Source organism: Nelumbo lutea, chromosome 2 (assembly GCF_056320005.1).
Source record: "Nelumbo lutea isolate HS-2025 chromosome 2, American lotus-T2T, whole genome shotgun sequence".
In the NCBI taxonomy this organism is placed as follows: domain Eukaryota; kingdom Viridiplantae; phylum Streptophyta; class Magnoliopsida; order Proteales; family Nelumbonaceae; genus Nelumbo; species Nelumbo lutea.
The window spans coordinates 102,853,704-102,925,792 of NC_142685.1; the positions used below are offsets into that span (position 1 = coordinate 102,853,704).

Sequence of the window (72,089 nt, forward strand, 5' to 3'; positions counted from 1 at the left end):
AGCTTCTGCGGCCTCAATGGAATTGCTTACCTCAGCAAGGGTTATCTTCTCGTAGTCCAGAGCAACACCGGAAAGATGTTCAAGGTGAACGCCGACGACGGGACGGCAAGGCTGGTGTTGCTGAGAAAGGACTTGACGGCAGCGGACGGGATCGCCGTTAGAAGTGACGGCGTTGCGGTGGTGGTTTCGCAGCATAAGGCGTGGTTGCTCAAGAGCGACGACAGTTGGGGAGAAGCCGTGGTGTATGACGAAATTGCCCTTGATGCGGAGAGGTTCCCGACTTCTGTTACGATTAGGGAGGACAATAGGGCGTATGTGATATATGGGCATGTGGACAAGGGCATTTTGGGGGAGGAAAGGGACGAGTTCAGCATAGAAGAACTGGAGTGGGCCAAGGAAAGTGAAGAGGAAGCGGTTTGGGTGTTTGTTTTGATTGGGCTGGGCTTGGCTTATTTCATGTACTGGAGATTTCAGATGGGCCAACTTATTAAGAACATGAACAAGAAGACGGATTAAGGTTAATGGTGAGCCCAGCCCACAGAGCTGCAGATTTGAATTTGGATTTTGATGCCCGTCCTCTTTCAATGCACCCATCATCATGATCCTAAGGACCGGCTTAACTTTGCTCATGACAAGGGAGGATCAAAGCGGATCGGTCCCCAGACCATCCGATGTGAGATCCCACATAAATTAAGCTATGCGATGTTCATCTATGATTGCTGCTATTAAGATCAAAATGTTGTCGCTATAGATTGAATAGTGGTGATTTTTAAGGAGTTTTCGCCGATAATTATGATTTTTTCAAACCAAAAAAAAAAAAAATAATTGTCATATGAGCGAAGTTTCCTTTGCATTTCTTTCTTTTTTTTCTTTTTTCTGTTTTTGTTTTGTGAAGGATCGAAAATAAAAGTCATCAAGAACACCAGAAAGAAATAAGGTTGCTGGTGCCCGTTTGTAAGGGTTTTTACGGAGTGGCTTTGGCGTTATATGAGTCGGGAAATCAATGTAGAAGCCCTATAAAAGAGGATAAGGTATTAGGTTTCTGAAATTTTTTTTACTGGTATATCCTTCGGTTCATCCTTATTGAGAAGGTAGAAGATGTAATTAAAATAATACTAACTATATTTAATTACCTGGTAATTTTGTTTCTCATCATTAAATTTCACTAATAAATCTATACACAATAATATTAATAGAATAAAAAATTATATTTTTAAAATAAACTTAGAAATGAAATCATATTTTCCACCTAGGTGGTGGGTAAGTAACTCAACCATTTGAATCAAATGGATAATTCTATGATGTCACAAATAAATAATAAAAACTTAGTTATTTATAAAAATATAAAAAATAAAGAAATTTTGTAGACTTGGAATATACAATTTAAAATTGATGGGAAATGAAACCTCTTTCTTATTTAGGAGGAAGGTTAATGATTCAACCTTTTAGGTCAAATGGGTCAATCAATGTTATATAATTAAAAAATTAAAAAAATAATAAAATAGAATGATAAAAAAATTACAAAACAATTGTGGACATATTTATAATATTATATATTGATTATATAAAATAAAAATAAGTGTGATAAAAAAGAATTATTTTATTAATGATATAAATGAAACACAAAATTCAAGACCAATCTAAAAATGAAATCATTTTTATATCTAGATGGCATGTCAATGATCTAACCTTTCAAGTCAAATGGATCAATCCATGATGTCATAACTAAGTAATAAGTATTAAAAAAACATAGAAACTCAATTTAAAATCAACTAAAAAAGCAAAACGGCTTCTCTATCCAAGTGGTGGGTTTGTGGTTCAATTATCAATGTCAAATGAATCAACACATGATATTATAATTAAATAATAAAATGCATAAAATTCTAAAAAATGTGGAAATTTATAGAAAATTTGGGCACACCATAACATTATATATTCATCATATAAAAAATGTGTGATAAATATGAATTATTTTCATTAATGATGGAAATTAGATAGAAATTAGGAAAAAAAATAGCATTAATGTCTAATACATTATCCCATCAACCATGCCAAATAGTTCAATGATTTAATCAGATAGGTCACCACAAGGATGTGGTTTAGTGGTAATTTGACCTAGAAGCCTGAATCGGGCAATGGAATGGTCAATCTAATCAGTTGATTTGACCACAATGTTGAAAACATCATTAAAACAATATAGTGGAATTACATTTCCTCATGGTAAATAAATAATTTTTATTATGTCATAAATTAAATAATAAAAATAAAAATATAGAAATTTTTATAAATTTTATAGAAAATTTTGAGCATGCCATTAATATTATATATTCTTCATATTAAACAAAATACATTTGAAAAAAAAAATCAGAATTCTTGTTAGTAAAGATGGAAATTGCTAAAAATACAAAACAAAAATGAATTAATATCTTAACCACGATCCATTGACCTAGTCAAATAGGTTAATGGTTTAACTAGTAAAGTCATTTGGTTGTTAACCAAGTCAGTAATTATTTTGCAAGAAAATGATTTGGATTAAAATATATTCAAAAAATTTGACCAAGTGGCAAACTAATAAATCCAACTGTCTAGTTCAATTGAAAATTGAAAACATAGATAGAAACTATAAGAACACTTGAAGTTAGGTCTTTGGATTGAAAGAAATCAAATCCATCAATACACCATGCTTTGATCATTTTTTTTTGTTATGAGTTTTAATAAAAATACTAAAATATTATTATCATCATCATCTTCTGAAAGTACCATGTGTGCGTGCACATTTACTAGTACTATACAAAGTGAATAGTTTCCTTGTTTTGTTGTAAATCATAAAAATTAAATTTGACTATAATATTAACGTATACCTTTAGTTTTATTTACCTGTGCCACCAATCCAGACATTATGAAACCTATTCTTGTAAGAAGGGCAATTGTCATGAAGGAGACTCTTGAAACCTGGACTAACTTGGTTAGGGGCATTTTTTGTCATTTTGATCAATCCCAAGTGGGTCTAGGCTATAGCATCTTGTTCCTCTATTTTAGTAGTGCTTATCTTTCAATTTTTAGCTTATTTTCATTAGTATGTAGAAATTATTATGCTTCTTGATGCACAAGACAAGGAATGGTATTTTTGTAATTACAATGAATAGTATTCTCAATCACAAAAGCCACTCTATAAATAGATGTAGTGATAATTCCTACCTCTATTGAAGCTAATGAATACTTATTTGAATATTGAAGTTCTCTTGCATGGAGTGATGATTCCTACAAACCCTAGAATGACATATGACCCTTGGGGAGATTCCCTGGGATTTCCTTCTCTTCTCTTTCTCTACCCTTTCTCCTCTCTTTCCCTCTCTCTATACTTCTCTCCTTCCACCTTATGTCAATTTATTTCAGCCCTATTGCATCAACATGCCATTAAAGGAAATTGTTGCAGAAGCATTATGACAATACTAATCGGGCCGAGTGGTTACAAGTCTAACCAATCCAAACTATTTTTGTGTTACATGTTGTTAGATAATTTTGTGCTAATTTTTATTCTTATCTTAATATTTACTAGTTTTATTACATTTTATTTGTTTTGTTACTCCTAAATGTAATGCATAGGTTTTGGTAAGCGACATTGAGACAGGAGTCCTAGGGTAGTTGAGCCAGGTTGAAAATACCTATCCATCTTAGCACCATTCTGAAGTTATGTATTGTGTGATAAATTTAATGAAAAAAAAATCTATAAGTAATTAGGGAGAGGGGGATTTATTTTTTTATTAAGCTAAATTAAATTTTATTTTTTTATTGAATTTAATTAAATTATGTTATCATTAATTTGTAACATTTTTGCTAATTCTATAAATATATTATGTTAACTTTTATTTATAATTTGAAATTTATTTTTTATAAAATTAATTTTACTAATTTTAGAGTAAGTTAATAAAACTAATTTTTCTAAGTTATTTGTGTAAAGTAAGTTATTGATTTTTAATTTTGTTGTTACTTTATATTTTTATTATTTTCTTGATAAATATTAATTTTAATTCATTAAAAATATTTTTTATTTATAGTGAAAATTTCTCTTATCTTATCAATTAATTAAAAAATAAGTTTCTATTTTTTTTGTTATTTACTATTTTTTTTCAGAAAATTTCCCTTATTCTATCAATTTTTTTATTTAGTAATAAAAATGTTAATAATTCTTTCTATTATATTCCCTTATTTTTTATGATTTTTTGTTATGTTATAATTAACAAAATTATTTTCAGTCAAAATTCCCCTTATTTTCTCTTTTTGTTTTCAAAATTGCATAATCATGTTTGTGAGCTCTAGAGAGTTCATGGCCAACTCAAAGAAATAGACTCGCCACCCATTTTTTAGAGGAAATGTGCCCTCATTTTTAGATTCAGAAATCAAATTACTTGCTTTGATAGTGATACCGTTCTTCGCCAGGAAAGGTACCTAAGAGAGAGATTTTGGATCCCAAAGATTGGGAGAGAGAAGGCGTTAAGTACCCCTCAGGAACATCACCTCTCTTCCTCTTTTTCTCAATTTGGATGAAACTGAGAATGCAAGTTTCCCATGGTTTCTAGACCTCAAGCAACTTAAAACTAAGCTTGAAACAGAGATTTACAAGTTCAAACTTAGAAAAAAACAATAGAATGAGAGACTTACCTCTCATGTACAACCTTAATGGGTGTTTTCTAGTTATGGAAATAAGTTCAAAGAAGCTTAAATGAGATACCAGGATGGATGGTGCGTTTTTTTTTTTTTTTTTTTTCAAATCTTGCAACTGAAAATAGAGGGGTAGATTTGAAGTTTGATCTTTAAAGACTTTGGAATTTTAGGTAAAATGAAGACATTACAGAAGTTGGGAAATGCTTGTTTTTTCTTCTTCTTTTCCTTTAGATCCCTCTCTTTCTAGTTTTCTCCCCTCCCCTCCCCTAAGCTTGAGTTTGATCAGTATTTATCGAGAAAGGAAGGGGGAGAGTTCTAAAATTCATCAAATAATAAGGCTTGGGCTTCAAGAAAACTTTTATAAGAGAATGAGCAAGGATTTTTCAAAGAAAATGGTGATCAATCAACTTTTCCTCTTTGGTGAAAGATTGTTCTCGATTTGTGGGTGATTTTCACAGATTTTATGCATCCAGTGGGAGCTTTGGGCATGCCTGTCATGGTAATCTCGTATTTGGGGCTATCAATGGTAGAAAATGTAAATTTGATGAATTTTTAAAAGTGGTTTTGTCTTTTCTCGATTTTCAGTAAGGGTATTATTGTGTTTTTTGGGCTTTGTGGGTCTATTAGACTCAATTTCATTGGTCCATGTGTTTGAACAAGTCAAGAATGGGTTTAACATCATCATTATCCCTTTTAAGATTTTAGGTTGGAACGGATGAGGTGGCAATTTAATCTAACATGTAGAAATGGTATTTTCCTAGTTTAATAGTCAAATGGGCGAATCTAGCCGTGAAATTTGATGTGATGGGTTTTTTAACTCTTTGAACATAGTGGTGAAGTCTGATTAACCAAATAGTGTCAGAATGATGGATCTCTAGGTCTGACAAATTTGGATCAATGTGATTTATTGTAATAGAATCATTATTTGATGAAGGGTCAAATGGGGGAACTTTGTGATGAAATTTGGTGGGTAGGAACTTTTGAACATCTTGAATCTGATGGAGGTGATGGATCTTTTATCATAAGTGTAGATTGACATATTTGGATTGTGTTCAAGTTTAACGAAACAATCCATAATGGAATCTCAGCTTTTTAACAGTCAAATGGATGAGTTTGGTCGTGAAATTTGACGTGCTAGGTTTTTTTGTGTTTTTAAATACAGTGATGAGGTATGATCAGTCAAAAGAAGTTGGGATGGTGGATGATAAACTCTAATCAATGAGATTTGCTTAAATAGGATCTAAGCTTGATGATGAGTCAAACAGAGAGTTTTAGAATGAAATTTAGCGGATAGGCACGGATTTAGGTGAGGAGTCAAGTGGATGGTTCTGATCTAAAAGAGAAATGGTTAATCTAGGTTTTCTAAATCAAGGTTGTAAGAATAGAATTTTGGTGCTTTCAAGGTTGATTGTTGTAGACTTGTGGTGGGATTCTCTAGTTGATTGTATCCTAGTGATCTTGGGGCAATGAATGTATTGGTTGAAGGCTATGAGAAAGGAAATTGGTGTGATGACTGGTGAGTGTGTGAATAATTTATAGTTTCTAAGTCTGTAGGCCATATTCAATTGGACATCGATGTTGATCTTGAGGTTTTCATTTGCCCTATAGATTGTGTAAGAAGAGGGATTTTTGGATTTGTAAAGTCTCAATTTGATCTACTTATGTTTCCTATTTTTTGGGTCTAAGGGTAGAGTACAAGAGAGATTGAGTAAAAATTGGGTGCTGACAATGTTGAATCAATCTAAACAAATCAGTTCAATTTAGTATGAACTGGTAATTTAAGCTAGCGGGTGGACGACTTTTGGCTATTCAAATAACCAAATCCAATTCTTTTTGTTTTTAAAATTGCATAACTAGATCAAACCAATCAAACTAAATTGGTTCGGTTAGCAAGTTGGATGGTTTTTAGGTATTCAAATAACCTCACCCATGAACTCCATCGTCTTGATGCATTTGATATACTATTTAATGCTTTAAAAAATTAAGTTTGTCATAATGGAGCTATATATTTTTAGAATATTAGCAATGAAACTTTTACATAACTTATAGAAAACATTTTAGTGAATTTTTAATAGAAAATTTCTAAAACTATAACACAAACAAATATTTTATTGAAATTTTAATTAATAGTGAAATTACTATTTTAACAAAAACATGTTAACAATAATAGTATTTTTAATATTTATTTTCAAGATATACTTTCTAGAAAATTATATAACAGATTTTAACACACTAAAATAGATTAATCAAGATCTATTCAAATTGTTAGCTAAAACAATTAGGGAAATCACTTTTTGAATTATGTAATTATCCAATCCATTAGAATCATGTTCTTGACACATCTTCTTGCTACAATGTTCACTCGGTGAACACAATAACATTTCAATGTCAAAATATTAATAGTGAAAACATCCCATGGAGAGAGAGATTTTAAAATCACAATTACAAAATATTATTTATAATTATAAAAATATTTTTAATTGATTAGTAAATTTTATTAACTTTATTATTTGTCTTATTGTATTATTTATTTTTCTCTTATTTTAGATATTTTGCTCATCTTATTATAATATTTAAGCTTTAATTTAAATATTAGTATTTTAATACATTGATGAAAATTAAATGATATATATATATACATTGTTCGGGTGGTGCAATTATTTAAAAGCATCTCCCTTTAAGGTAAAGGATCTTCAATCCTCTGGAACTTTCTAAACACTCTATTTCTCTTGCTTACTTACTGTTCTCCTAGGCTTGCACTGGAACCACCCCGGGAACCTCATTCCTAGGCCTCTGACTTTTTTTATTTGTTTGTAGATCTCTTGAATGCATGACCCCATGCATCCTTTCACCTTGGCTTCGTCCAATTTGGCAGGATTATCTATTGTATGTTCTATTGATGGGCCTTGAGTTTAGGGATGTCAATTGGTCGGGTTTGACAGATTTGCCTTAGCCCTATCCCAATCTTCCCATGTTTCCACCCAAACCCAATCCAACCCTAATAGCATATAATTTCCAAACCTACTAACATTATAGGGGTTAAACTCGAGACTTGCAATGCTTTAGTTATATTTTTATGAATACATTTTGAAAACCCAAGAGTCAAATTGGAATTTGGTTTATGAGTTCCAATATCACTTTCTCCATAATGAAAGAAAAGAAAATTACAAAATAAACATGTAAAGCAATCTTAAACTTTAAGGTAAGAGGTTAGAAGTTAGACCAATTTACAAGAATACCATTTATATGTATAGGGTATCATGAACTGACATTGCATGATCAGCCATACCTGAACCCAACTTAGGTTGAATAATCAAAACCCTAACTCAATCCTACACCCTAATAAACCTGACTCTAGCCCAACCTTATTGTGTTAGGTTTACCATTTACCTAACCCATTGGCACCCCTACTTGAGGTGAGCCCTTTAATAGTATTTTCAAAATTAATTTGAATGGTCTTTCTAAATCTCCTTAGGATTTTTAGTTCTAACAGCCCTTGAACTTTGTAAAAAAAACCACTTTAGACCCTAAATAATTTGAAGGGCCATTTTTGCCTTTGATGAAAAGGCGACTTTAAGGCAAAAATTGATGATGTTAGAGATGTCTTTGACAATTCCGTTTGACAATGAATAAAATAATAAATTTTGCTTATGTGGCACTACTCAAGTTTGAAAAGGCCCCTTTAGACCCTAAAATTAAGTAAATTAAATAAATTACACTAACTAAGATAATTAAGTAAATTAAGCAATTGAATAAGTGAATTAAATTAATTAAGGAAACTAAGTTAATTAAGTAAATTAAATAAACAAAACTAATATATCTGAATAAGTATTAAGCCAATTAAGCAAGATTTTAAAAACTGACCTAAAAACATAATTATTTTCGCCACCAGTTTTTGGGTTAGTGATTTGATTGGCTAGTTCAAATAGGTCAACACATGATGTTTCAAAAACTAAAAAATATTTAAAACAAAAGTGACCCAAAAACCATTTACCGGGTTGAACAGTTTAGTGATTCAACCATCTAGGTCAATGGCTCGTTGACCAAATCAGTGTTTTCTAGAATATTCTTGGCCAAGTATAAAATGGAATCAGATAGTTGACTAGTTCCGAGGTCGAACAATTTGATTGTTTGGGCCAATGAAGATTTTATAGCCATGCAATTAAGTGAATTAATTGATTAATTAAATTAAGCTAAGTAAATAGAAAAATTAAAGAAATTAAGCTAATTAAACTAAATAAGTAAAATTAAGTTATAGTTAATTAAGTAAATTAAAGGATTTTTTGGCTCTATGACCCTTAAATTTTGCAAAAAGGCCACTTTTGACCCTAAAATTTTGAAAAAGCCATTTTTTCCCTTAAAATATGATTAAAAGGTCATTTTAAGGAAAAAAAAGCAGATGAATTCCTTTAGACAAATAATAAAATAATAAGACCTGCTGATATGGCATTGTTCAAATAAAAAAAAATCTTTGAAAAAATACATGTGGGTCCCCAAGTAATTCCAAGGGGAAAAGACAAGAAGGTTACACTTAAAATTTCCACATACACATTTGAACAAGAATAAAAAATAATTATTATTTTATTAATAATTATATATTATTAATTAAATCAAAATATTTATATGAGTGGAACAATCTTGTTTTTCCCATGAAATTACTTAAGTTGAAAGAGCCAAATTGTTTTTTCTTTTTGTTTTGTTAATAATTAATAATTAAATAAAAACAGTATTTGGTTTTTAATCTTGGTCATATGTGAACAAGTGGTAATTTTATATGGGACTTACGTGTAATTTTTAAATATTTTTTGAACTTGAATAGTGCCACATCAATGGGCCTTAATATTTTGTTATTTGTTTAATGGAACCGTCGATGGCATCTCTAACATCATTTGTTTGGGCCTTAAAATGTCCTTTTTGAATCTTTTTGGGTCAAATGTAGCCATTTCACAAAGTTGAAGGATTGTTAGAGCCATGTAGGAAAAAAATGTGCTCCAAGAAACAATCTTCTGTTTGGAACCGTTTTTCCATAGAAAAATGTACTCCAAGCCACGCCTTAGAAATCAAGAAGGCATGGCTTGAAGCAACGTCAAATTTGGTGTTTCCTAGAACTACAGCTCATTACTACCATCAGGGCAGTGATGTGGCAGTGGATAATGAGTAGAAGTGCAGAAAACGTTTCCTAGAGCATTGGTACTAAACAGAAAAAGTTGTTATTGCTCTAAGAAACGTCTTACCTAGCAGCAACGGTTTCAAACAAAAAAAAAAGCATCATTTTCTAAGAAAACAGTACTCCAAACCACACATCAAATAGTGCTACAACTGTAACATCGATGCCAAACATATACCAAGTTAATTAAGTAAAGTGAATACTAATAGCTAAACTAATTACGTTGGTGTTTAAGTAATAAGTTACTCTTAATTATAATTAATTAATGACTCAAATTTGATATAACCTTGAAGTAATCTACTTGAAGGTTAATAAAATTTATTTTTTAACTAATAGATTTTTCAACATCTCCAGTGGCTTGTAATTTCCTAAATTTTTTAACTTAAACAGTGTCACATATTCATTATCTAGCGGATCTATTAACATCATCCATTTTAGACTTAAAATAAACTTTCCTTCACAGTGATGAAAAAAAATGGCCCTTAAGTGGTTTATTTGTAAAATTCACAGTTTGTTAGAATCAAACACCCAATCTCCTTCTCACTCTTTGGCACCAATTTTTACAATTACTTTAGATGGGTTTTGGGTCTTATCAACATTGACAATATAACTTATCTAGCAATATGAGAATCACATGCCAACTCTAATCTCAATGTTACTGTGACAAACCAAGTCCCTGATTCCTGCACAAATCACGGCACAATTAACAACTGCCCTCATTTCCTTTTTCATTAAACAAGTACAAAGAAAAGTCAATTGTTTGAAGCGATACAGAAAAAAGGCTTATCACATCAGACATCTTTCAGGGCTCCCTTTGTCCACCCCTTGTTTTTATCATTGAATGAATGTCTCAGTAGTCAGTGGCTTAAAAATTTACATCATTCACGAGCAAAAGAAGTAAGCCATCCATGATGCAGTCCACGTTCTTATATTTCAGAAAGAAAGAAGGAGAATGTGAACACCGTCTCCCCAATCTCTGCTTCTATCACATTCTACTGCTGAGCCTACTGCCTTCCGACATGCCCTGTCCCTGTTTGTCTCACTGATGTGGGTCCCTATTCCCATATGCAGTAATTCGTTTATACACCTTCTATTATTGTTTTTTTTTATTATTTTGGGAGGACCCATGTAAAAAATAAAAAAAAAATAAAAAAAAACTCATTTAAAAACTGATTTTGTGTGAATTCTTCATTTGATTTCTAGTGATAATTAATCAGAAGTTCTTGTATCGGGCTTTGTGGAGAGGAGAAAACCTAGATAATTTAAAAACCACTGACATTGACTTGGTTGGACCGGCCCCCAATACCAGTTATTAAATAAAAGATAGAAGGTTTTGTTTTGCTGCTCTAGTGCCCAAGGATCAAAACAGTAACCCATTTATAATATGGATTTATACTGTTTTTAGTCTAAGACCCGAGACACAAGGGCCCATTTGGTTAAAACTCATTTTGGTTCTTTCCTTTTCTCTTTTGATCTTGTATCTTTGTTTTGTGGGCTGGGATGTGTCCCATGCAACCAAGTGTGCTCTTCCAAAAGAGTCAGACCACACGTGTCGCAACTTAGCCAACCAAGTCATCGTTATTAGCCATTGTGTAAGTGGGGCCCACTCATTTGAATGTGGGGAAAATCAGCTAACAATGGAATGTGGAAAAACGAAGGGATTGCAGTGCAACCAAACACAGCCTTAGCGTTTCATTCAAATATTTGTACCACCCTCGGGTTTACAAAAAGGCATATATATATATATATTTTCAAAGTATACCCTTTGATAATAAAAATGACAGATTTTTGGAAATGGGGTTTCAAGAAATAAACTTATTTTTGCATTCTCCTTACAACTGAAAATCAACCCATTTCAAACATGAACACTTTGAGTTTAGTTAAAACCAGAATGACATATCTCATTTCATCAATGTAGCAGTGAAGAAAATGTTTTAGAGAGGAGCTGCATGCATGCAATCCCCCACTACTTTTCCTCACTGTAAATGCAAATGATCTTTCGACATGAGAATTAGATTACATTCACAAAATAATACGTAAATGTGGTGCTAATAACCCTAAGATCAATACTCCACTTGGTTTCACTTTAGTTGAGATGTGAACTTCATTTACTTAGTGCAAAGAATCATAACAGGAAATGAATAATTTTAAAGTGAAAAAACAGGATAAAGTGTTCTTTTCAAGAACATAAAAAGAAAAAGATAACAACAAAGCAAATGTATTGTTATTCTCATGGTTTATTGTTATTTATTTCATGGGAGGATGATCACTTTCTCTCCATTGGAGAGATTGTCTTTTGGATGTCCTTAGTGCCCATTAAAATGTGGTATTTCTTGAGTAAACTAAGGCAGCCTTCTGGCACAAAAACGGCCCACAAGAATAGGTTGGACCCCAAAGATGACCCACATAAAAGGATGTACTTTTTGATTGTTGGCCTCTTTTGATTGGATGCCTATTTGATGGTTAAGATCATTAGATCAGATAGATTTTGTATACTTTGATTGCATTGATTACAAGTCTCCTGGATCTGTGCCACGATTGAGGCATGAAGATCCAGGAGAAGCCCACTTCTCCTTTCTTGTGCCCTGCATGTTGGGCACATGCAAGTCATGACCTAATACAGTGGCTCTCATAATTCCTCCAACTATTAACAAATTTTCTTTTGTTAAGCCAATTGGTCTATATATTATTTTGGCAGTGGAGAAGTGTAGCAGTTGTCATGTAAACGAGTTATTTCAAATGCTCCTGTCATTCTGCTCTATAGTGGTGACTTGGTTGGTATATAAATTGGTAGTCTCGGATGAGATGAGATGTGATTTCGAATTCCGTTATTGATTTTTATCATTTTTGAGAAAAGTTATTAATGTTGCTAGAAAATGTATAAATGTGAATAATTAATAACAAAAATAAATAAATAAATAATAACAAGACAGACATATTTGCCTATGAGTTTCCTCATAGGGGAACAATGAGTACAACTCCTTGTGCATATTTGCCTATGAGTTTCCTCATGAAAAAAAGCTTAGGTAAAACCCTTTGAAATGCAGCTTTTCAGACCCAGAAAAGCTATATGCAGAATACATTATAGCTGCCAATAAATGTTTCTGCAACCTGCCATTCTTACTTTTCTTTTAAGCTAAGGATTTATTTTGAATACATGGCAGGTCTCTTTTGAATGAAATCTTTTAATTTTCTAATAGCGTTGCATTAATAAGATCGAATTTGTACAAAATAATATAAAATATAAGATTTTGTTCTTTCCAAATTGAGCCTAAAGCCCAAAACAAATTCATTCATCAATCGACGAGATGTTCGAGGTTAAAGAGCAATTTCGTTATGTTACAGGTTAAAGCAAATTTGGCTAGTAAATGAGCAGTTTCGTTGAACTCCCTTCTAACACGACATATTCTGTGAGATGGAAGATGAAACTTCTGCAGTCAGAGATTAGCGTATGGTGATGCTTATTTGAACTCCCTTCTAACACGACATATCAGTTGTTAATTGTGATGCTTATTTGAGCTTGGGCTCTCTTCATGTTGGTGTGGGATGTTGTTCCCGTTGATTTCAGGTTCAGCCATATACAAATTTGCAAAAGCTTGGGTCTAGGGACATAGGGCTACATATTTCATATATTAGGATGATCAAAATCAACTATTAATAAGTCCCAACTTGGAGATTAATCAGGCCAGAAATCAGACTAAATCTTATTAAAAATGTAAGATTTCTATTTCAACGTTTCGAAAGATCTAAAAATGAGGTCTAATTAGGGGTGAGTATTCACTTTATTCGTTTAAAAATGAATCGAATAAACCAAAATTTTAAAAATTAAACTGAATTTTAGAAAAACCAAAATAATAGAAACCGAAAATTTTGGTTATTTCGTTAAAGCCGAATTTTAATAATATACACTATATTATAGATATTATAACATAAAATATATATTATGAAATCAAATTTTATTATATTAATATTAATATATAAATATATAACATATTCTATATTATATATCAAATTCAGTTTATTCGATTAACCAAACTTTTCATTCTAAAAACTGAAATCCAAATATTCAAAAACCGAATTTCGGATTTAACCAAATAATGTTCACCCCTAGGTCTAATTAATTTAAATGGCCTAAGGGAATTTAATCATGTTGTTGTGTGATGGCCTCGTCCTTAGTCCTTAGAAAGGATCCATGCCATTATTTCTCTTAATCCTTTGAACATCTTTCATGTGATAAGTTCTATACCACAATCAGTTGTGTATTGTCTAGGGTTGGTTGGTAATCTATAGCCCGGCATAAAAATTTCTGGGTTTGGATTTAGGTTTTCTGTATGGAATATGTATACGTTCAATATCAAAGATTTTATTGTAGTACTTGTCTTTTTTTAATCAATACTAGCACCACAAGCCCTCTCAATCAGTGCTTTCAAAATCGTACGGACAGTATGACCATAAAAATTGAGAACCGGTCACCTGACCAGTCCTATTTCACATCAAAACCATTTTTGACAAAAAAACCGTTGATTTGGTCAATGAATCGCTGACATGGGCAATTGAATCATCGAATCATCGACTTGGACAACAGTTTTTGGCCGTTTTTAATTTTTTATCAGAACAGGCCGTCCATTTGGAACCACTCGACCTAGGAACTGGTCCCTAGAGCCCAACTTACAAAATAAGAAGAAGTAAATAGCCCTATATTTGATAGAAACATATCTACATTTTGGTAGGCTGGGTTTTCATTAAGGTTTTTAAAACTGAACAGTTAGGGGTCCGGTTCCCAGGTCAAACAATCTGACCATTCGAATCGAAAAAATGGCCCATTCTAATAAAATATTAAAAAATAAATAAAAATAGCCAAAACCGCCTGGGTCAATGGTTTGCCGATCAAATCAACAAATTTTGACGAAATAAAGGTTCTAAGGTAAAACGGAACCAATCACCTGACCAATTTCTAGTTTTTCTGGTCCTCGTCCAGTCCGGTCCGGTTTTGAAAACCAGCTAAGGATTTAATAGTGTCCTCCTTAAAAACTTTAATAATGCCCTTAAGAACTTAGCTTGGCGTTTTATTACTGAAGAAAACAAACTTTGGGTTCAAGTTTAAGTTTGGAAAGAAAAGTATTTAAAGGGTGAAGATTTCTTTCCTTCACTAATTACTTCTACTAGTTCTTCCATTTGGAAATCCATCGCTCCTATTTTTCAATCTCTTTCGTCGAGTTGGGCTATTTGGTTAAATAGGGGGATCAAGGTTCGGTTTGGAAAGTTCCTTGCCCAAAATAATGGGACATTTTCCTTGGGGTCCAGTTCAATCTTCTCATCAAATGATAAAACTGAAAGATTTAATGATAAATAATGCTTAATAGGATGATCATAAGTTAAATCTGAAATTTATCCTTCCTGTTATTTTTCTAGTATGGCAAATTCCTATTCTTAGACCAGGATTCTAACCTTAAATGGTTGTGGATTAAGAAAAGATCCGGTCTTTTTAAAGTTAAACGTGCTTATTGTCAGGTTCTAAATTCTAGTAATCAATTGTTTGATCCTCAGTCTAGAAAGGTTATTCAATGGACTGGGTGTGGAATTTAAAATTGCCTCCAAGATTTAAATTGTTTCTATGGAGACTGCTTAATGGTTTTATCATGGCCAAATTTAGATTGTGGAATGGGCATAGTATTAGCTAAACCCCACCTGGATATTATTGGAAGTATGTGAAATTGTGTATTAGGTGTTGAATTTAATAATATTTTAAATTTTATGTAAATGATAATTGATAGTTTATGTATTTTCTACATATTTTAATCAAATAATAAGAAATTTTGATGTATGTTCATGCTATTTTACTTGTTTATTGGCTATATATAACAAAAACTAATAGAAAATTAGATGTGGATTCTACATCCAACCTCCTAATCCAATCCACTCCACCCTCAAATAAGGATAGAGTAGGAGAGAATTTTGCATTTTCATGTATAGGAAGGATTTCGAAAATCCAAACCCACTATAGGTTTTAGAGAGGGTACGGGTTAGGAGGTATTGGGAAACGGATAGGATCTAGAATTTACATACAAAACCCTCCCAAAAACAACCCCATTGCCATCCCTAGTGTTGATAAACAGAAAATTTGCGTGACTACTCATTAGCCTTGATAAGCATAAGAAGACTACTTTTAGGAAAGTCAAGCAAGGTTCAATATGCCATCTCACTTAGGTTGGAAGGGCTTCATGTGGGGTTGTTTTGAGCTATACCTGTACCAAACCCTACCTGTTAGCATCCCTAAGCAGAAGTTTCCCTACATAGGCAACCTATTTCTGCCACATGGGGGGGTTCTGTGGTTGATCAATACCATTCATCATATGGAGGACTTTTTACATTGGTCACAAGTGAAAATGATAAATAATCAAATGGTTAATTATGGACAGTTCATTTGGGTCTGATGCAGTTATATTATATCATTGGCAACGGTTAAAGTATTGACAGTTCGACCGATTCAGAATCGAAACTGTTCTGGCTACTGGTTTTAGGGTTGATAGTATAATTGTCTAGTTCAAATAGATGGCCTAACTAAAAAATAAAAAACATAAAAAAAATAATTAAAATAAAAATGGAAAAAAACTGTTGAATGGGTCAATGGTTTGATCACCCGGGTCAATAGGTCATTGATCAATTCAATGGATTTTCGCTAGAGACCATGTTTGGGGTAAAATGGAACCAGCCGCCTGGACAGCTTTTGAGCGGAAGGATCTGACTATCTGGGTAAATGGTAGTTTAAGCTGATAAATTAGGATTCTTTTAAACTTTTTAAAATTCAAATTTACTTATTCATATTCTCTCTCATCTATACTATGCTCTAAAATGCACTTGTCCATGTCAAACTCTTCATATTGATTCCCAAATCCTAACCCTTTTAGAATTTTGTGGTTTTTATTAATTCTTAAAAATAAAAATTAAATATGAGGATATTCAAATTCATCCACAAACATGGGTATTTTTTAACACCAGCCCATGCACAGGTCTTTTCTACTTAGTTCCTATAATACTTATTTGAGTTATTAATTCAAATTCAAATTTTATTCAGTTAACTTCCTTTATCTCTCCTCATTAACTCATACATTTAATTCTATCTCCTCTCAATAACTCACATGCATTAATTCTCCATTAAATTCCTATAGTAACTCTATACAACATCCAATAAATTTTATAGTTGAATTTATCAAATAAATAAATAAGTCTTATAGTTGCAAAAGGCCATAGGCTAGGAGATTTGAACCTACTTCTAAATTGAGTTAACAAATCTACTATCAAGTCATGCTTCAACCACTTGTTATAATCATATGAATTCTAAATTTTGACTCAATTTTTTTTCTTCTTATTGCTTGCCTATCAACAAGTTTTAAGAGATAACTGATTATTAGAATTTATATATTTATAAATATTGATAACAATTATATTAACCCATAATCAATAGTCAAGTGTCTGCAAAACCCTTTTCCCCCACAAAGTGCTCCTTTTTTTTTTTATTTCAGCACTTTGTCCCCAAAGTTCTCCTTTCAATAGAAAATCACCTTGCTTTTTTAGATAAATTACAAACATCCACTCTATATTTAGGGCTAGTGATTCTTAGCCCCCAAACTTGTTTTGTAATAAATCCCCTAAAATTCTGGATTTCACCCCATCATTTAAGGATGCAAATGGATCATATTGAATTCGAATAAGGGTATATCCGATCCAATCTAAAGATCCAATCGAATCTTGTAAATACTGGTTCAAATTCGAATCCGACCAGGATGTTGGATGTTCGAATCTGATCCAATCTGATTTAATTTAAAAAATAAATTATTAAAAGGAAAAGAAAAACATAATAGTTTAAATAAAGAAAAACAAAAATATAAAGATTTTTAACTGTTTTCATCAATATATATATATATATATATATATATATCTATATATATATATATATATAAATTCACAATCTAAAACAGGGATATCTAAATTCGATAATATAGGATTGGTTAATCTGATCCATTTGCACCCCTACCATCATCATTAGTGTTCTGTAACTTCATGGAATATTTTTTAATCATTTTTAAAATTCGTGATGGTATTTTGTGAGACCATTTTAACCTTGTAACTTAGTTTTTCTAAAATCCTAACTTCATCATCATCCAAACCTTATCCCAACTATATGCAATTGACTACATGAATATTGAGAAAACCTTAAGAATGATAAGTTCATCTGAAAGAACAATTTATGCTTATATTCATCATGAGCTATATGCACTAAGCATATAAATTGAGATTTTCACAAGCTATTCAAGCTTAGCGTGCAAAAAACTTGAGTCAACTTGGTCTAAGTCGAGCTTCAAGCCAAGCTTGAGCTTAATACATAGTCTTGTTTGCTAATCGAGTCAAGGTTGAAGCCAATAAAACTTGCAAGCCTAATTGAGCTTACAATATATATAATATTTTTAATTTATATATGTATATTTGTATGTATAATTCATAATTTTTATTTTACAAGTATAATTTTTAATTTTAATAAAGCTTGTGGCTCATTATCAAGTTTTAGCATAACTGAGCTTGAACATATGAGTTTTTTAATTCAAATTCAAAATTCTGTATTGAATTGAGCTTGAATATGAACTTAAACCTTGTGTTTTTCTATCAAGCCAAGCTCAAATAACTAAATATCTAGTTACACTCAGCTTAGATCTACCTAGGGATGGCCACAAGTCGAGCTTCTCATGAGCTATTCGAGCTCAGCTCGGCTCGATTTAAACCGATCTTCGAGCCAAGCTCGAGCTTGATATATAGGCTCGTTTGCTAATCAAGCTGAGCTCAATCCTAGTGAAGCTTAGCTTGTGAGGCTTGTGAGCCTAGTATAATAAATAAATAATTTTTTATTATATATATACATGCATACATATACATATAAATATATAGAACAAATAATTTTTATTTTATATAATAATAATTTTTATTTTTTTATGTATAATAGTAAATAAATTTTATAATTCTCATTTTTTGTATGTAAAATTAAAAAATATATTTTTATATGTATATTTTTTATTTTTTAGAAAAAAACTTGGCTTGCAGTCGAGCTCGAACTTGTGAGCTTTGAATTGAGCTGAGCTCGAGCTCAAATTTCTAGTCAAATCGAGTTCAAGCTCGAGCCTAACACAGTTTTAGTGAATCGAGCTCTAATAGCCAAATGTTCAGCTCAACTCTACTCGAATCCACCCCTAAATTCTACCATTAATTTTGATATTAATTACTATCATCCCATAAATCTTTAATAGGCGATTTAGTAATTTTATTAGAGGATAAAATGCTAGAATTAAAAATTCTGGGAGTTTATTCGAGTTTGAATGATTAATCAAAAGTAATCTTTTTACCAGAAAATTAATCAAACTTAGCATCAGATTCGAACTTGATTAGCAATTGAGCATCCACCTTAATCGAACTCAACCATTAATTGGTTAAAGCACGTACCATTCGATTGCACCTCTATTTACTCCTACTGTATCATCATTATTTCCTATTTTTACTCATAATCTACGGTAAAGAATTCTTAAACGAATGATCCTTTTGTTTGCACAAAGTGTTTCTCATAAGGCATAAGTATATATTTAATCTATTTTCTGTTACAGGCGATCATTTACCTCTTCCCTTTCCGTCTTTTACGCTCTGTCCAACAAAAAACCACTTTGCTCATCAAAAAAAGGAAAAAAAAAAAACACTTTGAAAATTTGAACTTTGAATAGCTTCTCCAAACGGGCCATTGAATGAAACCTACCTTTTTGTCACTGTGATTATTTTGCGTCAGCGTTCAATTGATTGAACGGTCATGATTTTAAGCTTCCCTGAACATATGAGAACATCCCACGGAGAATCCTTGTTTCATGGGACCAAAAAAGATTCCTTTTTCTGGGAGAAAGATCAAAGACGTCATATCCCTGCCCTGGCTTCTGCAGTAAGACGGTAAGATCGTACCACCTCAACATCTGGTGATGGATTTGTTTTGACATCGTTACGTTAAATCTAACGGCAGATATTCACGAAAAGCATTTAATTTCTGACGCGTGCTACATGAAATCACTACTGTTTTATAATGCATTACCTGTTTGACTGTCTCTGACCATTGCAGCGCCACGACTGTTCATTTCTCGTGGGAGTATTTTCCACCAAAACTCTTTTGAAACGCCTGAAATTCTCTCTCTCTCTCTCTCTCTCGTTTAATAAAGAAAGGTCTGAGACAAAAGCATCCGGTCCGTGAAACCAGTACCAGGACGGCAGGACGTCGTACTCTTCTTCTTTCCCTCTCTCCGTTTGGTTTGGCTATGAGCAATCGTGGAAACTCTGCGAATGATCCTGAGTATTCGGGAACTGTAGGTGAAGCCTCCTTTGCTTAGGTTTCTTTTGAAGTTTTTTCATGTGGGTGTTCGGGCTCTGAAGACCTGGATTTCTCTGGAAGCAAGAGATGGGTGGGTTCTTATATGCTTGAATCCTTGGAAACTTGACAGGAGGTTTGGATTTGAAGTTGGGGGTGGGTGCATTTTCGATTTCAGCGCTTCCATTGAAGTTTTGGGAGGTAGAAAGACTTGTTATGTTTTTCACTGGAAGCTGTTGTTATTGAAGTTAGCATGTCTAAATGATTGAGTTCTTTGAGAAGGAAAATGGGTTTCCATTGTTAACTTCGATCCTTTGATGAAAAGCCAAAAAGAGGAGATTCAGGTTCGAAGTTCAAGTTTTTGTGAGAAAGGAGGCGTGCGTTTTCATCAGAAGCTGTTGCTTTTGGAAGAGAAGAGTGAGGTTGGCGGTGGAGATCAGCCCTTGCTGGGGATTGGTTTTCAAGCATCTACAGTCCTCAATGAACCTTGAGGAATTGAGTTCTGTGCAGGGCTGGTACCTTCTAGATTTCTTTCATTCTCTTTGTTGAGGTGAAGTTACATCTCTTTATATTCATTTTCGTGGAGTGTTTTAGACCCTGTAAAGGAAAAACTGCTCAACAAAGAAGAGAACCTGCCATGGCCTTTTCCTCCTGGTTTTCTCTTTTTCTGTTGGGCTTAATGTACAGAACCCAGCTGGTGGTTGCTCAGCAGGATGATCGATCGACAATGTTGGCACTCAAGGAAGAGCTTTTAGTACCTGGATGGGGTCCTGACGAATCGGATTTCTGCAGTTGGGCAGGCGTACGCTGCAGCTCGAACGGGTCTACGGTGGAAATGCTCGATCTTTCTCACCGCCAGCTCCGAGGTAACATAACGCTAGCCTCTGAGTTAAAATCTCTAAAGTGGCTCGACCTTTCTTACAATAACTTCCATGGACCAATCCCTCCATCTTTTGGAAATCTACCAGAGCTCGAATTTCTTGATTTCTCGTCGAATAAGTTTGGAAGCTCGATTCCCCCGGAGTTGGGAAGTGCCAGAAACCTTCAATCATTAAACCTCTCCAATAACTTTCTTACCGGAAGAATACCCGATGAACTTCAGAGTCTGAAGAGACTACATGATCTCCAAATTTCCGGAAATAAGTTGAATGGTTCTATCCCTTATTGGGTGGGCAATTTATCCAATCTGAGAGTTTTTGCAGCCTATGAGAATGAATTAAGTGGTAAAATTCCGGAAAATTTAGGCTCTTCATCTGAGATTCGGTTGTTAAACCTTCACTCAAACCAGCTTGGTGGAACCATACCAGAGAGTATTTTTGCTCTGGGGAAGCTGGAAGTTTTGGTCTTGACAATGAACAAGCTGACTGGCAATCTTCCTGAATCGATTGGGAACTGCAAGGGACTTTCCAGTGTCCGAATTGGGAACAACAGTCTCATAGGGAACATTCCTAAAGCCATTGGTAATGTCAGTAGCCTTGCGTACTTTGAAGCAGACAATAACAACCTCTCAGGCGAGATTGTTCCAGAGTTCGGTCAATGCTCTAACCTTACTCTTCTGAATTTAGCCTTTAATGGATTTACAGGAATGATTCCCCCAGAGCTTGGAGAACTTATGAACCTGCAGGAATTGATTGTTTCTGGTAACAGTCTTTTTGGAGACATTCCCAAATCCCTCTTTAAGTGCAGAAGCCTTAACAAGCTAGACCTAAGCAATAACAGATTCAATGGCACCATACCAGAAGATATTTGCAACACACCAAGATTACAGTACCTGATCTTGAGTCAGAATTCAATAAGAGGGGAGATACCTCGTGAGATTGGGAATTGTCTAAAACTTTTAGCATTGCAAATGGGTAGTAACTATCTGACCGGCAGTATTCCTCCCGAGATTGGTCAGATAAAGAATTTGCAGATAGCTCTGAACTTGAGCTTCAATCATCTTCATGGACCGTTACCTTCTGAATTGGGAAAACTTGATAAGCTAGTTTCCTTGGATGTCTCTAGCAATCAGCTCTCTGGAAATATTCCATCTGCATTCAAGGGAATGATGAGTTTAATTGCGGTTAACTTCTCTAATAATCAGCTTACTGGCCAAGTACCAGCCTTTGCACCATTCCAGAAGAGCCCAAAGTCAAGCTTTTCAGGTAATAAAGGACTCTGTGGAGAGCCTCTAGGTTCCTCCTGTGGGGGTTCTTTTGGTCCTATCCATGAGGGTTACCATCACAAGACATCATACAAGATCATTTTAGCTGTGATTGGTTCTGGTTTGACAGTATTTCTTACTGTGACAATTGTTGTTGCACTGTTTATGATGAGAGAGAAGCAAGAGAAAGCTGCTAAGCATGATGTAGGAATTGCAGATGTTGGTACCACTAGTCCACCAACGATAGTAGCAGGAAATGTCTTTGTTGAGAATCTCCGGCAGGCAATAGATTTTGATGCTGCTGTCAAAGCTACTCTTAAGGATTCAAACAAGCTCAGCACTGGGACATTCAGTACTGCTTACAAGGCAGTTATGCCATCTGGGCTGATTTTATTAGTGAAGAGACTGAAGTCTATAGATAGAACTGTAATTCATCACCAGAACAAGATGATTAGGGAGCTTGAAAGGCTGGGAAAGCTCTGCCATGATAATCTGATGAGGCCTATTGGGTTCATAATCTATGAAGATGTTGCTCTCTTGCTGCATGAGTACTTATCCAATGGCACATTAGCTCAGCTACTTCATGATTCCACTGTGAAAACTGAATATAAACCAGACTGGCCAACAAGGTTCTCCATTGCTATAGGAGTAGCAGAAGGGTTGGCTTTCCTTCATCATGTAGCCATCATCCATCTTGATATCTCCTCGAGTAACATATTGTTGGACGCCAATTCCAAGCCTTTAGTTGGGGAGATTGAGATATCAAAGCTCTTGGATCCTTCAAAGGGTACTGCAAGTATAAGTGCAGTAGCAGGATCATTTGGATATATTCCCCCAGGTAACCTACATGTATAATTGACTCCTCAGTTTAATTATTTCTCCGATTGTGCTTCACAAGTACTGCATGCTTCCTGAATATCATTATCCATTCTTTCTTTCCCCTTAACATTTGCTTTTGTTTTCCTTTCTTAATCAGAATATGCATACACAATGCAAGTTACAGCACCAGGAAATGTTTATAGCTATGGAGTTGTGCTGCTTGAAATTCTTACAACTCGACTACCAGTTGATGAGGCCTTTGGTGAAGGGGTAGATCTGGTGAAATGGGTCCATGGAGCTCCGGCAAGAGGTGAGACCCCAGAACAAATACTTGATGCAAGGCTAAGCACAGTCTCCTTCGCTTGGAGGAAAGAGATGCTTGCACTTTTGAAGGTTGCTTTAGTTTGCACCGACAGCATACCAGCCAAACGGCCCAAAATGAAGAAAGTGGTGGAGATGCTCCAAGAAATAAAGCAAAGCTGACAGTATTTCATTTAAATTAGCTTGACAGATTTCTGAATCCAGGGATGAAGAATCTGATGGTTATAAAGTTCTGATGCTTTTGAATATGGAGCTTCAACTATATCAGTTTAATTAGCCATGCTTAGATATCCATTAAAGGAGTAAGATCATTATTCCATCTGTTTGTACCGTAAAAAAGGGCTTGTTGGAGATGACAACTTGTATACATTTTTGAATTCTTTAGAGGATGGGGGGGGGGGGGGGGCGGTATTCATGTGAGGGGCACCTCAAATGAAAAATGATGCTCTCAATTTCTGCAAATATTTGATCTATAATTTCAACTCCAAAGTTAATGGATTCTATAATTGCAATATGAAACTTGATGGTTTTGACAAGTACGTGGGCAGAGATAACAACCAACAACCAACTTGTCTCTATTTTAATGAAGTTGACATGGCTTACCATTAGTATGGAATCATGCATCCAATCTACAAAATAATTTGTGAGTTCAAATTGAAGTTTTGATTTCATATTTATGATATAATATTTCAAGCACCACGAAAACATCTAATGTCTTTTACTTTCTGACATTTTTTTATATATGAGATGAAGATTGGGCATGTTAGCTAAAACACAGATTATGTGAGTGAACAAAACTACAGTTACTTCTGATGTTTCAGAATTGATAAATAATGCATTCTTTTGCTTTTAACCAAACTATGGTTAAATCCATATATCTGTCCACTAGAAATAGCCTTTCATTTCTATAAATCAGTAAATGTGAAGAATGTCTAATAAAGTGGAGATACTTTGGCACCACGGATGGCTTTTGCTGTCTTTAGTTCATGTCAATTACAATGTTCTGCTGATAACTGTTAAACTGCTCAATGCTCATGATATTTCCTTTCATTCTTTTATTTAAGTACATATTCTAGAGCATCTCAGCTGAATATTAAAATGTTGTTGACATGTATAGGGACAACAAGAAAATTGTAGGAACCATGAGCTTGCCCTTCTACTGAATTAGGAGTCTTGGTCATCAAGTCCAAAATGCTTTTTGCTTGTATGGGAAAAGTTTCCATGCCCCTTTCCAAAGACCTGAAGCCGAACTAGTTCTGCATTTAACAAATTCAAAACCAGGAGTAAGTGTGCAACCGTGGGTATCTCAATTTTATTGTAGTAACATAAAGTGGTCTCAGAAAGTAGGATGATTGAACCCTTGCATTTTATGTAACAGATCCCAGAAGATGCCGGATTCCCCAAGCAATACCTTTGAAAGTTAAGCTTCTGACACTTGAGAATCTGATGATTGACAACCAACAGATTAAATTGATGCTAGGTTTCTTTAGATGAAGTGACTTCACGGTTTTAGCCCAGAGCTACTTCAAGCTGATTTCTCCTCTATTTGGTTGCTTTAGAAATTACAACTTTGCTTCAGTGAGATTAAGAAGATAGGATGGCTATAGAATGACATATAAGTATCCAATGGTATCCTGAAAGTTCATCATCACTTAGGGTGATCAAATGGTAATGCAATCCTGGAGCCCATTGTTATCTACATAATGGTAAGGAGAGGTCTTGTTGATTGCTGTTGGATGAGAAGAGAAAAGGTTTTGGGACTACTGCTTTAGTGGGGCTTCTATGGGGGCAGTAGAAAGGATAATCCTATAGTCTATGGGTGTTTACGGTGTGGTTTGGAGAAGATCTCAGACCATATCAGTAAATTACGGTTTGAGAAATTTTTAAACCGGATCAAATCAAATCAAACCATTTTATTACGGTTTGGTGTGGTTTCTAATACGGAGACTTTGGACAATCATATGATTCTTTTGGGCTTAACCTAATTAGAAAGCCCAAATAGTTCCCCTAAAGATTAAAACTTAAAACTTTTATTTATTACTATATTATAAAATAAAGAGTTCATTATATATTTATAATTTTATGCATTTCATTTAGATATATTATTATATATAATATTTATATATCTTATATTTATATTATATATATAATTTCATCTTACGGTTTATAGTTTAGTTTGGTTTATAAAATTTAATAAACCAAATCAAACCGTAAACCATAATTTAGAAAAATCTAAAACTAAACCAAACCGTTTATAAGCTTAAAGCGAATCAAACCATAAATTCAATTTGATGCGGTTTGAACCGTATAATGAACACCCCTACTGTAATTCATCCCAAATGGGTGAGTGCAAGGTAAGTAGGAGATGATTCTCTAACTTAGGAAGCAAAACAAAGGCATATTATCTGGGGTTTAGAGGCTATTTGATGAATGAAAGTAAGCAAACTAATAACTAATATGGCTTGTGGATTGTAATACCGCTCCCCATTTATCGGCATTGTCACCCAAGTTCAAGACAATTCAAATCTCCACCCCACTCCTACCCACATACCCACATGATATTACTGCTGTACATTGAAGTTAACATTCCCTGTCATGTGGGTAGGTGTGGGTCAAATTATTGTTGGTAAGAGATATAAGTTCAAGAACCTATTTGTCAAATAATCCTGTGAAATCGGAATTCCTGAATGCCATCGAGTGAAAGAATAAAATTGGGCATTTATAACTCGTCAGTCATTGAAGCAACGCCAGGTGTTCATGTTATCCGGCAACGCCCTTAAAGTAGGGATGATCATTTCAGCTCTGCTGAGGCCCGATCGGGCTTGAGTGATATTATATATTTTTTATATATAAATATTATAACATGTATAATTTAAACTTGTATATATTTAAACTTATATATTTTTTATATAATATATACATATATAAACATGTAATTTTACATTATATTATATATTTTACATATAAATATTATAACATGTATAATTTATATTATATGTAATATTTTATATTATATAATATATAAAATAAATTTATATGCATGTTATGTCATTTAATATATAGATATTAATATTTTATACATGAGTGATATTAACCCAGCCCGGGCCGGGTTCGGATTTAATCATAAGTGTAAAGCCCGGCCCGGCCCATGTTCACCCCTACCTCAAAACTTAAAAGCCGGTTTTCAGACTAGCTATCAAAAATCAATGGCACGAGTTGGGCGAAAAGAAACTAACGTTAACGTTTTACATGGCCGTTAACTAAAGTGATCGGTTGAATCGGACACAAAATCAGCGAAAAGAATATCTCAGTTCTAACCCTCTCTCCTATTTTCTGTTTTCCCCCTCCGTCGAACCCTACCCACACACCGGCGAGCTCAATCCACACCAGCGTCCGTCCACTCGGAAGCCATCGGCGGTGAGAGTGTCCGAATCTTCACTCAACTTCCAGGAAGTCGCCCAACGAGGAAGGTCGCGTCGAGTCATCCCTGCATAGCCTCCACCATCTCCCCCACCTCTCCGTGGCTGCTGGTGCCACCACCATCACTTTTTTCTTCTTCGGCTTATTCTTCCCCTTCTTAGTACAACTGCTCTTCTTCCCACCGCCGTTACCGCTACCTCTTGTATTGGCGGAAGCACCACCGGTGACGGCAGAGGAGACGGAGACGATGTTGTTTTCTCTCTGAGAAGATACCCTGAATGAGCCTGCCCGGAAGCTCACTCCCATCAATATCCGTAAGGTCGTGCTCCTGTCATGGAAGAACGACCCCGTCGACTGCACCCAAAGAAAAATATAATTGAACCTAGATTACATATTTCACATTAGACCAAGAAAAAAAGCAGATTTGACTGAGATAGAAGAGGCTGACCTATGTATCTAGATCGAACGAAGAGACGTCGGAGATTGACGGAGTCGAAGGAGCTAAATCATTTCCTGGATCCAACATAGTGGTAGCTTCTCCTTACTCTTCTCTGCACTCTGCACAGACAGAGAGACCAAACTAGACCAAACCAGAGAGACAGAGAGCGCGCTTCTCTTCAACCAGCCAAACGATTAGTATCGGAGACAATTTCCGTTAATTAGTGGTTGACACGGATGAGATGACGTGTTTGCATCTCGTTCGAGGGTGCACAGAACGCGTTCGTTAAACGCAGTTGCCACTTGCCACATGGCCTATGCCGATATTTTGGACAGTGAGTCCCACCAATAGCATCCTAATTAAAAGTTAATCTTTCATATTAGCCCCACATTAAAAAAAAAAAAAAAACTATTAAACGCAATTAAAATCCAAGACAAAGCATGACCCAAGTTGGGTTGTGTTGGGTTAAGCTTTGGTTGGACCTGGATTGATAAATTCAAGCTTAATTTCATTTTGGGCCTAACCTGAACAAAGTTTTGCACTTTTAGGTTGGGCCCAACCCAACCCAGCCTGCCCAAGTGGCACTGTTAAGTGCTAACACTTTGGACATTCATGAATCATGATATGATGGAAGGATATGATTACGTTTGGACCGGAAGAAATTTCCACCTCAATTCCACTTACGTTTGAAAAAACAAATCTTTCGTGTCTGTTTAATTCCATCATATAAATAAGTGAATCCATATTGATGAAGGAAGATTTGGCCCGACCTCACTCTTACGCGATACATGGCAGAAACAACAGCTCAGCAAAAGGGCCAAGTCTAAGGCGTGAACAAGGGGACACCAGCGGACCGAACTCCCTACAGGGGGCCCCAACTCACCCTTGGCCCAAAACCAGAGTAATCTGAACTGGCCAACTTTGTAACAGCTCGGGATACGCCTCGCCGAACTGGCCAACCTTGTAATAGTTCGGGATACGCCTCGCCAAACTGGCCACCTTGTAACAGTTCGGGATACACCTCGCCGAACTGGCCAACCTTGTAACAGTTCGGGATACACCTCGCCGAACTAGCCAACCGTGTAACAGTTCGGGATACACCTCGCTGAACTGACCTGCCCTATATATACCTCCGAGCTCAAGACTTCGCCTCGCTCAGCACTCCGCATCACCTTCTGGGCACCAAAACCAAACAACTCGTACCATGCCTGACACTGAGGAAGTCCGTGCCCGAGGGCGCCGCACCTGACTGACTTGGATCTGACGTTTGGCGGCCGCACTCTAAATAGCCACCTGCCACTGCCACTGACACCGCCATCTCCAGTTAGAGAGACGGTTAGGCAATGACGGCTCTGTCCCAGCAGAAAGGATGACGACCAAATTGACAAGTACAAGGGTAATCATACCCGACCTGACAAGGGCCTCGGAGCGAGTGCGCGAAGTGATTATAAGAGCCCCCTGCCCCCAATAAACGAGGTATGCAAACTTTGCGCTATCTGGTATTATCTTGCTTTTGAAGGATTCTAACTTGAGCTTCGGAGCCGCTACACCAAGTTCCCCCCCCCCCCCCCCCCGAAGCTTCCTCATCTCCTCCGTTTCAAGTTCCCTGCTACCCCGTTCAGAAGTAAGGTCGTTGACAGCTAAGACCGGCCGGATCGCGCTCCATCAATTGGCACCGTCTGTGGGAAACGCTTCAAAAAGCCTCCCTCCAAACTTCCATAACCCCTTTTCTTCAAAAAACCCAACACTCATGGCCTCCTCCAGCAACGCCGGACGTGGCACGGAGACAAACATCACCGGGGAACAACTTCAAGTCCCCATGGTGTGCGTTGGACAGTTCACCATCCCCCTTTCGGTGGATGGGATCCCCAACTTGAACACGCCACAAGCAGTGGCACCCGTAAACCTTCCTACCACAAGCATCCCCTTTCCTCTCCCCATTGAGACAACCTTTACTGAACCGACCGCCGTCCCCCTGGCAGCCAGCAAAAACCGGTTGAATGACCTGATGCAGTGCATGCGGGCAATGCAAGCCCAAATGCAACAGTTCCAACAGCACCAGCTTCACCAGCACCAAGTACTACACAACATCTCCCAGTATCACTATCAATAGCAGTTCCCCCAACTGCCACTGAACCAACCACTACTTCCACCTCGCCACCCTACTCTGAGGCCGGTCAAGGCGTCCCCGCACGATGGACGCCCCCACCAGGGAAAGGCCTCCCGGCCCCAGAACCCCCCTAACAGCCAGGCCTCGTCCCCAGGCCGAAGAGAGAAAAATATCATCCCCGCCTCACAACTCGCAGGCAGGTCGGCACCCCGGCGCTCCAAGCCCGAGTTCCCGCTCATGGAAAACCGATTCGGTGCCCTGGCGGCAGACTACCAGCATTCCGGGCCCATCGAGCTCGGTAACACGGAGGCCAGAAGCGCCAGTACAAGGCCCACTCAACAATGAAGTCGCTGAACCGCCACTCGTGTCTTGTCAGAACTCAGAGGCAAAGAGACGAGCTCGGACGAGGTAAGAGCTGCCCCGATTCTCTCGGTTCCTTCCCCCCTCGCATCAGAACTCCTGGCGGTCCCCTTACCCAGAAATTTCAAGCTCCCACCTCTGGACAAGTACGACGGGTCCTTCGACCCCAACGACCACGTTGACGCCTTTCAGTCCCAAATGCACCTCACCAGGGCCAGTGAATCGTGCATGTGCGTGGCCTTTACACCACCCTCAGGGGGTAGCCCGCGCTTGGTACAGGAACCTGGCCCCCGGGTCGATAAAGTGTTGGGCCCAGTTCGTGCAGGTCTTCACCGCACACTTTGTCACCAGCCAACGGTGCCCCAGAACAGAAGAAAACATCTTCGGAGTAGTCCAAAGAAAAGGAGAATCCATCCGGGGCTACATCAAGCGATTCAACGAAGCATGCTTGCAGATACCGCGGTTGGACCCCGCAGTGCAGCTCGCGGCGGCCAAAAGAGGGGTGACGCACAAAGAATTCAAATGGCACATGGTGGCTAACCAGCCCGCAACCGTGGCCGAATTCCTCAAGCTCGCGGATAAGTTCATGAGGACAGAGGAAGAAATCAACCAACGAACCGAAGGCGGGAACGAGAAAAGAAAGAAGGAAGGCATTGAAGCAGTGATCCCTGCGGAAATCGAAGTACCAACATTGCGACTAGAAACATACGACGATCGGACGAACGGAGACGAGTTACGTACCAACCTTGACCTATTGGACGAGGTAAGGGACCTCGCGCACATCCGAACAGCGGCATACCAGCAGTAGGTAGCTCGCTACTACAACACCAGAGTAAAGCAACGAAGCTTCCGAGTCGGCAACCTGGTCCTTCGTAAGATTATGGTGCCCGAACCCGGCGTAGGGAAACTTGGACCAAACTGGGAAGGGCCCTATAAAGTAAAAAGAGCACTCGGAGGGGCATACGAACTCGAAACCTTGGAAGGCAAACAAGTACCTCGAGCGTGGAACATCGTGAACTTAAGGCGATACTACCTATAAACCGCCAAGCGAAGTGGACGAAATTAGGTCCTATGTGCCACGATGCAGAGCCAAGAAGAACCTCGGCGTAAACAAGCAAAGAAGAGCATATTATCAGCTCGGCAAAAAATCAGTTCGCTGCAAAAAGCCTTCGCGGCAAAACAGGTCGCAGAAGTATAATAACCCAGGCAAGAAAGTGGCATATTCAGTTCGACAAAGAATCAGTTTGGGGAAAAGGAACACTTGAGCAAAAAGATTATCTATTCCGTTGCAAGAAACATGAGTACATTGGCCACTAGAAGGCGCTTAAAAAAATTGTTACATGCCCGGAGCTACTTCTTTGCCATCAGAAGGCATTTCAACAACACTCGAAGGCCCTGCCTCTCCTTCAGAGTTCGGCTCGCCATCGGCAGCATTGGCCATCTCCTGAGTTATACGCGAAGTGGATATGGCACTAACGTCGAGGTCGGGGTACGTATTTCGGATCATCCATCTGCTCAGTTTGAACCCCCTCCTGTAAGAATCCACCATCAGATCGTCAAAACGTGGAGAGGCAATGTAGTCTTCAACGGCCTTCTTCTTGGCGTCTTCAATGCCTTGGGAAAAAATCTGTGTTCTCTCCCTGATGTCCTCCTGAAGATATTCGACTTGATGCTGCAAATCCAACTTCAAGTCAGTCATATGCTTGACAACTACCCCCATGGCCTCGGCACCACGCTGAGACCTTGCCTGCTTGGCCATCGCGACGCGAGCAGTCTCTTCGGCAGCATAAGCGGTCGCCTCAGCAGCCCGGGTATTTGCCTCTGCAGCACGGAAAGCTTCTTCCGCAGCATGAGCGGCAGCCTCAGCTGCTCGCGCCTGCCGCGAGCTCCTCTCCACTTGGGCCGCTAAGGCATGAATTGAAGAATTCACCTACCAAAAGAAACAAGTGAGCAATAACAGCAAAAGCGACAAAATGAAAAAGGCAGACGGAATCTAACTTACCACCATAGCATGTGTTACGGCGCGGCAGGCGACCTGATTCAAGGGAAGATCGGTCCACACCGCGATCTCCTCAAGGAAAGTAGCCTCCCTACTCTTCTAAAGAGCGTAGTTCGGCGTCAACACGCTCCTGAACTCCCCTTGAGCTCCCGAGCCCGAGGGACCAGCCCGCGTATCAGCGGACCCAGAGTGAGCAGGAGCACTTGAGTATGCAGGAGCACCCGTATGAGTGGTCTCAACGTAAGGCGCCCCGGCAGTTTCGTGCATCGGTAGAGTCACCTTGGGCTCCTTGGGCAGATCCTCCGGCGTGTGGTTTGTAACTTGGGGCTCCTCATCCAGGGGCAGCTCGGTACAAGTTCGCTTGACGACCCGCTTCCTCCTCTTCATACCTTGGAACAGACTCCCCCCACGAGTTCTCTCCATGTCCATCACACCTTTAGAAACGAGTTCGACATCAGAAAAAATGAAAAGAACAAAGCAAGCAAGAAACCGCACAGCTAAAAACCTACCCGAACTCAGGCCGACCGTAATAAGCTTGGCCTCCGTTAAGTAGTGATGGCACTTTAAACCTTGTCGTGCCCATTGTCGGAGGCCCTTCACCGTCTCTTTATCGAGAGTAACACCTGAATCGGGAGCGGCTTCACCCCACCCGGTCTGAAAGGGCCATCCTTGTGCACTTCGCGCGCTGAAGTAGTCCCGCTTCCACACTGGGACCTTATTAGGAAGATCGTGCAGAAGCTTAAAACCCTGGCGAGGAGAAAGGTAATATGCTCGTCTTCCCCCAGGAAGAGAACCCGCCTGTCTCTTGAGCATCAAGATAGAGGAGAATATCTCTAAGTCCAAGGGGAAGTTCTGCTCACAAAAAAGGGAAATTGTCCCCACCAGGTTCCGAATAGAGTTCGGATGAAGTTGGCCAATGGTGACACCGAAGTGGTTTATGACTTCGACGAGAAGGGGGTGGAAAGGAAGTCGCAACCCCGCAGCGAGCTGCTCTCGAAAAATCACGATCTCATTAGGATCGTGTTCCCAAGGAAAGCTACCCGAAGGAATAAAATATGTATACCCCCAGGAAGGTTGTAAGACATAAGTATGGATCGAAGCCCCTTAGGCGTCATGGTCGAGGGACCAAACCTGTCTAGCATCCAACCTCGGTGGGAGGTAGACACCAAACTGCTCGAAGCGGCTCGGCCTACTAGTTCATAGTCCTCGAGTTCCACCTCAGGATCACTGAGGCAGTCGGGGGACACGGCTCGGTTGGTAGAACCTACGTCGGCCCTACTTGAAGAATCGTCTGAGCTATCAAAGCAAGACATTGGGGAAAAGGTGGATTTAGGAAAGTACTCACCGGAAGAAAGTTCGAAGGCTCTGGAGACTGGAACAAACCAAAGAACCTTGAAGGCTATGTAACCAGCCTTGACGCGAGCTGGAAAAAACTTGGACGCGAGCTCAGTAGACAAACCGCAGAAGTGACAAATCGACTGGGGTCCCCCACTATTTATAGCTACAGTAACCAAGAATCGACCGTGCAGATCAAAGATGATCCGACAGCCCACGTTTTCGCTGACCGCACGTCCCATAAGGTCGAGACGTGATTGGCGCACGTCTGTCCGAGAAAAGCGAAACATCAGCACACGCTTTTTTGAAATCGACGTCGCGTCGACACACGTCTTTCCGAAACTGATGCGCCGCACGTCTCCCTGACAGCCGCCCGCGCACGTACAGCAGTGGCACGCCTTTTTGAATGACCCGCTGTCACGTCCCAGCAGCGCGATTTTTTGAAATTTAAAACGTGCGCTATCAAGATTCGAAGGACGGGACAAATCCACCTACTACCTCGCGAAACTCCCCGCACCAGGGCAAGACCCTTGGCGCGAGGAGTGGGGGGCAATTGATGAAGGAAGATTTGGCCCGACCTCACTGTTATGCGACATGTGGCAGAAACAACAGCTCGGCAAAAGGGCCAAGCCTAAGGCGTGAACAAGGGAACACCAGTGGACCAAACTCACCCTTGGCCCAAAACCAGAGTAATCCGAACTGGCCAACTTTGTAACAGCTCGGGATACGCCTCACCGAACTGGCCAACCTTGTAACAGTTCGGGATACGCCTCGCCGAACTGGCCACCTTGTAACAGTTCGGGATACACCTCGCCGAACTGGCCAACCTTGTAACAGTTCGGGATACACCTCGCCGAATTGGCCAACCTTGTAATAGTTCGGGATACGCTTCGCCGAACTGGCCACCTTGTAACAGTTCGGGATACACCTCGCCGAACTGGCCAACCTTGTAACAGTTCGGGATACACCTCGCCAAACTGGCCAACCTTGTAACAGTTCGGGATACACCTCGCCGAACTAGCCAACCTTGTAACAGTTCGGGATACACCTCGCCGAACTGACCTGCCCTATAGATACCTCAGAGCTCAAGACTTCGCCTCGCTCAGCACTCCGCATCACCTTCTAGGCACCAAAACCAAACAAGTCGTACCATGCCTGACACTGAGGAAGTCCGTGCCCGAGGGCGCTGCACCTGACTGACTTGGATTTGACGTTTGGCGGCCGCACTCTAAACGGCCACCTGCCACCGCCACTGACACCGCCATCTCCAGTTAGAGAGACGGTTAGGCAGTGACGGCTCTGTCCCAGCAGAAAGGACGACGGCCAAATTGACAAGCACAAGGGTAATCATACCCGACCTGACAAGGGCCTCGGAGCGAGTGCGCGAAGTGATTATAAGAGCCCCCTGCCCCCAACAAACGAGGTATGCAAACTTTGCGCTATCTGGTATTATCTTGCTTTTGAAGGATTCTAACTTGAGCTTCGGAGCCGCTACACCGCGTTCCCCCCCCCCCCCCCCCCGAAGCTTCCTCATCTCCTCTGTTTCAGGTTCCCTACTACCCCGTTCAGAAGCAAGGTCGTTGAGAGCTAAGACCGGCCGGATCGCGCTCCATCACATATTATTATTTCAGCAGAGGATGAAACCTCGCATGAGGTTATTATCCTTAGATCATTTGTTCAATCTTTATCCCAAAAAAATCAGAAGACTTAATTGGACCATCTTTGTAAGGTTTTTCAATTATAACTGAATCTCTAGAGTGCTTCCTCAACCAAAACCCTAATCAGATTTTATCATCCGAAACCAATAGAAATGATGCCAACCCATGACAAAGATAATTCAAAACTCAGTTTACAGCTCAATAGCTTTGGAGTTTGAACAGGAAATTTGGCAGAAAAACAGAAAATTTAAATAAATAACATAGGTAAACGGAAGAAAAACATGGTGACCTCTGGCAGAAGAATCAAAGATAATCACATGTTTAATATCATGAACAATGTCTCCACTGAGCCCTTCTATGTGTGAGATCGGATGACCTAAAGACGATTAGAGGGTTTCCCAAGTAAAGGGGCTTTTACAAACAGCCTGTCCAAGAAATTCCAAAACAGTAACATTGTCTTTAGGTATTTCTGTTAAGAAGCCCAAATAAGTGTTTATTATTGAGAATAAGTGCTTATTTGAAAAGTCTAAAGTTTAAGTGGTTAGAAAATGCCTATACTGTCCCTGTTTACGATAAGTGCTTCTTCACCAAATGCTCATGAACACTTTAATTTTTCAAATAAGCATTCCCAAGATTGAGGCATTGAACACGAATACATTTATTCAAACCTCACATATATGCTTATTATAAGATGACAATTTCTTAATATATCCGTTTCTTTTTCACCATGATACTCATCTTTCTATTGCTTGTGTAATAGTTCTCGGCATGGTTTTTAAAACCGACTCGGCGATCAAATCGGTCAGGGGTTCAGTTACCGGGTCGAAATGGTTGGCTTGTTCTGACAAAAATAAAAAAAATTAAAAAATTAAAAAACGGTCAAAACCGTTCAAATGGTTAACCGGCCGATTCAATGATTTGCTGACCAAAATCAACGATTTTGAGAAAAAATGGAACCGGTCAGGTGACCGGTTCCCAGTTTTTCCAATCCGACCGTCCGATCCGATCCGATTTTGAAAACCATGGTTATCAGTTCTTCCTCTGCAACAATACTTGTACATACCTTCACATCTTTCACTTTCACTTGAGCATAAGACCATAATAGCAGAAGGATGAAGCTCGTGGAATTGAACTAACAAGGCCAATGCAAAATTCGTAGCATCTAGAGGTGTCAATTAGACTGGATTTGGTCTAACCCGATCCAGTTCAATGTGAGTCCACTTACAAATGGACTGAACACAATCCAGTCCAAATCCAATTCAATCCATTAAAATGTAAATAGACTGGATTGGATCCAATACAAATCAAATGAAAATATAAAAAACAGAATATATAGACCTGGCAATTGGATTGGGTGAGTCGGGTTTGGGTTGGGTCAAAGTACTTCATGTTGATTTCGGGTCGGGTTGTCAAATGCTAGACCCTAACTCTAAATATTCGGGTTAGGGTTGACCCATGGGTCAATTCAGGTCGTCCCAAAAAATAATTGAAATTAAAAAAAATAAAAAATTTAAATGAAAAATGTCAAAACTAAAAGAAGTAACCTTAAAATTCCAAATATAAAATAAAAAACTTGAACATTTAACAATTTAAAGAGTAAACAATAAAAAGTAAAGACTGAATAGAAAAAATTAAAGAGTAGAAACTTCTAACAATGCTTAAATAATCCCAATTAGACTTGACAATCGGGTCAGCGGGTTGACCCATGATCCAACCCAACCCAATTTTTTGGATCGAATCGGGTCGGGTTCGCGGGTTGGGTCAACTTTTTGCCAGGTCTAAGAATATATAAAAAAGTTACAAAAAAATATTAAAATGATAAAAAACTGAAAATTACAAAAATATACCATTGTGGCATTGAAAAAACACATTTGTAAAAGTGCTTTCATAAAAGTACTTTTAAAAGCACTTTTATAATAGTACTTTTAAAAGTAATTCCATAAACATGCTTTCATAAAAGTGCTTTCGGTAAAGTGCTTATATAGAAGTACTTCCAGAAAAGTGCTTTCGTAAAAGTGTTTTATAAAAGTAGTTCCATAAAAGTGCCTTCGTAAAAGTACTTCTGTAAATGTTCTTTTGTAAAAGTGATTTCGTGTAAAAGCACTTTTATAAAAGTTCTTTACTTTCATAAAATACTTTTATAAAAGTGCTTTCATAAAAGTACTTTTCATAAAATTACTTTTATAAAAGTGTTTTTGTAAAAATACTTTCATAAAAGTGATTTTATATCATCTTCAGTTTTGATCAATTTCAAACTGGACAAGGGTTTGGCCTCATGATCATATCATTGAAATTTTGGTTTAGGTACAATTCAGATTTGATCAATTTCAAATTGGACAAGGGTTTGGTCTCATGATCATATCATTGAAATTTTGATTTAGATACAATTCAGACCAATAAGAACATGGACCAATTTATTTTGGATTGGCCCAATCCACAAAATATAATAAACCATCCAAATCCAGGTTTGGATCTACTTGGATCCAATCCAAAACCGGTGATTGACACCCCTAATAGCATCTAATTCAAATCTCTCCTATGCTTCTGGAATGATTTGTTATTCATTACTATCATAATTCTTATCAACCAAGATCGCCTAGCATGATACTATGTATAGATGGAGGAAGCAATTAATACAAGCTACGACGGCTAGAATGTGGTCGGACATGACACAATAACGGTGGGAAAGAACAGAGTTTGGCAATGAAATGACCTTTTAACAAAGATCACTGGGGTGGAGGAAGAAAGAATCCCCTTTCTTTGGTTTCATTTTTTTAATCCGTTTAATAGTAAAAATATATTAAGGGAAGAGGGAATTCCCCTCCCTCTTGGTTGGACCTGAATAGTTGTATTTCTTTCTTCTCGTAGTATAAATATATTCATTTATCAAAAATAAGTTATAAATACTTCAAAAATGAAAGACTTTAACAGTCTAGAACATGCAGGTGTCATACAATACCTTTAATAATAATACATCAAACAATGTTCAAGCTTCCAATCTACTAAAAATTCATTCCACGGCACATTAAATTGTTTTAGGATCGACAAATTTGATAAACCACCAATAGGTTCATCTTATAGCTCTTCCTTACCATGAAAATCATTTAGTATATATAAAATAATTTTTTTTAATTTTCAATTTTTTTACTTAAAACTATGAAAGTTTTCATTTTTGAGAGAAATTATTGATAGATCAATTAATTCAATAGACCACTCATAGATCCATCTTATGGTTCTTTCCTATAGTACAAATCATTTAAAACATATGAAAAAAATAATTTTTATAATTTCTATATTTTTTCCTTTTTTTTTTGGTAAAGCCATAGACATAACAAGTTTGGAACACTAGTATAAGGGTGAGTCTATAGAAACTAATAAAAAGTTTGAATGAATATTGGATAGCGATTTATTGGTACACAAGTAGGGAACCCGCGCGATGCACGGGAAAATCCAATGTCTAATTTGCTGGTAAAAATGATCAAAATGATATATTGAATGTTGACTCTTGGGAAATTTCCAAAAGTATATATACTAAATTATTGATTTTTTAAATATATTAAATAATTTATTTTCTTTTTTAAATATATTATTTACAAAATTACACTAATAGTTAAAGATTGTACTACATTGCATTCAACGAGAGCGTCGACATAGAATAGGTTGAAGATGAAAGCTGAGATGAGAGCTATTGTAGTTGACATAGAATAGGGAGTGCTGAGAGCGTTGCCGTGCCGTCGCTGGTTTTGTTCGAATATAGGCCTGAGTTTGTTGCTGCAATAGGGGATCGTGCTATCAGGAGAAGTTTCATGTGGTCACTGTTCTACTTGCTCAGAAAACGAAATAGATTTTAAGTGATGGTTTTAGGGAGGTGAAGATCAAAGTGAAGAAAGAGGAAGGACTGTTGTTCTGCGTTCGTCTTGAAGGAGAAGACGATCTATAGTCTCTTCAGGTGATTTCAGCAATTCAAAAAAATAGAATAGAGGAGGAGGGAAGCAGAGGAAGAAGAAGAAGAAAAAGGAGGAGAAGAGAGAAAGAGAGAGAACGAAAGAGAAATAGATGGAGAGAGAATGGTCGAAGGTGGGTTCAAATCTGCCACTACAAGTAATGGAATAGAGAAAGAAAAGGAGAGAGAGAGAGAGAGAAATCCGATTGCGGGAGATCGGATTGGGTTTTTCCGCTGTCGCCCTAGGTTCAGATCCACCACTATAACAAGTTGCAGCATCCGGTTTCAGGCCAACTTCATTCGTGTGTAGAAGTCGGGAGGGAGAGAGTTGGGGAGGTGAGAGAGGGCTTCGCTGCTGGGGACAAAGAGGATTTCTATTATTGGGAAAGTTGAAGGGTCAGTGGTGGAGAGGACACCCACTCAGTTGCCAAAATCACCAATGCCAATAAAAGCTTCGCCGGTGCCGAAATCTCATATTGGATGTTTGACGGAGACGCATCAGCACCAGCGAGAGAAGAAACGATGGTTAAAACAGAGAGGAAGAAAGAGACGTTAGGGTCAGAAGAGCATGATAGAAGTCTATGAGTTTTAGTATTACATCCTTAATTTCGATGTATATTTTACATCGATTATCGATGTAAAGAAAATTCAAAAATGAATTTTACACCGATTTACGATATAAAATTACACTCTTTTCAAACATGTGTAAAATCGAACTAGGGTGTAGAGTTTACCCTGTTCAATTTTCCACCTCAAACAAATGTGGCCTAAGGATTTTCCTTTTACACTTTAATTGTTCTTTTACTAAATATAGTGTTTATCTATAAGAAATGAAGTGTGGACAACTTGAGTTATATTGTTATCAATCTAAATATCATATATTACAATAAAGAGGTTATGATTGTCCATATAGAATTTGGGTAAATTCCTGATGCGGCTCCATTGCAAGGTCGTCTTTAACTTCTGATGCGGCTCCATTGCAGCTCAATAGCAAGATGGCAATTACTCAGTTGCAGGGTTTTTACGGCAATATGGCAGTGGTGGAAGGGTTTCTCATGCTCTTGATGTCCATGAGGGTGATGGGGGTGGTGGGGAGGGAGGGAAAGAGAGCAGCGGAGAGGATATTTAGCTTCGATTAATTGTTTTTCATAAGTTTTGGCATCTATCTTGCTGTTAGAGTCTTTTTTCCATCAGTTTCAAATTAAGATGGTGAAGGCGACCTATTCTGATTAGATTGGTTGGGACAGAAAATTTTTGTCCCTAGGGGACAGACGATGCAGATGTTTGGAACATGGGCATTTATTCAACAAACGTTGCAATATAGACGTTACTTCAACAATTCCCCTCTCATACTCTTCTGTACATATCGAGAATAACAAAAGATGACTTCGGTATTTGCATTGTTATGATGATATGGTGCCTAGTGGCGCCTAATTGTCATAAACGGTTGTAATTATTATCTTTCTCGATTTTGCAAATAAATAAAGTACAAACATTAAATGAAAAAATGACCACAGTTGAATTATTGGGCTTACAAAACTATGGATCCGATGCGAATCACCATATCAGTTTGAATTATTGCCACATTGGATTGCATCTCGTATCCTTGTAGGTGCCACATCATACAACAGTAGGGGGCAATGGTCGACTGATACAAGAAACAAAGCTTTTAACATTTTCCATATCACCCCTTTTGTGATTTAATCTGCACGCATTGTTGACTTTCAAAAAATGCATCAACCAAATAGCCGATTTCTAAAAGAAAAACGACCATGTCAAGCTGGATTTGATGTGGCACCATTTTTCTAAAAAACGGCATCATGAGGGTTCAAATCAGCTACCAACACCCGCTATTAATCCTGTCCCTACTGACCATTGCAGCCGTACATCTATTGCATCTTTCCATGAATGATAAAGGAGATGTAAGATGATCCCGATGTGAGGCTGCAATGGCTTGTTGGGTCAGTGTTGATAGCGTAATGTTGGTAGCAGATCCCTACCCCAATTCCAAACAACCTCTGAGTTAAAAGCATATATTTCGGCTTTCCAAATTTCACCAAGTTTGGCTTTGCTTCTAGCCTTTTCACATGGCGACCACCTTGTAAAGCCCAAAGCCGCTGTCTGAAAGCCCTCCCAGACGGGCACTACATAAAGACACATCGTCAGTTAAGCGCGGTCGACTGCAGCTACAGCTACAGCTGCCCAATCAACTCAGGATTCAGGATTACTGGTCTATTATTTAATATTCAGCAACTTCAGGGGCTTTTATCGATGGAAAGTGAAAACCATAAAAAATGAACATTAGTACATCACGGATTCAACTTTCAACTTTCAAGCCCATCCTACAATCGTCCGATCACCCCCAATCCATCCCCACCGTCCTTTTATATCCCGCCTAGTTCAAATTCAAATCCAGATAACTTGACCGTTTGAAGTTAAGAAGCAGACCCTCTTCTCTCTCTGTCCTTGGTATAAGATTCTTCTCTCCGCATTTCTCCGTTCATTTCCTCTTCTCTTCGCTCTCCTCCATCTCTCACCGACACAACCTCTGTGTCTTCCTCACCAGCTCCCTACCACCATGGCCCTAGAAAGGAAGCTCCCCTTACAGACAAGCAACATCGCCAATGTCCCCAGCTCCCGACCCTTGGTAGGGTCCGGCAAAACCATCGAAGAAACCTACCAGAAGAAGTCCCAACTCGAGCACATCCTCCTCCGGCCAGACACCTATGTTGGATCCATCGAGAAGCATACCCAGACCCTCTGGGTGTACGACGGTGGTGAGATGGTGCACCGCCCCGTCACCTATGTTCCCGGCCTCTACAAAATCTTCGATGAGATCCTCGTCAACGCCGCCGATAACAAGCAGCGGGACCCGTCCATGGATTCCGTCAAGGTGGTTATCGACGCTGAACAGAACTGTATCAGTGTGTACAACAATGGGGATGGTGTCCCCGTCGAGATCCACCAGGAGGAAGGGGTGTACGTGCCGGAGTTGATCTTTGGGCATCTCTTGACCAGCAGTAACTACGACGATACGGTGAAGAAGACGACCGGTGGGAGGAACGGATATGGTGCGAAGCTCACCAACATCTTTTCAACCGAATTTATCATCGAGACTGCCGATGGGAAGAGGCAAAAGAAGTACAAACAGGTACGTTTTTTGTGGTTTCAGGAATTATTTGTTGGATCTTGACTTCTAATGTTTTTCTTGATTCGTTTTCTTGGTTTCTTGAGTTTAGTCTCATGTTTCTCTTGATGATTTTAGGCTTTATGCCTGTGTTTGATTTACTTCTTGGTTGGGGCATTACTGATGAATTCGCCAGCGTTTCTAGGGTTGTTTTTGATAAATTCATCTTACTTGCTCTCAGACTTTATGCCTGTTTTACTTCCTTTGGTTTCCCATTTACGATTTAAAGCAAAATCTTACTCATAAGAAGGATTTCTAGTCTGTAAAATTGCATAAGGTTTTCTCTTTTCATGAAGGTATTCTCTAATAACATGGGGAAGAAATCAGAGCCCGCCATAACCAAATGCAAGGGGAGCGAGAACTGGACCAAGGTTACATTTAAGCCTGACTTAGCTAAATTCAACTTGACCCATCTTGAAGATGATGTGGTCGCACTGATGAAAAAGCGTGTCATTGACTTAGCGGGATGTCTTGGTAAGACGGTCAAGGTCGAGTTAAATGGGCAGCGGGTGCCAGTGAAATCATTCCTTGATTATGTCAACCTCTACCTTCAATCTGCCTCTAAATCCAGACCGGAGCCTCTCCCAAGGTTTGTCTTCAAGAAAGTCTGAACCAACCCTCTTAAATTGTCACTTATTTTTTCAGTTTAAACTTAATAATCTGGTTCCGTTTCTATCAGGATCACTGAGAAAGTTAGTGAAAGATGGGAGGTCTGCGTGAGTCTGAGTGAAGGACAGTTCCAACAGGTAATTATGCAAATGTTGATTATTTACAAAGTTATGTTTGTTAGAAGTTAGACTTTTGGGATTTACACGTTTGAATGGGCTGGATTTATACTTCCCTCAGGTCAGCTTTGTGAATGGAATTGCAACCATCAAGGGCGGGACTCATGTCGACTATGTTACAAACCAGATCACGAACCATGTGATGACAATAGTTAACAAGAAGAACAAGAATGCCAACCTCAAGGCCCATACTGTAAAAAACCATTTATGGGTCTTCGTCAATTCTCTCATTGACAACCCTGCCTTTGATTCTCAGACCAAAGAAACATTGACAACTCGTCAGAGCAGTTTCGGATCAAAATGTGAACTCTCACAGGAATTCCTTAAAAAAGGTTTGGATCCTCAATTGAATTCAGCATCATATGGAACATAAAAATATGCATGTTGCTAATGCCATCTATCTTGCAGTGGCCAAGTCTGGAGTAGTGGAAAATCTACTATCATGGGCAGATTTCAAGCAGAGCAAGGATCTTAAAAAAACTGATGGAGCAAAGAGACAGAGGATCACAGGCATTACTAAGCTCGAGGATGCTAATGATGCTGGTGGAAGAAACTCTGAAAAATGTACCTTAATCTTGACAGAGGGAGATTCAGCCAAGGCTCTTGCAGTAAGTTAACTAGTAGTTCATCTTAAGATGAATTTTACTGAATTAGGTTTGTGGAAAGCTTGTACTGAGTGGACTATCTTCAGATGGCTGGAATCTCAGTTGTTGGACGAAACAACTATGGTGTATTCCCATTGAGAGGCAAATTGCTGAACGTGAGGGAAGCAACGCACAAGCAGATCATGGATAATGCTGAAATCCAGAACATCAAACAGATCCTTGGTTTGCAGCATGGAAAGGAGTATGACAGTGTCAAGTCACTCAGATATGGTCATTTGATGATAATGACTGATCAGGTTAGATCCTAACATCTCCCAGCTTCTTTACTTTGTCTGCAACTGCATATCGAGAATGGCTCTTTTCATGCTTTGCATGCTATCATTTGAATAATAAAGCCTCTTATTTCTTTGTTGTTGCAGGATCATGATGGATCTCACATCAAGGGACTACTCATTAATTTTATCCACTCATTCTGGCCATCTCTTCTCAGGATTCCTTCCTTTCTAGTGGAGTTCATAACACCTATTGTGAAGGTTAGCATTTACCAGCTATGGTGGTTTGGCCTGACGTTATTGTGTTTGGTGAAGACGAGCAAATAACTTATGCTGTACAACACTCTTAATTCTGGTACAGGCGACTCACAAAAATGGAAAGGTCCTGTCTTTCTATTCCATGCCTGAGTATGAATCATGGAAGGAAAGCTTGGGGGGAAATGCCAGTGGATGGAGTATCAAGTACTATAAGGTTTGTCTGTGAAAATTAAGAGGAAAGTGTTCAACTAGATTATCTTTAGCGTAGTATAGACTATATTATTGGTTGTGCTAATCAATGTTTGGCCCTGGCCACAGGGGTTGGGAACAAGCACATCAAAGGAAGGGAAGGAATACTTCAAAGATCTTCACAAGCACAAGAAAGATTTTTTGTGGGTAGATGACCAGGATGGAGATGCAATTGAGCTTGCATTCAGTAAAAAGAAGATTGAAGCAAGGAAAAACTGGCTCCGGCAATTTGAGGTAGGGAAATTGTAGAGAGAAATTCAAAATTTTTAATGGTAGACTAGTGAACTGTTGCCAACAAGAAAATAATATCATAGACAAAATTTCTGATGGTGCTTTCTTGGTTCTTGCTCTGCAGCCTGGTACTTACCTTGATCAAAAGGAAAAGCTCATCAAGTACAGTGACTTTGTCAACAAGGAGCTTATATTGTTTTCCATGGCGGATTTGCAAAGATCAATCCCCTCTATGGTGGATGGCCTTAAACCAGGCCAAAGGAAGATTCTTTTCTGTGCTTTCAAGAGGAACCTTATCAAAGAAGCCAAGGTTGCTCAGTTCTCTGGTTATGTATCTGAGCATTCAGCTTACCATCATGGTGAACAGAGTCTCATGAGTACCATTATTGGTATGGCACAAGATTATGTAGGCAGTAACAACATAAACCTTTTCCAACCAAATGGACAATTTGGAACACGGCACCAGGTTTGTATAAACTAGAAAAGATAAACTTGAAGTTAAAACCTCCATTTTAGTTTCCTGAAGTATCTCGTCCATCGCAGGGTGGCAAAGACCATGCAAGTGCAAGGTATATCTACACTCGACTATCTCCCATCACAAGATTCCTCTTTCCCAAAGATGATGATATCCTCCTTGACTACTTGAATGAGGATGGGCAATCAATTGAACCCACTTGGTAAGTATTCTTGTAAATGTTATTACTTTTTTAAAATTCAAGTACATGCCAATTATGCCTAGGGTTCTAGATTGAAGAGGTTAGGTAATTTAGATTGAAGGAATCATCTAAATGTTAATTCTTTTCTTAACATCCAGGTACATGCCGATTATACCTACGGTTCTAGTCAATGGAAGTGAAGGAATTGGAACTGGTTGGAGTTCCTATATTCCCAACTATAACCCAAGAGATATTGTTGCAAATATAAAGCGCTTGTTGAATGGTGAACCAATGGAGCCGATGGACCCCTGGTACAAAAGTTTCAAGGGACTAATTGAGAAAACAGCAACAAAGGAAGCTGGGTCGAGCTACACTGTCAGTGGGATCATAGAAGAAATCAATGAAACAACACTCAGAATTACAGAGTTACCAATTCGTAGGTGGACTCAGGATTATAAAGAGTTCCTGGAGTCAATAATGACAGGGAATGATAAAATCAAGGAGCCATTTATCAAGGTAAAGTTCCAACATAATTACCCAGTATTAATTAATGGGTATTGCATGAAGAGAGTCATGCTCATGGTGAGCTTTACTGCTTTCAGGATTATAAGGAGCACAATGATGACACAACAGTACACTTCGAAATTATCTTATCTGAGGAGAACTTGATGATGGCCAAGCAAGAGGGTTTGATGAAGAAATTCAAGCTAATCACTACAATCAGTACAAGCAACATGCACTTGTTTGATCCGAAAGGCACAATAAAGAAATATGACAATCCAGAACAGAGTAAGAATCTTAATATATTATTGTTCCCCAGTTTTTCTTAAGTCACGTTTATGCATTCTCATTATGACATGCATTTTCTCTTTTATATGTTTGCAGTTCTTGAGGAGTTCTTTCATTTGAGGCTTGAATTCTACGAGAAGAGGAAGGTATGTTTGGCAGCATTTTTTTCTTCTGTTTCTTTGTTACTTTTTGAAAGAAATATCGTTGATTCCTGATTCCAAAATAAAAACTCTTGCAGAAAACACTATTGGACAATCTTGAATTAGATCTACTTAAACTGGATAACAAGGTCAGGTTCATACTTGGAGTTGTGAAAGGAGAGATCATTGTCAGCAACAGGAAGAGAGCCGATTTGTTCCTTGAGCTGCAGCAGAAAGGATTCACTCCATTCCCAAAGAAAACTAAGGCTGTTGAAGCTGCAGTAGCTGGTGCCAATGAAGATGCAGAAGAAAATGAAGAAAATTCAGAGGTTGTCAGCAGCAGAGGTGTGCGGGCTAGTGATTATGAATATCTGCTATCAATGGCAATTGGAACCCTGACACTGGAGAAGGTTCAAGAGCTCTGTTCTGACAGGGATAAGCTCAACCATGAAGTTGAGGAACTGAGAAAGGCAACTCCAAATTCTTTGTGGATGAAAGATCTCGATGCACTAGAGAAGGAACTTGATGTATGTCCTGAAATGTTTGCCACTTTGAGACTATCTCTATTGATCATGGATGTCATTTGTCTAATTTTTTTTTCCCTTAATAATTTAGGAACAAGACAAGAATGACGCCCAAGCAGAGGAAGCAAGAAAGGAATTGAAAAACAGGGTCATGAGTGAAGCTGGTATGAAGGCTTCCAGACAGGCACCCAAAAACCCAAGAAAGACGAATGCAAAGAAGCCCAGCACTTCGGAGACTGTGACTGAGTCTGTAGCAGCATCGTCCGTAGGTTCTGCAATGGAGACAGGTATGCCCAAATCGAGGGTGTTTTGCCACAATGTGTATCAATCTATAAGTATATTATTAGCATTGCTGAGTTATCATCTTTTCCGATGATAACAGTTCCTGAGGTGGTGAAACCCAAAGGCAGAGGAGGACGTCCGAGAAAAGCTCCTGCTAAGAAGGTTTGTTTATTTGAATTCTTTTAATAATCCCAATAGCTTCTCGGTCTTTTAATCCTCGGTCTGTTTATAAATACTGTTTTTTGTATGCCTTCCAGCAGGACAATATGAGACTAGTTGACAGTGATGAGGACGACGTAGATGTGATCGAGCTTAAAGAAAGACTTGCTGCATATAATTTAGATTCTTCACCTGAGCAATCGGCAGGTAATCTTATTTTCATCGCATTATCTTTTATATAATGATCGTCCACTGGTTTTGTGTTCTGTGTTAATTTGCTGTTGTTTGGTTTCTTCCTTGGCAGTAATGGAAACTGAAGTGGCCAAAGTACCAGCAAAGAAGAAAGAACCAAGCAAAAGAGCTGCTGCACAGAAGCAACCTTCAAGCTACACAGAGATCTCAGATGATGATGATGGCATGGACGTACAGACCATACGAGAAGAAAGTATAGGAGAGATTGTCAGTGACGAAGATTTTGAGCCGGAGGTGGAAGAAGCCCCCAAAGGAGGGAGAGGAGGGAGAAAACCATCTGCAAATGGCAAGGCGGCAGCTGCAACTAAGAAGAGAGGAGTAGCGAACAAGCAGACGTCCGTTTTGGGCCAAAAGAAAATAACAGACCTGCTGAAGCCCGCTGAAAATGCCGGGGTGTCGCCGGAGAAGAAAGTGAGGAAGATGAGGGCCTCCCCGTTCAACAAGAAGAGCGGTTCCGTGCTGGGAAGAGTCGGTGGAATGGTTGGAGACATTTCTCCCATGGGAAGCGAAGAACAACAAACAGGAACCTCTTCTGCTTCCACTGATTCTGCAGAACTGAGTGAAGTGGTGCCCGCAAGGCCAAGGCCACAGAGGGTGAACAGGGGGAAGGCAAAGTATGTGATTAGCAGCGAATCAGAGTCCGATGAAGATGATGATGATGATGCTGCAGATGATTCTGATTTCAACGAGGATGAAGATTAATTAAGGTTGGGATTCTCCTCTAACTGGAAGGAAAGTCAAGGGAAATTGACATTTCTTCTTAATTCTTAACAACTGTTATATTAGGTTTTAACTGAAATTTGGTGAAAGGATGTTTGTACCTTTTGAACCAAAAATTGCTTTTCTTTGAGCAATATGCATATTTGCCTCTATATGCAATTAATTCCATTATGGGTGTCGCTTAATCATTTGATCAAGAATAACTGAATAGTTGTGAAATTATTGGTGAGTAATTTCATCTTATGAATAGAAAGGTGCTTTTGTTTTTCATCTTATTAAGAGAAACGAGTCAGCTGCCAAAAGTAAGAGGCCCTAATACTTTTGTGGCGTTTCTCTAGTTCAACTGGAAAAGTGATAAATTCTTTTGTATGCATATGTATTGATACTATTTTGTATCAGCATTTGCTCCATCATACCATTTTGTATGCTTATGTATTGATAAATTCTTCTCTTTAAGTGATTTTCAAATCAGCTGCCAAAAGTAAGATGCCCTTATTGCTAAAGGCCTGTTTTACAAGTTGAGAAACTGATTTTTGGTTTATTCATATTTGGCTTGCAGAAGATCTGTTTGCCAAGACTGTCAAAAAGACAAACAGCCCATTTCGGGCTGATTTTGGGAAGTTTCAAATAAAGTTTCCCATGTCTTTTGCGTTTTAACTTCACATGGAAAGATGTGGGCAAATGCACTGCTGAACTGTCTTTGGGGTGCCCAAATCTTATGTCAAAAGCTTAATGTGTCTTTTGACTGTCAGATATACAAGAAAGTCTTTTCAAAAGGATGTGCCAAACGGACCCTAAGTCATATTGGGAGAAGTTTCATTTTAATGTTCCTTTAATGCAAAACTGTACTTATTGTTTCGTTAATTTAGTGGTGTTTAATTGTAAACAAATCCTACAAAAACATTTATCAATCACTTTTTCTTGGTTTTGATGACAAATCAAGTATAAAGGTTTATTTTATAAAATAAACAAAAGCAACAAACACATTTACCCAAAAATAGTAGAAAATAATCTCAACAAAGAATGTTATGATCCTTTGTGAAGATGCTTCCATTTGCTTCATCATAGTCTTGGGAAATCAACTTCTACAACCTGTGATTAAAAGGTTCAAAACATTAACCTACCCACTAGGATGCAGAAAAAAGAATGTAAAAATGAATATTGCAGTGTTATGTATCTAACTTGGATGAACTCTTCCATGGCTGTCTTCCATAATACTGAGCTTTCCAACGGAGGCTACAAGATTTTGGCTAAATGAGAATATTAAAACCATTGACATTGCAAAACCTATTCCACGTCGGAAGTGAGAAATGATTCCCACCTTGATTTCCTATCCAATATGCCATCACTGTATAACACTAATGTTTTTGTTTTATTTAGGGCAACTTACAGATAGGTATCCTAAACTTTCAATTACAATATTTGAGTGCCTTACTTTTTAAAAAATAGGCACTTGGATCCATCTATTAGTATTCATCGGTTAAACCTTACATAATGTCAAAAGTATCATTTTTTTTTTTTGTGTTTTTTCAAGATCATTCTACAATGTAAATGCATCACCAGTGAATGTCATCGTCAGAAAATTTGAATATATTATTTGTTGTCCATGTGAAAACATGATTTTGGGGAAATTCGGTCACATGAGAATGATCCCAAAAATACACGAGAAGGATATGTTTGACATTATGTAATGTTTAATTAATTGGAGTACTAACAGATGAACCCAATTGTCTATCATCATCCCCAAAGTACAGGGTACCTATATGTGATTATCCTTTAATTAGCTTGAATAACACAAACGCCCCATTTGTTTACTTACTTGAGTGAGTACATTTACCTGAGCAAGTGTTCTTCAAGTAAAGAAAGAAAAAAAGGAGTAAGAGGAAAAGAGCATTTATAAGCGGCCCACCTTGCAAGATATAGTGGGAACCAATGTGATCAATTTACTGGTTGACCAATCTTACCCCGTTAAATACCAACAAACAAACAGTGCTAAATTGATTGTCTGGACAGTAACTAATCATGTGATATATAGTCCTGGAAGGAAATGCTTAGTATATGTTTGGCATCGATGCTGAGGAAACAGTGCTGCTGATGTGTGGCTTGGAGCATCGTTTTCTCAGAAAATAGTGCTTTTTTTGTTTGGAATCGTTGCTGCCAGGTAGGACGTTTCCTGGAGCGACAACAACTTTTTCTTCTTGATACCAATGCTCTAGGGAACGTTTTCTTCACTTCTACCCATTATCCACTGCCACATCACTGTGTTGTTGGCAGCAACGAGCTGCAACTCCAGAAAATGCCAAATTTGGTGTTGTTCCAAGCCATGCCTTCCCGATTTCCAAGGCATGGCTTATAGAGCACCGTTTTCTATGAAAAAACGATTCCAAACATATGACTGTTTTCTGCAGCAACGTTTTTTCCTACATGGCGCTGATGTGGCGCTGTTTTCTGGAGCAACAGCAACGGTTCCAAACAGACACTTGATGATTGATAATTGCGATGAGATGATAAATAATCTTGTGACATTAGAATCCTGATCTTTCATTTCATTTGTAGATGATTGAAAGCATCCATGTTTTCACCATTATTTATATGGTTTTCGGACATGGCTACACTCTATATGAATTTCCAGCAGTTCAAACACAGAAAAATTAACTTCATGGCGAACAGCTTAGTGAATTCCCACATTATGTGCTCATATTACTGCCATGACAATTATTTTATTAAAAAAAAAAATCCATGAAATTATGTAACAATTCCTTGTTCAAAAATCTACAATGGTAGAAGTGGCTGAACTCCATTTACAACCATTGCCTGTAATTCCATGTGAAACTAATCTTGAAGATCAATGAAAACCCATTCAATCAGATGAACTGCTATGTGGCTAAATCAAAGGAAACAAGCCGAGAACTGATAGCCTCTTCAAGATTCAGAATGGGACTTGATAATGAAATTCTGGCGACTGATAGGATTCATCATCACTGGTGGTCCGGCGGTACGAGGCCATGCCTGGAACTTCTTATCAGTTTCATCATACCATTCCTTATTTGCAACCGTTTTAGGTGTCTTTCCTGATTTAAGCAGCAATTCTGTCACAGAGTTTCTCAGACCAAAAGGACTAAAGCAAGGATGAACAAGATTCTTACAATTTACCTCCAAATAGCTTCTGGTCAGAAATCAAATTATCCATCACATATGCAAAGCCAAAAGTTCCCAATACAGCACCAACAATGTATTTTGCTGCCATGGTTAAACTGCATAGAATGCTAATGGCAATTTAGCATATTCCATGTACGTTATAACCTCTCATGAAGCAAAAACTGCAGCAAACGCTCATATGCCGAAAATTACCATAACAGGAGGAGGAAAAGAAAACATGATGAAGTAAGAAAGAAACCAGAATAACTGAGCATTGGTCTCAAAGGAACCATTCAACCTAAGCTTTTAGATGAGGTCCCTGAATAGGCTTTCATTCTCCAACAGGCACTCTCACCCGAAATCCCACAGCCCCACTCATACCTTGTGCTGAAATTTAATTATTTATAATGAAGATGATGAGGACGAAACATTATACCACTTGATCAAACAGGTTCTAGGCTTTGATACCATCTCATTTTGGAAGAACTAAGATTTAACGCTAGACCACTTGATTAATAGGTTTTCGCTTTCATTCTCTAACAATTGGCCACTCCATTCTCACAAAATGTTGGTCATCATGAAACCCAAGTGAACAAGATGTCCAACCTAGATAATAGTAAGTAGTCTCTCTGAAAAGAATTGGGATCTGCTCCTCATAGAGCATGCCTCACACCGTGTGAGGAGCAGATCAGGACTCCTCTGAGAAGAGAAATGTCCTTTTCCACCGAAAACAGGAGTCTAGTTCTCTATTCCCACAGTTACAACTTCCATTAATGAAGATTTATCTTTACATCAAACATAAATGTTATGATAATTGATCAAAACAATCTCTTCGAACATTAAGCATCATATGGTTTCTTTTTATTAGGCTCAATTTGGAAGGAGTACAAATATAAGTACATATAAAATAATACAAAGTACAAAATTTTGTACTCTACAAATTTGTATTTCTACTCCTTTCAAACTGAGAGCGTTAGTGACAAATATAATAACATCATCCAAATTGATTATGGGTTTAAAGTGTCAATCATATTGAGCCTCTAGGCGTCTCTGTTTCTCTGTACGTTGGTCGCTAGAAAAATTGAACTTGCAAATAACACAACAAGATGGAAAAAGAAAGTATTGGATCGAATAAGCGAGAAAGATAAGACAATAGGAAATAACAAATAAAATCATGAAGGTTCACCAAATACTAAGTTGCGGAAAGTGAAGGAAAGAGAGGAAAGATGAAAAAGATAATAAAAAAGAAAATCTTACAGTGATCTGAGACGCCAATCGCTGAAGATGGTATTTGGGTCGTCAAGTTCTGCTTCTGCTGAGCTTTTCTCTTTTAATGAAGTACAGATAGAAAGACAAGTGTCTCCTGGACGTCGCCCAGCAAGATCAAGATGGCCTAAACTGACTTTGAATTCTCCACGTAGACGTAGCGGTTCAACGGCAATGCACAGAATCGGGTTTTGACCCGTCACTTAGGATGACTTGCCAAACACGTTGTGGCTTCCGGAGCGTTCTCAGGCGATAGCCACTCCTTCCATACCTCATAGGCGACTGCACACGACAATTATACCACACCTCCCCCACATAATATCGCAACCACATATAAAGAATATCTCATCCTCTTATATGTTATTATGTACAGGAAGATGCTCCGACAGTTGACTTCACACATAACAAAAAGCTAAGTATTTATTGGGGCTGAGCGGGATGGGTTGGCGCATATGATAATGGGTATATAGGTCAGGTCTGACCACAAATTCTAGATCTGACTCAGTCCAATCCATCAAGATCCGTTATCACATGACATGTTGCAATTTTTTTTTTCAAAATCCAATTTTGCCCCTTGATAATACTTTGACCATGACTAACAACCGAAGATCCTATAAACAAAGAACAACGACAGAAATACTTTTGGTTTGAGCAATGATCATACCTTCGTCCCCTCCCTTGGGATTTAAGAATTAGATCCCATTCCAACTGATGCCAAATTCTATTTCAATTCTCATATGAACCAAGCAGATTATGGGTACAGACCATTCAGATTATGATTTCAATGAATTTTGGTTCCAATTCCAACTTTAAACCAAACGGACTCTAACTTTATAAAGTACCAGAGCTAATAACTTAAGCCATGTTTGATTTATTGCTTTGGGCTTCATTCTTTTAATCTTTATTCATTCTAAGTAAGAATGAGAAGGAATGAATAACATTAAAATGTTTGGTTACAAAATTCTTGCTATGTGTCACATTTTTTTTAGAATGAAAAATCAATGCATACCACAAAAATTGGGGTCGCCTGAGGCATGAAAAATAATCATACCCCATCTTGCACATTTTCATTCTTTGAGGAAAATATGCTTACAAAACTACTACCTAGATGTTTAATAGCGCACTTCCGTGCAAATACTTTTATTAAAGTACTTTACAAAAGCATTTTCATAAAAGTATTTTTATGAAAGCAATTTTACAAAAGTATTTTTATGAAAGATTTTTTTAAAGCACTTTTACAAAAATAATATTATAAAAGCATGCAAGTACTTTTATAAAAATACTTTTATGAAAGTACTTTTACATAGGACACTTGAAAGTCTAAAAAGAATTCATTTTTATGAAGAAAGCATTTGGTTCATAGCAATATTTTCTCATTCTGTCTATTTTTACCCAATCTTATCCATTTTAAAATTTCATCTTGAAGAAAATGAGAAATTAACTAAACATGACCTTAAATGCTCAAGTTTTGTTATTTAGAAGATGCATTGTCATTCCATCACGAAATGGATTGGGCCTCCTATTCTTCTAAGAGCGTACAATGGGATTTGACCAATTTAGCTATGTTCAGATTTCAAAACATGTGCAGTACCCAAGGTAAGTTTGATTTTCACAGGTATCACTTCGCCGGGTAAATGATACCCTTGCGAGGTAAGCTGTTAAAAATTGGAAATCTCAACATTGCCCCCACAACATATAAAAGTTCGAAAAATCACCTCTGCGTTTCCCCTCCACTTCGTTCTACTTCTCCTAAAAATCACCTCTGCGATTATCCTCCTCAACTCCTTTTTGCTTCTCTGTCTGTCATTGATTCTTTCAATTGCTGCCCTGCTTGATCTAGTCATCGCTGCTGCTCCATCAAGTCATTGCAAATGCTGAAGAGTTTATCCTCGTACAATATGTCGTCCTCGTCCTCCCTCTATTGCCGGCACCATTGATCCTCCCAGTTGTTGTCGCCATTCCACCTAGTTGTCGTCGCTGGTCATCGCTTTTTCCTTCATTGAAATGGTAAGAATCGCTATTCCTCTTGTCGTTGATCCCCCTACTCTGTGATGCACATAATGCATCTTATTTTTTTTCATCTTATTCAAAAAATGTTGCTTCTCATCTTATTGTTCCTCTATTATTATTATTTCATTGTTTTTTTTTTTTATTTTGATTTTTTTGTTTCTAGATTTCTTGGATCTGGTATTTTGGTTTCTTTAGATCAATTGTGATAACTAGAGTTTTCGGAATCAGAACAAAAAAAAAAAAACAATTCTTGTTGTAGAAGATCTACTCAGTGAATCATTGTAAGTATTTGCTTAAATTTTGAATTTCTAGATAGCATTAGCATCTGGTATCAAAACAACTCTAGCCACTTTTCTTTTTCTTTTTTTTTTTTTTGTATTTTTTGTCTTGTTTTCTATTACATGAATTTTGCATCCAATTCTGATGGCTTCTTCGTTCAGTAAATGATTCTTCAATAATAAGGAAATGAACTCATAGCAATTACTTGATTATTTGGGAAGATTTGCTAGCTATTTTTGCAACTAATGAAATTAAGATAGGAAAGTGAATCAATTAGGACTTGATAAATCATTCAAAAAATTAGCAACATCTAGGACCTCATGATCTCTTAAATTTCTATAGAATGTAAAAATTCCTTGAGGTTTATACCATGGCTTAAATTTCTATAAAGGATTTTGAAAGTTTGAAGCCCTTGTACTACTATCCCTGGCTGCTTAGATTCATATCCATGTAAAAGCACAAAACTCCAACTAAGAGTTGCATCTAATCTAGAAATCTAGATCTTTAACCATGGAGTTTGATTTGGCTAGTCTTATTATTATTATTCAATTCCTCCATTTAATTGAATAAAGTTATTTCTTCCTCCCTTTCTTCAATTTTGATAAGGTTATTTCATCATTTTTTTATAAGTGGCATATCATCAAGCAATCCAACAAAAAAGAACAATATGTATACCTAGCTAATCTTTCTTCCTTTACTGATATAAACTGCAAGGCTTCAGACCAAGTGAACTCTACATGAAACCCCAGTCCAATATCTACAAATATATGTTGTGTATCTGGCTTGTGACTGTGAGCACATAGAACAACATATGGTTTAGGGGGAAAACAGCTGCCACTTGCTTCAAGTTATCAACAAATTGTCCAAATGTGACATCACAAACATGAAATTTGGAATTTGATATATTTAATATTTATCTATCAAAAAGCTCAATGAAAATGATTATATTTATTAAACCCACTCAACCAACACGCTATGACACAAAATATAACTGGGATAAGAATACGGTTTTATATTCCAACCACTGTGGTCGAAAAGCAAACTTACTAGCTATAAGATGTAAGAGTCAAGTAACAACATTCTTCTCCAAATTTTGTATATTTCTTTTGAGATTTGAGCTATAAGATGTAAGAGTTAAGTAACAAGAGAAATAAGTTTTGGACACTGATCAATAACAATTGCCTGTGTAAAGGTTTATCCAGGTAAAATCCATTGCCTCCATGAATGCTATACATGTACAAGCATAAATACAAGATCACATGTAAAAGTTTTAAACAATTCTGTTTAAGAGGAGGGCAAACAAGCTATTCATAAAAAAAAAAACCCTCCAATTATCTAAATACATGAAAATATAAAGAAATCAAAGGAATCAAAGGATACTAAACATGTAATTTTCTTGCATTCTTACCAATTAATAAAAGTTTAATTGTTACTGATAAAAAAATCACAAATGAAATAGCTTGGCTTTGTGTATGTTTAAACTTATGAAAGAGAATTTTAGAGACCACACATAAAATCAATGGACATCAAAAGGATAGTAAAGTTGTTATAGAATTCAGAAAATTAAACTGGAAAGGCCAAACCATTCTTCTATTCAAGTGGCTGTGCAAAGTACAAGTACCATCCGAAGTTTCCTTTTCCTTTTGGACAGTTGTTCAAGAAAAGACCCTCACATTGATACAAGTCCTTTACTTATAAGAGAAAAAGACCATTCGTCATTTGAAAATAGGTGTTGTCTTTGCAGTGTAAAAGAGGAAACTATTAAGCATTAACCAATTCACTGCAGTTTTACATTCAAGATTTGGGCCCACTTTCAAAAGATTTTTTATGCAACCTGCAACATACAAATCCTTTACTTAGAAATAGCTTGCTCCTCTCCAATAAATGATGCAACCTGTATACAAACTCATTGTCAATCTCCCTTGAAAAATCCAAAGCAAAAAACTGAATTCCTTATGACAAACTAAAGTCCAATACAACATATAAATCTTCTATAACAACAAGGCTACACACAATAATCTTTAATGCTTAGTTTGGAAAGAGTATAAATACACACCTTTAATGCTTAATTTGATTCAACAATGCTGATCTAGTACAAAAACCATCATGTGTATATATGTCTTTTATATACCATAATTGATCTTCCTTGTAGTTGGACTATTATGCTATGTCATAATTGAATCAAACAGTGATCTTTTATAGAAACATGCCTTGGCCACCACTAGATATGGATAAGAAGAAAAAATCGGTTGCAACTTTGCTTTGTTCTTACTATGAAATGTTGATGCAATGTACTTTCTGATTGTATTGGTTATGAATACCATTGAAAATAGGAAGAGAATGTTGAGGGTCTCTAGGAGATTAAGTAGTGATGGTCAAGATGACATCAATATGGAGACAACTGAGCAAAGGATTATATGTAGGCTTTCAAACATCAAAACAATGGTCATGGTTTCAGATGCGGCATATATATACCATACATGAATGGATAGAATAGTTATCTTGGACTATGTGACTTGCTTAGAAGGGTAGGAAAGTTAAGGGATAGTAGACAAATGGGAGTGGATGAGATGGTTGCATGCTTCCTAAACATTTTGGCACATGATGTTAAGAATAGAGAGCAACTATGGAATTTTAGGAGGTCTAGATCTATCGTAAGTGAGTACTTTAATTTGGTGTTGAACACGGTATTACACCTGCATGAAGTTCTACTAAAAATCCCCGGCCTGTGGCTACAAATTCAATTGATGAGAAATGGAAGTGGTTCAAGGTTTTTCCGCTTTTCTATATATTTGTCTTTCCATTACAACATATATTTAGGATTATTATCCTTCAATTCATCTTTCTTTTTTTTTTGTGTGTGTATAGAATCGTCTAGGGGCTCTAGATGGAACCTATATTAGGGTTCAATTGCCTGAAAAGGATAAACCTAAGTATTAAACAAGGAAGAATGAAATTACAACAAATGTCTTGGGTGTTTGCTCCCCAAACATGCAATTCATTTATGTTTTACCTGGTTGGGAGGGATTTACCCATGACACCAAAGTCTTGCATGATGCCATCTCAAGGAGAAATGACTTAAAAGTACCACAAGGTATATAATAAACCCTAACCACTAAGGAAATAGTTTAGACAACTAATGCGACTATTTAATAATTTAATATATGTTTTGTTACTTGTTTAGGTTGTTATTTTTTGTGTGATGTTGGGTACCCTAATAGTGATGGATTCCTAACACCTTATAGAGAACAAAGATATCGTTTAAATGAGTGAAGGCAAGGGCACCAACCCAACACCCCAATTGAAAATTTCAACATGAGACATTCTGCAACCAGGAGTGCAATTGAGAGGACATTTAACCTCCTTAAAATAAGATGGGCAATACTTAGGACCTCAACTTGGTATCCAATAAAAACCCAAGTTAGGATCATTATTGTGTGTTGCCTCCTACACAACTACATATGGAGAAGCATGCCAAATGACCCCATGGAAGTAGGACTTGAAGAATTTTTGGTTGGTGAACAAGGCCAAAGTGCAACTGAGGTAGATGATGAACGAATAACAAGCCTAGATGGTAATAGCGAGTGGAATGCTTTAAGAGACAACTTGGCAAATCAAATGTGACAGCACTTTAGACACTAATAGCAATTTGTATTTGTTACTTATGTGTCGTAATAAAGTACTATTTGTTTATTATGTTTACTATGAGACTATTGTATGTGTTACTCTTATGATGTTCAGTAAATAGTGGTTTGTTTCAGTGGCATTTGTTGATTTATTTGCTTTATATTTATATATTACTTGTTTTTTAGACATGACTGGCAGAGATAAGGAAAAAAGGCAACCAACTAGACAAAATAGAATTTGGTCAAAAGAAGAAGGCAAGTTAATTGAAGGATTAATGATGCTAGTTCACACTGGGATGAAGAGATTAGACAATGGGACCTTCAAGTCAGGGTACTTGAATCAGTTAGAAAGGTTCATGGAAACGAACCTCCCTAGGTGTGGGTTGAAAGCAAACCCACACATTGAGTCTAGAGTGAAACATATGAAGAGACAGTATGCAGCCATTTGGAAGATATGCTTGGCCCTAGTTGCTCAGGGTTTTGATGGGATGATGTAAAAAAGTGTATCACTTGTGAAAAATAGGTTTTCAATGGGTAGGTTAAGGTAATTGTTATCAATTATACTTTTATTTTGATAAATGTAGAACCATCCACATGCTAAGGGGTTAAGAAACAAGCCTTTCCCATTTTTTGATGACCTCTCCATTATATTTGGGAGAGATAAAACCACTGGGGAGAGTGTAGAGGCTCCTGCTGATGTTGCAGAAAATGTGGAAAGGGAGGAGGAATATAACAACCCACCTATGGAGGGTGAATCAGTCAATGGAGAAGAAACCCAATATAATGGAATAGAGTTCATTTAGGATGATGGGATGGCTTCTAATTCTACCACACAATCCCCTAATCATCGACCTCAATTAGGTGCTTCATCAACCCCTCACCCTCATAAAGCAAGTAAGAGATCAAGAAACAACACGGATGATGATCCCGTGGCAAGGGCTCTTATAGATGAGTTGTCTAGGGTGGGACAACACTTTGCCGTAGTAGGGGAAAGAATATCTCAAGTGACAGATGCTCTTATTGATAAAGAGGGTAGGGAGATAGGGATGAGGGTGTTTGACGAGTTAATGAAAGTCTCTAGTTTAAGCATGAATGCAAAGGTGAAGGTAGGAAGGAAGATGACAAGTGACATGAGTGAGGTGGAGTATTTTTTTCAACTTGCCACTGGATTTTAGACATGCATACATCCTATCCCAACTCCTTCAAGACCAATGAATACCTTATGTTGTGTTGAATGAAGATTGGAGAATAAAGAGCTTATGGAATCAAATAAAAAGGCGACTATCCATTGTTGGTCCTAGCTTATGGAATTGAATGCTGTTCACATTTCACTGATAAAAGTACTATTCATATTTCATAATATTTCTATAGGAATTTGGTGTGATGTGAGGCAGGGAAATACTACTATCAATCTGGTTTAGAAATACTGAGTTCCCTTTTCCCATTGGAATTTGTTTTGAAATGTGAATTCAAGAGATGAATGTTAATGTCATGTATGCCCATTCCATATTATGACTGAAATCTCACTCTTTAATCTTCAATAGCTACTCAAACAATACCTAACTCCCTATTCTATTTTTGTAAAAGTCGTTCGCATGCTGTCATCACAATCACATTGGAGCAAATATGGAAAGCCCATCTAGCTTCACCTGGCAATGCTATTCCGAATGAAGATTTGTTTGAGGAATATTTTATGTGCAAAGATCCATTTGGCGGATCTTGTTGGATTAGGGCATGCTAAAAGGACATAGATTAGCTTAAAATTGCCCCAAACTCAAAACTTGCCTTTTATTGCAGGGAATATAAGAATCGTTTACAACTGTAGGCCTTTGAACACAAAAGAAATTGTTGCAGGAGCATCAATGACAACTGATTTTGCTGAAGGTAATGAACTTACAATCAAGCTGAACGGTGTAGCCAAGAAGGTCTTCAAGTTTGACTCTATCTTCAGCCCACAAGCAGGACAAGGTAATTGATAAAGGAAGCTTTCTCATGGTAGAAAGACATGTCTGTGTTATCTCACTATTTTTTGTTGTTTTAAATCTGTATTGTAGGTTAAATGTTACATTACATTGTTATTGAGAGAACTTAAGTTTTGTTTTTGTTTGATTTAAGGTACCTTTTCATTTGCATGGTCCCCATGGTATTTTGAAGCACTTGAGGTATCTATTGAGACAAAGGGGGATCAGCTGTAATCTGCGTAGCCAAGGGAGCAGGTTAGGTTGGTTATATGTTTAGCTCCAAGATAGTGGCTTCAAAAAAATTAAACATGAATTAAACTATAAACTCTATTATTTAATTTATCACCATCCAAGCACATCACTTAACTTCCCTTGCATGTTGTTTTTTATTAAAAAGAAAATGGAGGGAAAATGTCCCATACATGTTATGTTTTGAGACAAAATAATAAAAAAAACAGATTTAGTACTTTGAATATGCAAGTGGTTTAGTTTCCAACCCTTACAACTTCTTTGTATACAATTTTATTATTAATAAATTAAACTATACAAATATTAGCCATGCAGAGTAAGGTTGATTCATTATCACATAATTTCAAACATAAATACATATTTGTTTGTTAATCTCTCTCTCAAGTGTTTGTTTCTTGTGTAGTCCCCTTTTTCCAGATTTAGCTGTTATGTTTTATTGAAGTCAATATTGTTTTTGGTGCAGAACTTTCTTGAAAAGACTAATGCTACATATCCATCTAGAAATATTGTACTTGGAGATATTGGTGTGAACATTCAACAGGAGGTCAGTACTTCTATCTCCATACTATGCTTTTGGAAATATTGAACTAGTTAAGAGGGTACAACAATGCAGTACCTATAGTTGTTAACTAATAAACACTATTCACCTATAGTTGTATCCTTCACTCTACCAAGCCCTTTTGGCTCAAGTTGATTGTTGGTGCACGCATTCAGATATCTTCAGAAAATGTTAGTAATAGTAATATAGTGCAGTTAGAAGTTTCATTATGGTGTCCAAGTTCTCTATGGGAACTGGAGATTGTATGCCATATTTCACATGATGAGCAACCAAAGAAGGTCTGGGTGGGGATGCTTGCAACACAATGGATTAGTGTGCATAATGTTAGGTGGCCTATGAAGCAATGGTATGTTTGTTTCACTTGTCATGTGAATTTTTTACCAGAACTATGAAAAAGTGGGTGTAAATTATTGTTGTTATTTTTTGTTTCAGGAATCACTACAATGTGGCAGATGCAAGGCTTGCACAACACATTGAAAAGGGAAATGAAGATGGGCTATTTATCAGAAGTGTGGCATCATGTTCAAATCTATGGGCCCATATTATGGATGAGACACTGGCTTCATTGTTCAATTTTATGAGCTTTCAATCACCTTATTTTCTTGACAAAATGAGTAACTGCTTGCACCATCATCTTTGTTTCTCATATGTATTTTATGGGCTATTTATCTATTGACCTCAGGTACACAGTATGCACAGCAGTCCTACAAAGTTTGTGATTCATTCCCATTCAAGTGGATAAACAAAAATTGGAGAGAAGGATTTTATGTCACCTCCATGGCCACTACAGAAAGTAGATGTGGAGTTGTTATGTCCTGTAGTCCTACAAAGTTTCTATGCACAGCAGTTGCATCTGTTTGCTATGGCCAGACAGTTTCATGAGCTTCCAAATTTTGTTTACTTGTGGAGATGCTTTGAGACATCATTTTTTAATATACATGGCGTGAAATCCTTACCTCTATGTTGGGAAGCATGAAATCCTTCATTTTCTGAAGCTAAACTGCTTGTGGTGTCCGGGCTATAAATTTTGGGGATAAGTAGATTGTACTCCCCCTCAGAAATATGAAATTACGGTCACCTCCTAGTCTACTAGTAGCCCCCCCCCCCTCTATAAACCGCATCCTGCCTGTGGATTTGGCATTAATCCACGATCAGGATTCATTCCACCCCTAGGGTGGAGTTAAGATTTCTACTGGTGGACTGAACAGTTAAAACCCCTAAATTTTGATATGTGAACCTTAATTATCTATCATTGCATCTCAGCTGCTACACCTTGTGCAGTGTCCTTGTTAAGTGTTTGGAAATGCTTTTTTGCCCTAAATGTTCATTATCTAAAGTCTTAGGCCAGAAATTCTTTTCCTTTCTTTCTTCTTTATTTTGTTTTTGAGTTTTATATGTTGGATATTCAACTTATGGTTCTTATTTATTTTTGTTTTTGAGTTGGGTATAACCAAATGGGAATAAAATTGTATTTGCATCAATCGATGCTTTAACTAATGGCTCTTATTTAATTTTTATACATGGGGCAAATGGTGCATACCTTTCCCCACTTTTCTCTTTCAATCAGAAGCAGTTGGTGCAAAAAAAAAATAATAATAAATAAAATAAAATTTGTCAATTGACTTTTGCACAAGCATATTTTTTATTATTCACATGTATTTTCTATAGCACTTTCCTCAAGAGCTCTTGCAGTTGGGAGCTGAATACTATTAATGGATGTTTGTCTATATTCTTCTATGAGATAGATAATTGCAACATAAATTTTGATTGGCTAAATTCGGCCTGCCAAGCATCAACCAATGCAGAGCTGAACAAGTTAATGTTTTTGTTGATCTTTCCTCACAGGTTATTGAACGAGTTACTGTTTACAGGTTATCCAACGACTTGTTACTCGGACAAATTATAGTCGAACAGGTTATTCAACTTTTTATTTGGACCGGTTATATGTTAATGAGACAAAATGTCTTAAAAAACATGGATTTGGGTCAAAGGGTAAAATTGAAAAGATATGAAAAATAATAATAACTTACCTAGGAAAGTGGGTGTTGCAAAAGGGGTATGAAAAGACTTCCCATCTCTTGCCCACGTCTATCCACTACACACTACCCCGTGAATTGGGAACATCTCCCCCTACATGATACTATGCAAAGGTTGAGATGTTCTCTATGTGTTGTTGCGATAAATGTGGGTAGAGTTTGTATGGGCAGGAGATCCGGACTCGCATGAAAATGGCCATTTGAGGGAATAACCATTCCCTGCCCCTCCCTTTGGAATGAAATCCTATTCCTTTTGAGGGTGTATCCATGGTTTAAAGTTCGATAATATCTTCTGAAAAAAGAAACGCTCTAGGTGTTTCGGAACCCTAAATTTTTTTAATAATAAAAAATATGTTTGTAGTTTCCTAAAAAAACTAAAATTTGAAAAAAAAAACTAAAAAAAAATAGTATTTCGGGCATTTCTAAGTACCGATACGTATCAATAATTTGGACCTTGGGTGTATCTAAAATCACTACAAAATTTTTGGAAAATTTCAATTCTGCTCATCTAACAATTCCATAATTTGGATCCGTTCGAAATCTACAATTTGAATAAAAGTTACGGTAAAGCAAAATTTGACATCACATCCATGGAAATTGAAATTTCAGTGAATGAATCACGAGGAATCTGCGTTCTGTGCACCCACAGGTGCACTGGACGCGTGAACTTGCGAATGAGAGGACACGTCGACCAGGCTAACGTTAACATGCGCTTGAGTGTTAACATGGTCTGATCAGTTCAATCAGAAAGTTCATGCAAACACGGACTGGTCTGGAACACAGACAAAAGGGCCCCATTTCTTTGATTTTGTTTCCCCCGGAGAGCTCCTTCCTCCATCGGTGGCAACAAAGCTCCAATGGTTTATCAACGGCGACAAGAAGACCTCCGATGGCGGTGTGTTCTTCTTCTCATCTTCTTCTCCTCTCCATTGTTCTTCTTCTTCTCATCTTCTTCTTCGTCTTCTCCGATGGTAGGTCCGATCTGAAGGACGAATAGGTACCGGTGGTAGGACCGGTACAGAAACACAGTAGTAGATGGGCGTCAGTGAGGATTCCACTCCAGAAATAGAAAGAGTCAATAACATCCGTTGCTGGTATACGGTCTTAAACCTCAATGATGAGGGCAGATTTGTCCCTCCAATGATATTGTGACACGTGGCATCTCGGAACCACTAGGTGACATCCAGAACCACTTAGGCAACAATTTGCCTTAGCCAAGATGATGGTGTCCCAACTGATAGCTTGGCACAGGCGCCAACCTGGCAACCTATGAGACGTGCTTGCCGATAAATTCGGCATGCATATCCTAACACTCTCACGATCTTTGGAAGTTGGTTCACGTACCGAACGATCCAGAGGATGGTCAACATGCATGGCATCTGCCTCCGGGATTCTCAGACCACTTAGGCAACCTCTCGAAAATCTCGGATATGGTGCGTGAAACCCACGCTAAACAATGCCTATATAAAGGCACCAACCCTAATGGCATGGGAGGGGGGGGGCAAATAAGCATATTCTAGCTCTCATACTTTTGTGATTTTTAGCTCGCAGACTACTATGAGAGTATTGACTTAATCATCGGAGCGACCTCGCCGGGTTAACCACCTTGGGTCCTCTGACATTGATTCCTTGCAGATCTCTAAAGAATTACGAAGCTCAACAATCACTCTAGCTTGGCGGTCTGGTCAGCTCGACACCTAACTTACCTAGCTCGGCTTAATCAGTTCGGCACCTAACCTGCCCAACTCAGCCTAGTCAGTTCAGCACCTAATCTGCCCAGCTCAACTCAATCAACCAGGCACCTAATCTGCCCCCAGCTCAGCCTGGTCAGCTCGACATCTAGATTCTCACCTAGCAAAAGTTCTCCACTTCAGTCTCTGAATCATCGGCCACTTGGAAACAGCACTTGGCCAAAAAGTTGATACATCACTCAACAAAAACAAAAGAAAGAAAAGAAGAATCAGTATATTCAGACTGAATATCTAAGCATCATTGGCATATGATAGATGCAGTAATTGCTTATCAGTAGGAAATTTTTGGGTTTAATAGCATCAGAACGCAGAGCATTCAGAGATTAAGGATTTGTTGAATTTCTCGAAATGATTGGTTGCAGTCGTCCATCCAAATGTTCTCTCCAATTAACTTACAATTCGGTAGGCTTATCTCAACAGCGAAACCTTAATTTCTAAATTGAGATTTCCTACAGAACACGAACAGAAAACAACAAAAACAAAAAGATCTTACTACAGAGTTTTATCAATAAGCTTGCATCAGAACAACAAAACCAAAGATGAAATTAAACAAAAAAGAAGAAAAAAAAAAAGATGAGAATTTGCATTAGCATTGCTTGTGCTGGCTTGGTCCAGTCCAATCTCATCTCCTGTTCCATTTTCTGCAAATGATTCGTCTATGTGATGACACTTGAAAATCTTCTCAAAGATTTTTAGTTCTAGTTATAAGATAATATTATTTAATATATTAACAAAAAAATTATTGTTTTTCAATAAAAGATCGGATCTACCACCGGAGATCTGACCTACTACCGGATAGACGAAGAAGAAGAAGAGAAGAAGAAGAGAAGAGGAAGAATGGTCGCCGGCCCTACCACCGGAGCTACTTGTCAAAGAAGAAGAGAAGAAGAATGGAGAGGAGAAGAGAAGAGGAGAAAAAGAGAAGAACACGTCGCTACCGGAGGTCTCCTTGTCGCCATCGATGAACCAGGAGCTTTGTCACTGCCGATGGAGGAAGGAGCTTTCCAAGGGAAATAAAATCAAAGAAATGAGGCCCTTTTGTCTGTGTTCCAGACCGATTCGTGCCCACTCAAACTGTCCGATTGAACCAGTTCGTGTCTGCGTGAACCATCCGATTGAACCAACCAGGCCATATTAATGCCCAACTGTGCATTAATGTTGGCCTGATCATTCGCGGGTTCATGCGTCAAGTGCACGCAAGGGTGCATAGAACGCGGACTCGTTCACAAGAGGATAAGGGAGTTCAAAACCAAATCCCCCCACCCCACGATCCAATGTCCTATTATTTTCTACCAGAAATGTTTAGGAGAGTCACTTCAGTTAGAACCATTTGTTCCATTTCGGCTTCTACCAGAAATGTCAAATGATGTTTCTACACATGCTCTATTATAATTTAGGGTAAATTTCTTAATAATCCCTATGATTTAATTAATTAACTAAGTATATCTTTACTGTTTGAAAATTCACTTATGCTACTCTTATTATTTATGACAAATGACTAATTTTACCCTTATCATCTTCTTCCTTTCAGCAGCACAGCAAAATCGAACTGATCGGTCCTTAGCCAGCAGCGGTGATTTCCCCCTCCACCTCTGGCCCCTTCATTCTCTCTCCCTCACTACACTCAAATGACCCTAGCCCATTACAGCTCCGAACCAGGTTTTGGATTGTCTCATTCTGTAATTCATTCTCTCTCCCCTTTGGCGCCGCTTGTCTCACTCTGTAATTCATGCAGCCTCAGAAGCGGATTGACAATCAGAAAGGCTTCGGATTCATTTCTATCTTTCCAAGACAGAATCAGCAAATGCTCTCGTTAGGCATAATAGCCGGCTGATCAGTATTATCAGACTTCCTCTTCCTTCGTTATAAATTTAATCAAAACCCAAAACAAAAGTAAGGAGCACAACACAACATCAATCACGCCACCCTGTCCCAGGCCTACCGGCACTAATGGCGAAAACGACAGTCACCCGTAGCGAGTGTCGTGCTTACTCTCGAAGTGACACCAAAGATAGGACGAGAATGCCACAACGTTTTCTCTGTTCTCTCTTGTATCACCACTGTAAAGTGAGAAGTTCTAGTGGCCGCACATGCTCTGCCTAAGGCTTCCTTCGTATCAGTCTTTTTAGCCGAAAAAAAGAACTTCGGTTACTTGTTTGCCATGACTAGATGTGGGCAATGGGCGTATCCGGCAACAGAGAAGGAATGATTGCTGCATTGGGATTGCAATCAGTGTCAAGCTTGATGAAATTGTTTGATGAGAACAGGACTGCCGCTGGTTTGAGTTGCAGCAGCCGTGGTAGAACAGGGGAGAAAGAAAACAAAAAAGAAGAAGAGGAAGAAGTTGCTACCGCCGCTGGTTCGAGTTGCAGCGGCGGTGGCGGAACAGGGGAGAAAGAAAAAGAAAAGAAAAAGAAGAAGAGGAAGGAGGGAGAAAGGAAGTTGCTACCACCGCTGCTTCGAATTGCAGCAGTGGTGACAGAACAGGGGAAAAAGAAAGAGAAGAAAAAGAGGAAGAGGAAGAAGGAGGGAGAAAAGAAGTTGCTACCGCCACTGGTTCGAGTTGCAGCGGCGGCGGCAATTGCACGTCCTCGGAACCAGTGAAAACAGTAGCAGCCGGTATAAGGGAAACCCTAAATCTTCGAATTTGATTTAAGGGCAAAATAGGTATTTTAATCATTTTATTAATATTTTAACAGTAATGGTAATTTTTTTAAAAATAGCATTAATCAATTTTTAAACAGTGAGATACAGTTGGGGGCATTTTTTTTTGGATGAGTGGGAAAGTGGTCAATGTCATTTTGATTCACATTGACCAAGGATCTGGAGACTAGGGCCGGTAAGTGATATCAATTTCTTAGGTGGATAAATAACTTTTCCACTTTGTCAGAAATTATCAATATTTGAATGAGACAAAAATGCCCCTTTTAATAATGGATTTTTATAATTAAAATGATTATTATTTTCTTTGCATTAAAAATAAAAGAACATGGGTAAATGCATTTATCTAATTAATTCTTTCTTAGGTAACATTTACCTATATAGGTACATTTACCTCAATGAGTAACTTACCAAAAAGCAAACGAAATCTTAATAATTAACAAACCATAAGAATAGTTTAAAAAATTTATCCTATAATTTATAAAGAGCCTATGCCAATTTAGGTTGATGAGAACTTCTAAATTCCATAACCCTTCATTAAGTGGTGAAAATAGATGTCTCATTCTACTTGCGCGAATATGATTGGCAAGCCCCATTTCATGTTTAAAATCTTTTTTACATTATTGCTGGAAGATTTATTGAAGCTTTTTTACATTATTGAAGATTTATTGATTTTTATGCTCAATTTCCGTCATATTGATATCATTGGTACCTACACGCTCAGCACCGGAATTAGGTGAGAATCCATCCACGCAATCTTCAAAAATTGACTCAGAATCAGAACCACTCTGGCCATGGGTTTTTGAGTCAGCAATGTTACCATTTGGTTGGACTGCCAATCTAGACTATGGGTTTTGGCTGTTTTTTTTTTATTTTAATTATTTTTAATCTGGAACGAGTCATTCATTTCCGAGTCAGTAATTTGACCATTTGGTTCAAATGGATGGCTCGTTTTAGATTAAAAATAATTAAAAAAAAGTTAGAACCCATTGTCCAGATCAACAGTTCAACCACCCGAATCAATGGGTTACTAATCAAGTCAATGGTTTTTTTGCCAAATAACAAGTTAAAGGTGAAACGGAATCAGTTGCCTGAATTATTTTTGGGCTAAACGGTCCAATCATCCAAGACGGCGGTTCAAAAATACTACATCCACATTTAACTTCTGGTTATCCCATCAACACCAAGCATAACAAAAGACAGTAACACTCGGTCATCAGTGGAAACCAAAGAGGAAATACCAATACAATCCATGCAGAATTTGAATACGCTGCAAATTAGATTTCACCAATTCGCCTCTTTCGTAATTCATGAAATTATACTCCAAGTCCCTAACCAATCTTCACGCAAGGCACAACCTAGGGGTGCCAATTAGACTGGATTTAGTGCAATCTGATCCAGTCCAATGTAAGTCAATTACAGATAAATTAGGTCCAATCCAATGTAATGAATAATTTGGACCATTTTGATCTGATCTAATTCAATATCTGAACCGTCCAATATGCTCAAGTCCAGTGTAAATCTATTACAGATAAATTAGGTCCAATCCAATCTAATGAATAATTTGAACTATTTTGAACTGATCTAATTTAATATTTGAACCATCCAATATGCTCAAATTGATTTTAATTTAGATTGGTTCCAACTAAAATCTGATCCATTGGCACCTATATTCTCATCTTCTATCAATGAACTGATCCAATCCAATATAAATCTATTACAGATAGACCAGATCCAATCCAATCCAATGAATGCTTTGAACCACAAGTCTAAACTGATCCAATTCAATGTTTTAGTGGCCTGTCCAATATTTGTATAGGGTCCAAGCCAAAACCGTTCTATTGACACCCTAACACAACCCATTAGATAAAAATATACTCTGATTATTAATGCTGCATAATATCAAATCCGATCGAAAAAAAAAAAACTATAACTTGGAGTGCAAAGAGGTAGCCATCTTTTCTGAAAGACACTATCATTCACCAAGAGGAAGAGGGAGATAGCCATCTTGTTTTCTTCACACCGTCCTCAATAAGAAAGAAAAGGAAGAATAAAAGGCATTAGTCACCCATGGGGCTGAGGAGACTGATGGACCCAGGGCGGCTTGATAAAGGCTTAAGTGGCTCAACTTACTTATTTGTTGATTTGTGTTTTAGTGGATAAATAATTGTCATCATCTAAAATAATAACTAATATTATTAAAGAATGAGCACTTACAATATCCATTCTTAAAGTATGAATACTTTGTTCATTTCTTGTTACTTAAACGTCTGTACCTTTTGGTCTGCCCCTAAATGATCAAACCTGCGTATCTGCACAGCCTGCTCTGTGTAAAGTCAATGGACTTCCTCTGCACCCTGCTCTGTCCTTAATCCTAAGGGTGTCAATCTACTGGGTTTGGATTGGATAACCTTATTAAATTGGATTTGAATGGTCTGTTCTAATTATTGGATTGGACCAGTTCAAAATAAATTGATCCATATTTTTATTGGTCTGAATTGGATTTAAAACAAATTTCTAATAATTCAACTGAGGCAAAACCCTTGTCCAATTTGAAATCGATCAGAATTAAAGTCGACATAAAATCACTTTTATGAAAGTATTTTTATAAAAATAATTTTATGAAAAGTACTTTTATGAAAGTAATTTTACAAAAAATACTTTTACCAAATCACTTTTATAAAAAGTACTTTTATGAAAACACTTTTATAGAAAGTAGTTTTATAAAAGCACTTTAAAAAATACTTTTACGAAAATATTTTATATGAAATCACTTTTACAAAAGAACTTTTACGGAAGTACTTTTATAAAAGAACTTATACAAAAACACTTTTATGAAAGAACTTTTACGAAAGCACTTTAAGAAAGTACTTTTATAAAAGCACTTTCACAAAAATACTTTTACGAAAGCATTTTTACAAAAGCACTTTATGATATCACTTTTATAAAAGCACTTCTATGAATGTACTTTTACAAAAGTACTTATATGAAAGTAGTTTTCATTAAAGTGCTTTTACAAAAACACTTTTATGAAAACACTTTTACAAAAGTGCTTTTTTAATGCCAAAAGGTTATACAAAGGGTATATTTCATTCAATTTGGATTTGGATTGGATTGAGTACAGTCCATTTGTAAGTAGACTCACATTGGACTGAATCGGGTTGGACCAAATCCAATCCAATTAATCTCTCTATAATGTGTATTGTGTAACATGTAACACCGATAAAACAAGTTCCTTTGTATAATCTCTCATTTCTGAACTCTTTAGATTTCTCACTAATCCACTTCAACATTCACACTTTTTGTGCACTTTAAAACGTGTCACTGCAGTATCCAAACTTTCAAAAATAGTCAATTTAGGTCCCAATCACTTTTTAGTAAGTTACTTGGGTAAATGCACTTATCCAGGTATATGTTTCCCAGGAAAGACTTGGTCAGGTAAGTGCATTTACCCAATTATTAAAAGGGGCATTTTTATCCCACTCAAGTATTGACAACTTTCCCGAGTGAGAAAGTTATTTACCTATCTAAGAGATGGGTAAATGATACCTAAAAAATAAACTTTCCTTGATCCCCACATAAATCTTAAAAAAGAATATTGGTTTTGACCATCTTTTTTCCCTCTCAAAATCCAAAAAAAAAAAAAAAAACCTCCTTAGTCTAAAACCATTAAGTGACACTAAGTGGAATGTGAAATGACACAATTGCTCTTTAAATGTCATCTAATTTTCTTTACAATACCCTTTGTGAAAATGACACGTTTTGAAGGTGGAAGGCCGGTGAATAGTTAAGTCGTAGTGAAATCTGTTAAAGATAACCATGTCCGTTCTCTCGAACTATATTACGAGCATTTTAATCTCCCTTGCTACACACTATGACGCTACAGTTTCCATTATATTATGTCCGTTCTCTCGAACTACTTTGCGAGGATTTTAATCACCCTTGCTACACACTGATACTACAGTTTCCATTATATTATTTCTGTTGCTGCTACTAAACCCCCATCAGATGTTCAACTGTATTGCATCAGAAGGGCCGATAATCGGGGCTTCACCGTTTGGTGGGCTGCTTATTTGTCGAATACGTCTAGGTCGTCCACTAATACGTCTATTCATGGACAGTGTTTTAGCGATGATTATAAAAGATAATTCCACCGATTTATTAATGAAGCCTTAATGAATTTTTATGTTCGACCATTTTTTATTTCTCGTCTGTTTCTTGGCTAACTTGTGGAAGAGTACTTGATCATTCGGCTATTGTTCATCGTTGCTCTGATTTTGTTTGTTTCAAAAAGACAATAAACAGTGCATTCTTTAAAGGGTAATTTTGAAATTTTAAAATGTTACAACTCACATGTGACATCACGTGCTTAACTGATGGACTACTAAGCAGAGTACTGACAGTTTTCGAAAGTTAAAGTACTGAAATGACACATTTTGTAGATACTAACTTGACACTGCCCCCGAAATTCAGGTACTAAACTAAAAATTTCTCTTAACAATTAAATAATGGATTGAGCAATAGCAATCATCTCAGTCTATTTGCTGGATAAATCGGTATTCTTTTTGGATTAGCCCCGTCCAAAACAAAATCAATTTGGATAGATTGAACGGACCAACAAGACATTGAATTGGATCAGCCCAGACTTAATGATCCAAAGTATTTACGGACAAGTACG

The 72,089-nt window shown here is 37.5% G+C and overlaps 3 protein-coding genes and 3 long non-coding RNA genes across 10 annotated transcripts in view; 4 read left to right on the forward strand and 2 right to left on the reverse strand.

Moving 5' to 3' along the window:
* LOC148872408 (uncharacterized) overlaps positions 1-833 on the forward strand; it is a 1,684-nt gene extending 851 nt beyond the window's left edge. The window contains exon 1 of the mRNA XM_088967793.1: positions 1-833. This exon is cut by the window's left edge and continues 851 nt beyond it. Within this exon, the coding sequence (XP_088823919.1) occupies positions 1-516 (516 nt within the window). The 3' untranslated portion in view covers positions 517-833.
* A 19,132-nt stretch (positions 834-19,965) lies between these two features.
* Positions 19,966-24,038, forward strand: LOC148872409 (leucine-rich repeat receptor-like tyrosine-protein kinase PXC3). 2 transcript variants are annotated; one of them, XM_088968284.1, is made up of 3 exons: positions 20,093-21,085; positions 21,188-23,200; positions 23,339-24,038. In XM_088968284.1, exons 1-3 carry the CDS (start codon positions 20,857-20,859, stop codon positions 23,662-23,664), a joined length of 2,568 nt encoding a protein of 855 aa, XP_088824410.1. In that variant the 5' UTR covers positions 20,093-20,856; the 3' UTR covers positions 23,665-24,038. The 2 variants fall into 2 exon arrangements, with proteins under 2 accessions (XP_088824409.1, XP_088824410.1); XM_088968283.1 differs by having other exon boundaries at positions 19,966-23,200.
* Positions 24,039-26,718: 2,680 nt separating this feature from the next.
* LOC148872410 (uncharacterized) lies at positions 26,719-27,569 on the reverse strand. The gene is made up of 2 exons (XR_016107599.1): positions 27,371-27,569; positions 26,719-27,276 (listed from the first exon to the last, which is right to left on the reverse strand). It is a non-coding gene; the product is annotated as an uncharacterized LOC148872410 (long non-coding RNA).
* Positions 27,570-41,218: 13,649 nt separating this feature from the next.
* Positions 41,219-48,145, forward strand: LOC148872411 (DNA topoisomerase 2-like). Of its 2 annotated transcripts, none has more exons than XM_088972078.1 (19): positions 41,219-41,917; positions 42,250-42,542; positions 42,633-42,699; positions 42,800-43,070; positions 43,147-43,346; positions 43,430-43,639; positions 43,763-43,876; positions 43,977-44,087; positions 44,192-44,356; positions 44,478-44,819; positions 44,897-45,030; positions 45,168-45,525; positions 45,612-45,798; positions 45,895-45,944; positions 46,037-46,465; positions 46,554-46,749; positions 46,845-46,906; positions 47,002-47,110; positions 47,208-48,145. In XM_088972078.1, exons 1-19 carry the CDS (start codon positions 41,345-41,347, stop codon positions 47,855-47,857), a joined length of 4,521 nt encoding a protein of 1,506 aa, XP_088828204.1. In that variant the 5' UTR covers positions 41,219-41,344; the 3' UTR covers positions 47,858-48,145. The 2 variants fall into 2 exon arrangements, with proteins under 2 accessions (XP_088828204.1, XP_088828205.1); XM_088972079.1 differs by having other exon boundaries at positions 47,005-47,110.
* Positions 48,146-50,526: 2,381 nt separating this feature from the next.
* On the reverse strand, positions 50,527-52,669 carry LOC148872412 (uncharacterized). The gene is made up of 3 exons (XR_016106436.1): positions 52,271-52,669; positions 51,029-51,129; positions 50,527-50,946 (listed from the first exon to the last, which is right to left on the reverse strand). It is a non-coding gene; the product is annotated as an uncharacterized LOC148872412 (long non-coding RNA).
* A 1,317-nt stretch (positions 52,670-53,986) lies between these two features.
* On the forward strand, positions 53,987-61,924 carry LOC148872413 (uncharacterized). Of its 3 annotated transcripts, none has more exons than XR_016106438.1 (6): positions 53,987-54,286; positions 59,992-60,162; positions 60,310-60,410; positions 60,868-60,948; positions 61,058-61,309; positions 61,396-61,924. It is a non-coding gene; the product is annotated as an uncharacterized LOC148872413 (long non-coding RNA). The 3 variants fall into 3 exon arrangements; XR_016106439.1 differs by having other exon boundaries at positions 61,158-61,309; XR_016106437.1 differs by having other exon boundaries at positions 60,868-61,309.
* Positions 61,925-72,089: the final 10,165 nt, after the last annotated feature.

Coding starts and splice junctions, on each gene's coding strand:
- LOC148872409 (XM_088968283.1), top strand. CDS start 20,857: ATGGCCTTTTCCTCCTGGTTTTCTCTTTTTCTGTTGGGCTTAATGTAC. Junction 23,201..23,338: donor ATTTGGATATATTCCCCCAG/GTAACCTACATG, acceptor TTTCTTAATCAG/AATATGCATACACAATGCAA.
- LOC148872411 (XM_088972078.1), top strand. CDS start 41,345: ATGGCCCTAGAAAGGAAGCTCCCCTTACAGACAAGCAACATCGCCAAT. Junction 44,820..44,896: donor AATTTGGAACACGGCACCAG/GTTTGTATAAAC, acceptor CGTCCATCGCAG/GGTGGCAAAGACCATGCAAG. Junction 45,945..46,036: donor AATTCTACGAGAAGAGGAAG/GTATGTTTGGCA, acceptor AAACTCTTGCAG/AAAACACTATTGGACAATCT.